Genomic DNA, 72,089 nt, shown 5'->3' on the forward strand with positions numbered 1-72,089 from the left:
TCTTATCTTGCCCCTAACACAGGAGAGGAGTCAGGCAAAGTTACAATGGTGGAAATAGGTTGTTCTTGGGTACCATGTCCTTCCCCAAAATTTAATTGGAGAAAATTTCTGTTCACCTGCATCATGTCAAAAAAGCAGCTTAGTAATGGGAGACCATGGATGAGTCGAGAGAGGTGGGAGTGAGAAGGAACAGGTGTTGTCAACTTACACAAATAAACTGATACTCTGTTTTCATGTTAATGAGAAATAGGAAGGAGAGAGCCAAGGATAGATCCATGGGAGTCACCAGAAGTAATGTTGCAGGAGTGAGAAGAGAAATCATTGCAAATGGTTCTGTAGCTATGATTGGATGGATAGGAATGAAGCCAGATGAGGTTAGTTCCACCCAACTGCACGACTGGGAGAGAGATTGAAGAAGGCTGGTGTGGTCAACTGGGTCAAGACGAATAAGGAGCAATAATTCAGCTTTGGCACAGAAAGATATAGGATGCCATTTGTGACTTTGTTAAGAGCCATCTCAGTACTGGGTAGGAGCAGAAACTTGATGAGAGTGATTCAAAAATGGCGATTTTGGAAAGATGGCATAGATTTGGATTGGCAAACTCATTCAAAGACTTTGGAGAGAAAAAGATACATTTTTTTAATATACTTTTCCAATTCAATCAAATCAAGTCCAATTCAGAGTCTCAACAAGTTGAGACATTCCCGATCCAAGCTGACAAGACAGGGTCTGCAACCCCTGTCTTGGGCCTGATCTACATGAGCCAAGCTGATTGGAGTAGGCGCAGGTCTTCCTCCTCCAAGGCTTGATCTCATTTGCATCTTAGCCAAAAGGCCGAGATGCCGCTTTTAAAAATTGCTTCACATGAAAATGAAGCTTAAATGTAACCTAGTGACCTCAACCAAGTGCAGCATCCGCATACACTTGATCTTAGCCAAAAGGCCGAGATAAGAACAGATACTACACTTGATCTTAGCCAAAAGGCCGAGCAGCGAGAGAAAAAGAGAAATAGTACAAATACAGGATGCAGCAGCACCCTTTGGGGGGAATAGGGAATATTTCTTCCTATAGTTGTAAAGGAATTTTTCAACATTAATGTCCATCTCTTGAATATTCATCATTACATTTGATGAACTTTGAAACCTTTCAACATTGAGAAAATACTTGGAATAATATTGAAAATTAGGATGGCTGACTAACAAATTTCAAACTAATTTAAATATATTGATGAATTTAATTTAAAAAATATATATGCTTTTAATGAAACATTAACAAACACTTTAAATTGGTAAACCAAAATTATTATCATTCCTGATAAAAGCAAAATACTGTGGATGCTGGAATCTGAAACAAAAACAGAAAATGCTGGAAAATCTCAGCAGGTTTGACAGCATCTGTGGAGAGAGAATAGATGTGGAGATGCCGGCGTTGGACTGGGGTAAACACAGTAAGAAGTTTAACAACATCAGGTTAAAGTCCAACAGGTTTATTTGGTAGCAAATGCCACAAGCTTTTGGAACAGACTGCCCCTTCGTCAGGTGGAGTGGAGAAATGCTCACAAACAGGGCATACAGAGACACAAACTCAATTTACAGAATAATGATTGGAATGCAGTCTTTACAGATAATCAAGTCTTAAAGGTACAAAAATTGTGAATGGAGGGAGCATTAAGCACAGGTTAAAGAGATGTGTATTGCAAGTCCAGACAAGCTGTGGGGGTTACAGATAGTGTGACATGAACCCAAGATCCCGGTTGAGGCCGTCCTCATGTGTGCGGAACTTAGAAACATAGAAAACTACAGCACAAAACAGGCCCTTCGGCCCCACAAGTTGTGCCGAACATATCCCTACCTTTTAGGCCTACCTATAACCCTCCATCCTATTAAGTCCCATGTACTCATCCAGGAGTCTCTTAAAAGACCCTATTGAGTTTGCCTCCACCACCACTGATGGCAGCCGATTCCACTCGCCCACCACCCTCTGTGTGAAAAGCTTCCCCCTAACACTTCCCCTGTACCTACCCCCCAGCACCTTAAACCTGTGTCCTCTCGTAGCAGACATTTCCACCCTGGGAAAAAGCCTCTGAGAGTCCACCCGATCTATGCCTCTCAACATCTTGTATACCTCTATTAGGTCTCCTCTCATCCTACGTCTCTCCAAGGAGAAAAGACCGAGCTCCCTCAGCCTATCCTCATAAGGCATGCCACTCAATCCAGGCAACATCCTTGTAAATCTCCTCTGCACCCTTTCAATCTTTTCCACATCCTTCCTGTAATAAACTTGTTAAACTTGGCTATCAGTTTCTGCTCAGGGACTCTGCGCTGTCGTGTGTTGTGAAGGCCGCCTTGGAGAACGCTTACGCGAAGATCAGAGGCCAAATGCCCGTGACCGCTGAAGTCCTCCCCAACAGGAAGAGAACAGTCTTGCCTGGTGATTGTCGAGCGGTGTTCATTCATCCGTTGTCGTAGCGTCTGAGAGAGAATAGAGCCAACGGGTGGGATTTTCCACCGTGCTTGCCCCGCCTGAGGTCAACAGACCTTTGCATGGTCCGTGCCCCCACCCACACAGATCCCCACGGTGGGTGGGATGGGAAAATTCCCCCAACATTTCAAATTAGGTATTCTCTCTCCACAGATGGTTGTCAGACATGCTGAGATGTTCTGTGTTTGCATCAGTCCTGATTAGTACAGCTTCAGGCTTTGGCACATATCTGATGATTACTATTATGGTTAGATGGTTTTGCAGCCAATTTAACTTTTTAAAAAAAATGTTAATAAACTCAATTCTTGGAAGACAGGCTTTACATTTTGGATTTAGCACACAAGTTACTTCCTGTAAATGTCCTGAAGATTGATGATGTAAGTGTGGGTTGCATACAGGTAATATGAACTGGAGGCCGTCCTCCGACTCCACCTTTCCGGACGCGGCTCATTGAGAAATTTCCGCCAAAAGTTCCCCAGCAATTTTACGTTCGATTTTCGAACTGTCAGCATTGTGGCGTCATCTGAGTGACAGATCGACCAACCAATGAAACTCCGGGATCGGCGCGGAGCAGTGTGAGCTGGCCAAGTTGTTGCTTTTGCGTGCGGTTCGACTTGATTGACCGAAAGTTATTCCAACATGGCTGAGAACAAGGAAGAGGTGAAGTATTACCGGCTGGAGGAATTAAAGCGACACAGCACTGGCTCCAGCGCCTGGATCAACATTCACAACAAAATCTACGACGTGTCCACCTTTCTGGAGGAGGTAGTTAATGCCAAATGATCTGATCTCACTTCAATGAATGTTGTGCAATGAATGTTGTTATTCCGCCCTCCCCCGCCAACCGTACATTTTTGTATCAGACCTTCCCACTGTTGCCACAAACAGTGGGTGTAAACTTTCTCAATCCACAGCTTTGCCGCTAACGAGAGAAGTGCACCGGATTGTTGTTTTTTAAACGTTGCAATTTAAATAATTTTCCATTAAAGGCACACAACACAGTGGCAGGGTGGTTAGTACTACTGCGAATTATTATTGTCACGTATTAGTATACAGTGAAAAGTATTGTTTCTTGCGCGCTATGTATACAAAGCATACCATTCATAGAGAAGGAAACGAGAGTGCAGAATGTGGTGTTACAGGTGTTAAAGCTAGAGTGTAGAGTAAGATCAACTTATGGCGAGGCAGGTCCATTCAAAAGTCTGATGGCAGCAGGAAAGAAGCTGTTCTTGAGTCGGTTGGTACGTGACCTCCGACTTCTGTATCTTTTCCCAACAGAAGAAAGTGGAAGAGAGAATGTCCCGGGTGCGTGGAGTCTTTAATCATGTTGGCTGCTTTGCCAAGGCAGTGGGAAGTGTAGATAGAGTCAATGGATCTGCACGTTCTCCCTGTGTCTGCATGGGTTTCCTCTGGGTGCTTTGGTTTCCTCCCACAGTCCAAAGAGTATAAAAGTTAGAGTATAAAGCATATAAAGCATAGAGTATAAAAGTTGGGGTCTGATGCGAAGGTTAGAGGGATTAGTGGGTAAATATGTAGGGATGGTGGGATTGTGGTCGGTGCAGACTCGATGGGCCGAATGGCCCCTTCCTGTACTGTAGGGTTTCTATGATGTTGTGGTTGTATAGAACGTTGGTTCGGCTGCATTTGGAGTACTGCGCCCAGTTCTGGTCGCCACACTACCAGAAGGACGTGGAGGCTTTAGAGAGAGTGCAGAGGAGGTTTACCAGGATGTTGCCTGGTATGGAAGGGCTTAGTTATGAGGAGAGATTGGGTAAACTGGGGTTGTTCTCACTGGAAAGACGGAGGATGAGGGGTGACCTAATAGAGGTGTATAAAATTATGAAAGGCATGTATAGGGTGAACGGTGGGAAGCTTTTTCCCAGGTCGGTGGTGACGTTCACGAGGGGTCATAGATTCAAGGTGAGGGGGGGGGAGGTTTAACACGGATATCAGAAGGACGTATTTTGCACAGAGAGTGGTGGGGGTCTGGAATGCGCTGCCGGGCAAGGTGGTGGAGGCAGACACACTGGGAACATTTAAGACTTATCTAGATAGCCACATGAACGGCGTGGAAATGGAGGGATACAAAAGAATGGTCTAGTTTGGACCAGGGAGCGGCGTGGGCTTGGAGGGCCGAAGGGCCTGTTCCTGTGCTGTATTGTTCTTTGTTCAAAGATGTGCAGCTTAGGTGGATTGGCCATGCCAAATTCCCTCCTCAGTGTACCTGAACAGGCGCTGGAGGGTGGCGACTAGGGGATTGTCACATAACTTCATTGCAGTGTTAATGTAAGCCTACTCGTGACTAATAAATAAACTTTACTTTTAACCAGAAAGTATTTGCCACCGATTGTAGTGTTCCCTGACTTTCAGCAGGTACATTTGATTATGAACCTTAACTGACACTTGTTGAGAGTTTATGATTTCTGGACCTTGCATTGATTTCGAAATTGACTGTTCCAGCATTGCTGAATTCCTTATTCCATAGGTTCCTTCCTTTGTGTTCCCTCGTACAGATTTTCAACCATATAACTTTGTAACATTGAAGTTAAGATTTCAGCTTTAATATATAAGAAAACGTTCCTAGATTTGATGTCCTCGGGTAGAAAATCAGGTGAACCTGTTGGTTTTTGGGGTGTGGGCTTTTTTTCCCTAACATCTTGTGCTGGGGTTTGTTACTTGTATTTGTTACTGGCTAACCACTGCCACCTGCAGGGGTCATGCAGCATGCTGTATGCAATCCCTTGAATATAGTAACCCAAATTGATGCTTTCTGGAAAACCATCTCAGAATATGTTTATTTTTGTGCAAAACAAAAGACCAGTTACTTTTACAATCCTAAAAACTAATGTTCTATTGGAATAGGTAGGATTTTTAAAACATGTTGCACATCACAAATAGCATGTCTTACTGTCCATAACATGAGGTTTTACTCAGTTTGGAATAAAATTTATTTATTAGTCACAAGTAGGGTTACATTCACACTGTAATGAAGTTATGTGAAAATCCCTTAGTCGTAGAAATCATAGAAACCCTACAGTACAGAAAGAGGCCATTCGGCCCATCGAGTCTGCACCGACCACAATCCCACCCAGGCCCTACCCCCATATCCCTACATATTTTACCCGCTAATCCCTCAAATCTACGCATCCCAGGACACTAAGGGGCAATTTTTTAGCATGGCCAATCAACCTAACCCGTACATCTTTGGATTGTGGGAGGAAACCGGAGCACCTGGAGGAAACCCACGCAGACACGAGGAGAATGTGCAAACTCCGCACAGACAGTGACCCAAGCAGGGAATCGAACCCAGGTCCCTGGAGCTGTGAAGCAGCAGTCTAATCACTGTGCCACCGTGCTGCCCCATAATGCACTTTCCATGGAATGTACTGTCCAGTAGAGCTTCTCTGTCTCTAGGATCTTGAAAACAGCCTGAATATAATGTGTCCCACATCTTTGTTGATAACTTCTGTATCCCTGACTGGAAGCCCCTCCGTGCCACCTCATGGCCCAGTTTCCCAATGACAGGCTCTTTCACAAGTGCCAGTGCTTGAGACTTAACAGTTGAAGCAAGCAAGCTACACGTCTGCCATGTCCCAGTATATAACATTGAGACATTTTTATTATGGACAGTAAGACATGCTATTTGTGGTGTGCAACAGTTTAAAAAAATCCTGCCTATTCCAATAGAACATTATTTTTTAGGATTGTAGAAATAACTGGTCTTTTTATTTGCATAGCACACAAAAAATGAATATATTCTGAGATAATTCTCCTGAAAACATCAATTTGGGTTACTATATTCAAGTGATTGCATACAGCATGTTGCATGACCCGTGCGGGTGGCACAGTGATTAGCACTGCTCCCTCATAGTGCCAGGAACCTGGGTTCAATTCCAGCCTTGGATAACTGTCTGTGTGGAGTTTGTACATTCCTCCTGCGTCAGCGTGGGTTTTCTCCCACAGTCTAAAGATGTGCCGGTTAGGTGGATTGGCCATGCTAAATTGTCCTTAGCGTCCCGAGATGAGTAGGTTAGGGTGACCAGCAAGGGAAACACATCGGGTTACGAGGATAGGGCCTGAGTAAGATGCTGTGTTGGAGATTCGGTGCAGACACGAAGGGCCAAATGGCCTCCTTTTACACTGTGGGGATTCTGTGAAAACTTTAAACAACGCTAGCTTCCAAGTTGTTTGTAAATGACTACTACTTGTTGATCTGCAGGACTGTAATTGTTCCTGTTACCGGATAGCAATTTGGGGAAGGGCTGTCTCACTTTTCAGATTTGGAGGGCGTTCTGCATTTAAAATGAATTACCAAAATGTAATTTGCGTGCATGTGAGCAGGATATTAAATTCTGAGCCTTTTCCACAGAAAACAATGTACTGAACAAATGAACAGTAAAAAGCTGCCACCCCACCCTTTACATTGAGATAAGAATAAATTACTGTGGATGCTGGAAATCTGAAATCAAAGCCGAAAATGCTGGATTAACTCGGGCAGTCCGGCAGCATCTGGGAGCAGGAAGCAGAGTTATCGTTTAGGATCTAAATGACCTTTCTACAGAAAGTTCCGTCTTGAGCAGTTAGATCCAAAACATAAACTCTGTTTCTCTCTACAGATACTGCCAGACCTGCCGTGTTTGTCCAACATTTTCTGTCTTTATTTACATGTAGATATTTATCAGTGGTGATTGTCCGAAGCTATCACTATTTGTGAGAAGGGAGTAAGAAAATGAATGTGCTTCACTGTTTTTGGGAACTTTCTCACAAACATTTCTCCTGGAAATTTGCACCTTATCCCATTTCCACATCCAAGTGAATTGGGCCTTTTAATGACAGCATAACCTTTAAAGTGATGTTTGTGCTTGATTTAGTCACAGTGTGATGGGTTGGATTGCATTAAGTGACAGTCAGCTGCTGGAACGTGTTAAAATGATCTCTGTAAAATAATTGGGCTATTTTCTACCTGCATCTTGAGTGTTTTTAATTTTTTTTAAAGTTACAAAGCCAATGCTCAGAGTGGACTGGGTAAACTCAAACCCGTTCCTTGCTTGTTCCAAAAACCAAATTCAAATTCCAATTGAATCCAGTTCTTGATCCCCACAAGAGAGACAAACACGATCCAAGCTGACAAGATAAGGCATTGCCCCCCATCTTGGGCTTGATTGACCCTGGATCTTAGCCAAAAGGCCAAGAAGCAACTGACTCTTGAGTGTTCTCAGAGTGCGCTGTTTGATCAATAAGTAGAAGGCATGAAAATTATTGAGAGACCCCTGCTCAAGCTCCTAATATTGTTGATATTGCCGGGTATTTAACAATCTCAGCTGGCTTTTTCAGCATATAAAGAATAGGCTGGCAAGGAGATCATGGTCCCAGTTATTGAGAAGACGTCAGAAATCAATCTGTGCAGTTAGGAAGACTATGCGCTGTCTCTTGCCTTGTCCGCTGGTATTTTTGATGCACTGACATGCTGCAATCTGCAAGGATTGTTGATTGAACGCATCTGACTTTGGTAGAAGAAATTATTTGAAATGTATTCCTCCTTTATTGAATTTGACCTTCCTAAGAGTGATGATTTAGACAGGTTGTTACTTCATTCAGATTGGCCCATGTGTTTTTTTAGTGGTTTGGGGAATGTTATTTAATCCTCCCACCAAACTTCTGTTTGCTTTCTTGCAGTCATAGATTCTTTTGTAGCATAGTGAGTTGTTCAAGTTTCATTGCTGGCAGTAAAATAATTCAAGCCCGTCCCCAATTTTTTAGGCAAAGTATCAATGCCAACAGATGATGCCTTTGCTCCAAACTAATACATATAATCTTTGTCTCCTTCCTGCTGAATTCCCTTGAAAAGACGGCTCAGAATATTTGTGATGTGAACTCTGAGAGAGTCCTCCCTCATACTCAATAAGGAACAGAGTTATTCCTTTGTTTTCTTGACTGGGATATAGCTGATAGAATGCTTCATCTCTCCTTTCTCTTTGTGCACTTGTGATTTTAAAGTTGTTAAAATATTTTAATGTCACTTATGGGATGTGGAGCTTGCTGGGAAGACCCACCATTTGTTACCCTTGAGAAGGCATTGAGTCATCTTTTTGAATCAGTGCAGTCCATGTGGTTCTATACTTTAGTTACGGTAATATTTCTGGAATCCCTTTGGACTGTCTGTTCAATTGTTCAAAGCTGACTGCATATTGGTAACCATTTTATTTAAGCCAAAGTGAGACTAAATAAAAGCAGTATTTGAGTAGCAGAGTAAAATAAAGTGTAACTGAGATTTATAGCCTGTTATTTTCCTTTGAATGGGAGGTGTGGCCCAATTCCTATTCTTTTTACTCATGTCTCCACTTGCCTGGTGTCCTTCCTGGCACTTCTGCATTGAGTAACCTACAGTGATGTATCCCAAAAACAAAATTTCAGGAGAATAAAAATATCTGGTCATAGACACTGCAATCTTTTTTTTGTTTTGTTCAAGTACTGGCCTTGAGCCTCCCTTATCTGCTCTTCAGCCTTAACACAAGCTTTTTTGTTTCCATGGTTTGAAGATGCATCCCACCAATATGTGGATAATGAGTTTCAACTATAATTAAAATACATGTTCAAAATACTTTTTCCTAATTACCATGATGAAAAAATCTAAGGTCATTATTTTTATTCTTTCAGAAGATTTGAACATTGCTGCAAAGGTCAACGCTTGTTGTCCCTCCCTAATATCCTTATTAATACATCTTAGGCAGCCCATTGGGATCACGGAAGACTTGTTTCCGTTCTGTTCAGTGGATTCAGAGATGACTGAGTCCAATGCATGACCTGTAGACTCGTGCCACATGTTCGGCAGGTTGTGCTTGAAGACTTGGATAGATAGGTAGTTGGGTAAGTAGGGAGGCTTGTGCTCTCCCTCCATGGCTCGACTTTGTCTCTCCACGTCCCTGACAAAATCCCTCAATGTGATTAGTGCCTTCCTGAGTGAGATTTTTCCAATTTCCCTACAAACCAGAGTCTTCGATGGCTTAGAGTATAAGGGCAAGGAGGTAATTAATGTTGGGGTTGTAGAGATGTTGGTTAGGCCGCAGCTGGAGTACTGTGTGCAGTTCTAGTCACCTCACTATAGCAAGGATATGGTAGCATTAGAACGGGTACAGAGGAGGTTCACCAGGATGTTGCCTGGGATGGAGCATTTTCACCTGAAAGGGGTGTTTAGAACCTGAGACGGTGAGTAGGGAGGAGATAAAGGGGCAGGTGTTGCACCTTCAATGATTGCATGGGAAGGTGCCGTGGGCAGGGGGTGAGGTGTTAGGTGTGATGGAGGAGTGGACCAGGGTATCCCGGAGAGAGTGTTCTCTGTGGAATGCTGAAGTGGGGTTTGAGGGGAAGATGTGTTGGGTAGTGGCATCATGCTGGAGTTGGCGGAAATGGCGGAGGATGATCCTTTGAATGTGAAGACTGGTGGGGTGAAAAGTGAGGACCAAGGGGTTCTGGGAGGGAGGGGAGAGGGTGAGAGCAGTGGTGTGGGGGATGGGTTGGATGCAGTTGAGGGCCCTGACTGCCACAATGGGTGGAAAACCACGATTGAGGAAGAAGGAAGACATATCGGCGGCACTATTTAGGAAAGTGGCATCATCAGAACAGACACAGCAGAGGTGAAGGAACTGAGAGAATGGAATGGAGTCCTTACAGGATGTAGGGTGTGAAGAGCTGTAATCAAGGTAGTTATGGGAGTCGGTGGGCTTGTAATGGATACTAGTGGACAGTTTAGAGAAGTGTCAGAGATGGACCATGTGAAGGTGATAGTGGGGTGGAAATTGGAAGCAAAATTGATCAATTTTTTCAGGTCTAGACGAGAGCATGAAGTGGCACTGAAATAGTCGTTGATGTATCACTAAAGGAGTGGTGGGAGGGGGCCGGAGTAGGACTGGAACAGGGAATGCTCAACATAACACATAAAGAGACAGGCATAATTGGGACCCAGAGCCACAACTGGGATCTGAGGGACGGGAGGAGGTGGAGGGTCCTGGATGGGTGTAGGTATTGATGAGTTGTTGGAGCTTGCATCCTTTAACTCCTAAAAGGAAGAGAAAAATTTTCTTGTTGATACGTCAGATGAGACAATGAATGAATGAATTTGGAGGAAGTGAGATGAGTTAAAGGAGAAATTGTTGAGTGAGAAAACCAGTTCAGCCAGGTGGAGGAGAGTGGTGGTGATTGGGGATTGTTCAGAACTCTGTTCAAGGAAGAAGTGAAGAGCTTTGAGGCCATCATGGTGGGGGATGGAAGTGTAGCGGGATTGGACATCCATGGTGAAGAGGAGGTGGTTTGGGCCAAGGAACTGGAAGTCGTTGATATGGCGTAGGGCATCGGAGGATATAGATGGGAAAGGACTGGACAAGAGGAGAGAGAATGGAGTCAAGATAGGAGGAAATTAGTTCATTGGGGCAGGAACAGGCTGACACGATGGGCCTACTGGGGCAGTCCTGTTTATGGATTGTGGGAAGGAGATAGAAGTAGCTGTCCAGGGTTGGGAGACTGAGGTTGGAGGCTGTGGAGGGAAGATCCCTGAAGGAGATGAGGTCGTTGACAGTCCTGGAAACAGTGACTTGACATTCAGTGGTCGGATCGTGGTCCAGGGGGAGATAGGAGAAAGTGTCCGAGAGTTTGGCGCTCAATCTCTGCGAGGTAGAAGTCCATACGCCAGACAATAGCAGCAGACCCTTGTTGGCGGGTTTGATGACAAGGTCAGGGTTGGTCTGAAGAGAGTGAAGTGCAACAAATTCGGAAGGTGACAAGGTAGAGTGGTTGAGAGGAGCGGAGAAATTGAGACGGTGACAGTTCTCAATGAAAAGATCAAGAGCAGGTCAGAGGCCAGAGGGAAGAGTCCAGGTGGAGGGGAAATGCTGGAGGTGGATGAAAGGATCTGCTGAATGGGGGGCGGACTCCTACCCAAAGAAGGGAGCACGAAGGCGGCAGAAGAAGAGTTCAGCATCATGTCAAGCCTGAAGTTTGTTAAGGTGAGGTTATAAGGGTACGAAGCTGAGTCCTTTGCTGAGTACAGCACGCTCAGCCTCTGAGAGGGGAAGGTGAATAAGCGGCAAGGGCTGGGGTTAGGAGGGATGGGATCTGAGGGACAGGAGGAGGTGGAGGGTCCTGGTATTGGTGTTGGTATTGATGAGTTGTTGGAGCTTGAGTCCCTTAACACTTAAAAGGAAGAGAAACATTTTCTTGTTGATACGTCAGATGAGTCAAAGAATGAAGTGAAACCGGGGATCAGGTCAGCATTGAAAAAGAGTGAGATGGTGCTGCTGGAGAGAGATATCGAGGGTGTGCATATGATGTCGCATGGCACTGAGTGTGGATCTCAGGATGCGGCGAGAACAACAGTCCAAGGAGCGTTGTATTTCCTGGAGATACCTGTAATCCGGGGTGGATTCGAAAGATGAGGGATGGAACTTCATTTGGGATCCATACGGGGTGAGTCAGAGATGGAGACAGTCGCTGAGGAAGGAAATATGGCTGTGAAAGCAAGTTTTGGTAAATACCTTATCAAACACCAGGAGGGAAATGGAAAGCAGCGACGGTGCACAGGGTGAGAGAGACAAATGGAAATTCTTTCGGAGAGAAGAGCAGCACTTCAGGGAAGGCATTCTTAGGAGAGAAGTGGCAGTGCATTACAGACTAAGATAAAAGCAAAATACTGTGGATGCTGGAATCTGAAACAAAAACAGAAAATGCTGGAAAATCTCAGCAGGCCTGACAGCAGCAGTGGGGAGAGAATAGAGCCAACATTTAGAGATAGGATATATGCGCATTTAGAAAGGAATAAACTCATTAACGATAGTCAGCATGGTTTTGTGAGAGGGAGGTCATGCCTCACTAACCTGGTGGAGTTTTTTGAAGAAGTGACCAAAATGGTTGATGAGGGAAGGGCCGTGGATGTCGTCTATATGGACTTTAGTAAAGCGTTTGACAAAGTCCCTCATGGTAGGCTGGTGAAAAAGGTTGGATCTCATGGGATAAAGGGGGAGGTGGCTAGATGGGTGGAGAACTGGCTTGGTCACAGAAGTGGAGATGCCGGCGTTGGACTGGGGTAAACACAGTAAGAAGTTTAACAACACCAGGTTAAAGTTCAACAGGTTTATTTGGTAGCAAAGTCCACACAAGCTTTCGAAGCTCTAAGCCGCTTCTTCAGGTGAGTGGGAATTCTGTTCACAAACAGAGCTTATAAAGACACAGACTCAATTTACATGAATAATGGTTGGAATGCGAATACTTACAACTAATCAAGTCTTTAAGAAACAAAACAATGGGAGTGGAGAGAGCATCAAGACAGGCTAAAAAGATGTGTATTGTCTCCAGACAAGACAGCCAGTGAAACTCTGCAGGTCCACGCAACTGTGGGAGTTACAAATAGTGTGACATGAACCCAATATCCCGGTTGAGGCAGTCCTCGTGTGTGCGGAACTTGGCTATCAGTTTCTGCTCTGTGACTCTGCGCTGTCGTGTGTCGCGAAGGCCGCCTTGGAGAACGCTTACCCGAATATCAGAGGCCGAATGCCCGTGACCGCTGAAGTGCTCCCCAACAGGAAGAGAACAGTCTTGCCTGGTGATTGTCAAGCGGTGTTCATGTATACACAGGATCTGCTCGGATGAGGAGGATCGCAACAGACACCTCCAGACGCTGAAAGATGCCCTCATAAGAACAGGATATGGCGCTAGACTCATTGATCAACAGTTCCAACGCGCCACAGCGAAAAACCGCACCGACCTCCTCAGAAGACAAACACGGGACACAGTGGACAGAGTACCCTTCGTTGTCCAGTACTTCCCCGGAGCGGAGAAGCTACGGCATCTCCTCCGGAGCCTTCAACATGTCATTGATGAAGACGAACATCTCGCCAAGGCCATCCCCACACCCCCACTTCTTGCCTTCAAACAACCGCACAACCTCAAACAGACCATTGTCCGCAGCAAACTACCCAGCCTTCAGGAGAACAGTGACCAAGACACCACACAACCCTGCCACAGCAACCTCTGCAAGACGTGCCGGATCATCGACACAGATGCCATCATCTCACGTGAGAACACCATCCACCAGGTACACGGTACATACTCTTGCAACTCGGCCAACGTTGTCTACCTGATACGCTGCAAGAAAGGATGTCCCGAGGCATGGTACATTGGGGAAACTATGCAGATGCTGCGACAACGGATGAATGAACACCGCTCGACAATCACCAGGCAAGACTGTTCTCTTCCTGTTGGGGAACACTTCAGCGGTCACGGGCATTCGGCCTCTGATATTCGGGTAAGCGTTCTCCAAGGCGGCCTTCGCGACACACGACAGCGCAGAGTCGCTGAGCAGAAACTGATAGCCAAGTTCCGCACACACGAGGACGGCCTCAACCGGGAGATTGGGTTCATGTCACACTATTTGTAACTCCCACAGTTGCGTGGACCTGCAGAGTTTCACTGGCTGTCTTGTCTGGAGACAATACACATCTTTTTAGCCTGTCTTGATGCTCTCTCCACTCCCATTGTTTTGTTTCTTAAAGACTTGATTAGTTGTAAGTATTCGCATTCCAACCATTATTCATGTAAATTGAGTCTGTGTCTTTATAAGCTCTGTTTGTGAACAGAATTCCCACTCACCTGAAGAAGCGGCTTAGAGCTTCGAAAGCTTGTGTGGCTTTTGCTACCAAATAAACCTGTTGGACTTTAACCTGGTGTTGTTAAACTTCTGACTTGGTCACAGAAGACAGAGGGTGGTAGTGGAAGGGTCTTTTTCCGGCTGGAGGCCTGTGACTAGTGGTGTTCCGCAGGGCTCTGTATTGGGACCTCTGCTGTTTGTGATTTATATAAACGATCTGGAAGAAGGTGTAACTGGGGTGATCAGTAAGTTTGCGGACGACACAAAATTGGCAGGACTTGCAGATAGTGTGGAGCATTGTCAGAGGCTAAAGAAGGATATAGATAGGTTGGAAATTTGGGCAAAGAAATGGCAGATGGAGTTCAATCCTGATAAATGCGAAGTGATGCATTTTGGTGGAAATAATGTAGGGAGGAGTTATACGATAAATGGCAGAACCATAAAGGGTGTAGATACGCAGAGGGACCTGGGTGTGCAAGTCCACAGATCCTTGAAGGTGACGTCACAGGTGGAGAAGGTGGTGAAGAAGGCATATGGCATGCTTGCCTTTATAGGACGGGCATAGAGTATAAAAGTTGGGGTCTGATGTTGCAGATGTATAGAACATTGGTTCGGCCGCATTTGGAATACTGCGTCCAGTTCTGGTCGCCACACTACCAGAAGGACGTGGAGGCTTTGGAGAGAGTACAGAGGAGGTTTACCAGGATGTTGCCTGGTATGGAGGGGTTTAGTTATGAGGAGAGATTGGGTAAACTGGGGTTGTTCTCCCTGGAAAGACGGAGGATGAGGGGAGACTTAATAGAGGTGTATAAAATTATGAAAGGCATAGATAGGGTGAACGGTGGGAAGCTTTTCCCCAGGTCGGTGGTGACGTTCACAAGGGGTCATAGGTTCAAGGTGAAGGGGGGGAGGTTTAACACAGATATCAGAAGGACATATTTTACACAGAGGGTGGTGGGGGCCTGGAATGCGCTGCCAGGTAAGGTGATGGAGGCGGACACACTGGGAACGTTTAAGACTTATCTAGATAGCTGCATGAACGGAGTGAGAATGGAGGGATACAAAAGAATGGTCTAGTTTGGACCAGGGAGCGGCACGGGCTTGGAGGGCCAAAGGGCCTGTTCCTGTGCTGTATTGTGCTTTGTTCTTTGAGTCTAGATGACCCTTCATAGAACATAGAACATAGAACATTACAGCGCAGAACAGGCCCTTCGGCCCACGATGTTGCACCGACCAGTTAAAAAAAAACTGTGACCCTCCAACCTAAACCAATTTCTTTTTGTCCATGAACCTATCTACGGATCTCTTAAACGCCCCCAAACTAGGCGCATTTACAACTGATGCTGGCAGGGCATTCCAATCCCTCACCACCCTCTGGGTAAAGAACCTACTTCATCAGAGCTAAGAGCAAAGAGAATCAGCTGAGATACTATTGGGGTGGAGGGGGGTGGTGGAACTCAAGGCTGAGCTAGATAGATTTTTGATTGGCAAGGGAGTTAAGGGATATAAGGGCAGACAGGAGAGTGGGAGTAAGGCCACAATCAGATCAACCATAATTTTATTAAATGGCGAGCAGACTCAAGAGGCTGGATGGCCTATTCCTTATCCTATTTGTTCATAAGTTGCGATTTGAATTCAGATCTTCAGATTTATTAGTCCAAGCCTCTGGAATACTAGTTAGAATCATAGAATCCCTACATCGCTGAAGCAGGCCATTTGGCCCATTGAGTCTGTACCGACTCTGTGACGGAGCATCGCACCCAGACCCTATCCACGTAATCCCACACATTTACCCCGCTAATTCCCCTAACCTACACATCTTGGGACACTAGGGACAATTGAGCATGACCAATCAACCTAACCTGCACATCTTTGGAATGTGGGAGGAAACCAGAGCACCCGGAGGAAACCCATGCAGACACGGAGAGAACGTGCAGACTCCACACAGACAGTGACCTGAGGCTGGAATTGAACCTGATTCCCTGGTGCTGTGAGGCAGTGCTAACCACTGTGCTACCATGCCGCTCTCTCTAACATAATCACTGTGCTACTAAACCCCCACTGTCATCCAAAATATAATAAAACAAAGGGGGTGGTAGATATCCCAATGGAAGTTTCCACCAAATATGTATTCCTATTAAATTTGCGTAGGTAGTGGGAATTTAGAATTAAACTTTTCAGGTATGGCAAGCCTTAACTTTCTTCCAAGACCACTGAAGCAACTATTATTTAACATCACTACTTTTGTTAATGCAAATTTTTGACTAAAGGATCTCCTGGACTCGTTTCGATCGCCACAGGGGGTCGGAGAGGAATTTCCCAGATTTTTTTTTCCCCATATTGGCCCTGGGGTTTTCACTCTGGGTTTTCGCCTCTCCCTGGAGATCACATGGTCTGGAATGGGGGGGTGGGGGTGAGTTAATAGGTTGTGATGAACAAAGCATCGTAGCTGTGAGGGACAGCTCGGTGGATAGGATATTAGGATGTAGATAGGCTGGAAAATTGGGCGGGGATCCTGGATTCAGGATTCAATCCTGGACCGGGGAGCGGCGCGGGCTTGGAGGGCCGAAGGGCCTGTTCCTGTGCTGTATTGTTCTTTGTTCTTTGTTTGTAAAGGCCTGTTTGATTTTGTGCAACCCATGTCAAATCTAACTGTTGACTTACATATGCAAATATAACTTTATTGCACATGCTATTTGCTTTAGATTAGGTAAACCGCACAACCAGTATAACAGTCAAATTTTTAGAAGTTTGTCAAACTGTCATGTGATGGATCAGCTGCCCTTGTGGAATCTGAAATCGTTTATGGATCCTAAGAGACAGATATTTTACCTTGTATACTATGAGAGATGCACACCATATACCCTTACCATCAGTTCTTGACTTTAGGATTTTATGAAGGACAAACTTACATGGGCAAAGAATTTTAGGATCAACCATAAATCCGTTTAACAAAACAAGATACTCCTAGTACCCTAATACTAGAGTTCTAAACTATTGTTATGATGCCACACAACATGCAAAACCATGACTTATTAGTAAAAGCCTCCACTGAAAAACCATAGGCAAAACCCCACATTTCTACCCAAACCTTAACCGGTTCAATTCAAACCCCCTCTGGACTTAGTTGTTACTCTTATCTGTAAACCTCCGTCCCAATACCCCTTGGATCTGGCAGATATTTACAATTCCCCACAAGGTTGTTCCTTTCTGACGCAGGCTGTAGGTCTGTGAATCGGGTTGACCCTTCCCGATTCTCCTTGGTGACTGCAGTGCCAGACGCTATGGTCCTGGCCTTTGTGTTACAAACTTTATTAAAAATATCAAAGCAAAATTTCCTGAAGACATCCTGTTTGGATGGTTGGGTACTCTGCACCTTTTTGATCTTGTTAGTGTGATCCTGCCTTGCTTGAGACAAACCCGTTCATCACGACGTTCTTTCCACAACTATAAAAATGTGGACCCCATCCAGGTGCGATGTGTCTGGCTCTCAGGTTGCTATGTTTGTGATAAAGCCCATTTCTCCTTCGCTGTTGTTGATGTTTGCTTGTAAAATGGCTGTTGTCTGGGCCATCAGCAATGATGGCCTCCTAGTTTTTTTAGTTGGATTGACTGATGGCTACTGTCTTTTTTTTAAATAACTATCCCGCAGTCTCTTTATCTAGTATTGACTTGGTTTTAGATCGACCTGCTTTGAAGATTAACCCCTTCAGTACAGCCTACCGCTGTGTGTTGTGGTTTGACCTGTTTATTTGCATGTTTGTGGAAATCGGAGACTGCGATCTCATTGACGAGATTTGCGATTTTGGGGTTTCGTTGGATCTTGAGCCCCTGCCGGTGATCCTGTGGATGGAGAATGCGGGCTCAAGGTCCTGTCCTATTATAGGCTTCCATCTGGAGATTAAGGTGAGATTCTCTGGCCTCCCCCTCAGCCTTTTTCTCGGCGGCGGAAGGCAGCATGCCCTTTGGTCCTGCCGCTGTCAGTGGGAATTTCCATTGAAGCCACCCATGCCACTGGGAAACTTGCAGCAGGGGATGCGCTGCCGCGGGGACCAGAGAATCCAGCCGGCATGAACGGCTGGAGAATTTCAGCCTAAGCAAATTTGAAAAATCTGTACAAGCTCACATTTAACTTGATTTGTTAAATATACTGGATTCAATGGCTTTTATTCACTTCCTGCTTTATCACAGTGTTTTAGTAGGTCGAAGTTCAATCTCTTTACCTAGATTAAAAATTAATGGTGTTTCTTTCCTGAATCCAAGTGCAGTGAACAAGAACTGTGTATACTGGTTTCATCAGTTATAAAGAAAGAGTTGTGTTATCATTCTTATGAAATCATGCTGAGCTCCAGCAAAGTTTAAAGTATGTTTTTAAAAGGACTTGTATATTCTAAAAGCTGGTTATTTTTATTGTTTCTTTTTTAATGCTTTGCTTTCACAATGATCCATATTCAGCCACATCCTATTCCGGATCATGTCCGTGTGGTTACACTCATGGATATGGGGGCTTTGTTTGTTCAAACTGCTGATCAAATCCAGCTTCTGTCAGACTCCAGGTCGACTGGATCCACATTCTGCAGATTTGAAATATACAAAATGGCTTCAGATGAAAATGTCTTTTGTGACAACGAGACCTCGTTCTTGCAGAATACCAATCCTACTATCTTCCCACTGCAACGTTTGAATTCTTTTTAAATGAGTGTAATGCCCTGCCTGACCTTGACCGCACTGTTCAGATTTATGCTTACAATGTGGCTTATTATTGTCAAAGCAAAGAAGAAAAAGGCAAGGGGCCAGAGCAAAGGAAATAACTCACTTTTAAAAGAATTAATAAGTGAATTGAGCTTATTTTCAGATTGGTAGAGTGGAACATGGTTTCTAAGGAAATAACACAACTGTGTTTGAGTATACAATGTAACAGTTTTTAAAATTTATTTTCATTTTGCAGATTAGCCACATGCAAATGAGGGAGACAGAAGCAGCCATAAGCCTAAGAGATGGCACTTAGCTTGGAGAAATGTAGTGTCCTGCATGTTGGTAGCACCAACAAAGAATGCAGATATAATTTGCAGGGAAAAAGACTGAAAAGGGTCAGGAGAGGAAAAGATTTGGTATCAATTGTTCAAAGATTAATGACTGTTCATGAACAATGTAGAGAAACTGTAGCTAAAACTAGCAGGGTATTGGGTTGTATGAATGGATCCTTTGGTACAAATCAGAGGGCAGGATAGTATTTAGATTGTGTTTGGAGCCCTGTGCCTGACTTTGGTTCCTCTAGATATGGTGATCGTGGAAAAGATCCAGAGGAGAGCTGTGAGGATCATTCATAGCTTAAGGAACCTTAACTGCTTAGGCTTAAGCACTTGGCTCTATTTAGTTTAAAGCAGGATAGACCTAGCGTTCTTAAAATAACTCGAGGGTTGGAAAGCATCCCCTTTGGCAGGTTATTCAAGTTCAATGGATTGGGTAGAATCAGAGGATGTGAGTTTAAACTTTGTAAGACTTGGAATATATGGATGTTATGTTTGTTTCCAGAGAGCAGCCAGCCAGCCTCTGCAATACATTGTTGGCTGGGTGAGGGTCCTTGACTGGGCAGAGATCACATCATGTGGTTACCTGGACTGGCTTTGACCACTTGGTGTTTGAAGAGGAATTTTCCAGAGCATCCTGTCAACCTTTGGCCTGGATCTTTCTCCATCCTTGCTTCTCCCAGGATATTAGTTGGCTGATGGAAGGACCATGTTAGTCGTGATGTGTTGGGTCATGACCAGATCCCATGTGCTGTGGCTGCCTCCTGTAATCTCGAAAGTAAGGCCATGTGGAGGAATGGGTCTAAGACTCTTTTAATGCTTCAGATTATTTTAAGATTATTATTGATTTACTGAAGGATTTGATTTGGATCCATTTCTGTTTGTGTTTGCATTGTAGAGTACCAGAAAAGTTAATGTTTGTGACTGATTTTGAAATGCTCAGTAATGGCCTTTGATTTGTACTTCACTGGGTGGGACTTTGGACTTGTTTAATCAGTGTGTATTTGGATTTTAGCTGAGATACTCCAAGTCCGAGGTCTCGTGTTTCAAAGGCATGTTGTTTTTGATAGTTACGACCTATCCTTTACCTAAAGCTTATCTAGATTTTCAGAATAAATCAGCACGTTATTAGCCAAAATGTTTTATATTTGTTTATTACCCTTTGTTTAATTTGTTTACTTGAGCTCTTAATGATGTTTTAATGTTTTGGCAAAAGTGCTAAATCTTTGGACAGAATTGCTCTGAACTGACGGTTTTTGAATTGCCCATGTTTGAGTAGCTTTGGTGACATCAAACTCCATTTCTGTGTGGGTTGTAGGCCAGAATTCTGCGGTCTTGTGTGCCCCGCTACCAGCGACCAAGGAGAACTTGGCGCTCAGCCAAATCTCCATTCACAGCAGCGGTATGGGAGAATCACAGCCCCCGGCGAGGCTGGAGAATTTGGCCATAGTCTTTTCCTTTTAAAGAATGTTTAAAATTGATTTGTGAAAGTAACTTGTTTGTGCAGTTCAGTGTTTTTTTTTAATTATCATTTTTATCTCTCCCCTTTTATTAGTGTAGAAAATGGAAGGGTTTTGAGTGGATATTTAAAGCATTGAGGGAGAGTGAAACAAGATTTGGAAGGATCCTTAGAAGGCAGCAACATGATGCCACCAATGATGGTTGACAGGAATGATGGGGTAACACGTGGGCAACGAGATCCGAGAATCAACTGTGTTGAGGTTGAGATGATACTTGATGCTGAATCCTTGATGGGAACCTGATTGAGGTGCTGAAGGGCTGCTTGATTCAGTGTGGTTCAGGCAGGAGTGTTCTCTTCCTGTCGGGGAGCACTTCAGCAGTCATGGGCGTTCAGCCTCTGATCTTCGGGTAAGCGTTCTCCAAGGCAGCCTTCACGACACACGACAATGCAGAATCGCTGAGCAGAGACTGATTGCCAAGTTCCGCACACATGAGGACAGCCTCAACCAGGATCTTGGGTTCATGTCACACTGTCTGTAACCCCACGACTTGCCTGGGTTTGCAAAATCTCACTAACTGTCCTGGCTGGAGACAATACACATCTCTTTAACCTGTGCTTAACCCTCTCTCCACTCACATTGTCTGTACCTTTTAAGACTTGATTACCTGTAAAGACTCGCATTCCAACTATTATCTTGTAAATTGAGTTTGTGTCTATATATGCCCTGTTTGTGAACACAGCTCCTCACTCCCCTGAAGAAGGAGCGACACTCCGAAAGCTTGTACTACCAAATAACCCTGTTGGACTTTAACCTGGTGTTGTGAGACTTCTTACTGTGCTTACCCCAGTCCAACGCCGGCATCTCCACATCATGATTCAGTGTGAGTAGGAGAGGATGGGAAGGGGAGAAACTGAGATGCTAAAATACACAGATAAGAAAAATAAATGGAACAAATCCAAATACCTCCTGAAAATGTTGTTATAAATGTTTCACATTTTATTTCTGGTACTTTCTTCCTTTTTTTTCTACTTCCCTTTTTTATTGTAAAATGTTGTTTTCCCTCCCAGTCACAGGTGCTTTTGTACCCTATTTTACAATACTACTTAGGGCGGCACGGTAGCACAGTGGTTAGCACTGCTGCTTCACAGCTCCAGGGACCTGGGTTCGATTCCCGGCTTGGGTCACTGTCTGTGTGGAGTTTACACATTCTCCTCGTGTCTGCGTGGGTTTCCTCCGGGTGCTCCGGCTTCCTCCCACAGTCCAAAGATGTGCAGGTTAGGTTGATTGGCCAGGTTAAAAATTGCCCCTGAGATGCGGAGGTTAGAGGGATTAGCAGGTAAAATATGTGGGGGTAGGGCCTGGGTGGGATTGTGGTCGGTGCAGACTCGATGGGCCGAATGGCCTCCTTCTGCACTGTAGGGTTTCTATGATTTCTATGAATTCATCTAATCTACATACCTTTGGAACATGGAAGGAAACCGGTGCACCCGGAGGAAACCCACGCAGACACAGGGAGAACGTGCAAACTCCACACATACAGTCACCCAAGGCCGGAATCGAACCCCAGTCCCTAGCGCTGTTAGGCAGCAGTGCTAACCATTATGCCACCATGTGTGAAGACTATTGTTTGGTGCTGCACTCACTTTCTGGACAATATAATGGACTGTTTGCACGTACAGAAGGCATATTCATACAGGTGTACAATGCCATTGTAAATAAGACACTGGGCTTTTGCATTTACAAAAGGAGACTGAGTGGCTGTTTCGGCACCCTTACCTAAAGGTGGGCTGCCTTGAATGCAGCTGGGGACAGACTTTGTGGGTTCAGGATAACCATGTCTACATGCAACCAATCCGAACCAGCAGTTATTGAAGGGATTACTGGCAGCTGCCACCAAAAAGGCAAGTTTAAAGAAGTACGTATAATTTATCTGAATGTGGAGCCTGGAGGAATGGGATTTCTACTAGCTCCATGGCAGTTACAAAGACCATTATTGGACTTTATATGCTTCGTTTCCCCCCTTCCATCACCGTCCTTTTTCACGTCCCAGCTGGACCTGCCTGAGGGCTGCTGCCTGCAATGCAGCATCCTGAAATCTGCATCCCCTCTGCCTACTGCATGATGCCAAGCAGCGCGTCAGGCAAACTTAGATCAGTTTTGAGGCCCATTTTTGACTGGGTCTACCTCTTCGGTGCAGGATGGGTTTGTGGATTTTGCCTTCCAGGAATATACAAAGACTGATGTGTTAGTGCTGGGGGTATTGGAGATGCGTGACAAAGAAGCAAAAAGCCAACCACCGTAGCAGCACCCCTGCAGAATCGTTTTGCAGCTATATCTCTATCTCTTTCTGATTGCTGAAGTAAGCCACATCAGCGAAGACCACAGCTGAAACAGGGAAGCTTCTCCACCAAACTGCACAACACTGTAAATCTGGAAACCGAACGTTCGCCTGTTCAAGTCAGCGCGACCGCAACACTAAATCATCTACTTCACAAGTCGAGGACTGCACGTTCTCCCCATGTCTGCCTGGGTTTCCTCCGGGTGCTCCAGTTTCCTGCCACAATCCGAAAGATGTGCTGGTTAGGTACATTGGCTATGCTAAATTCTCCCCCATATACCCAAACAGGTGCCAGAGTGTGGCATCTAGGTGATTTTCACAGTAACTTCATTTCAGTGTTAATGTAAGTCTACTTGTGACACTAATAAATAAACTTAATATCAGTAGCAAAACCACCTCACTCTTATTAGTCCCTCGATTATCCTCTATTTCTGCTATGTAACTTGTGTCTTCTACTGTGAAAACACATATACATATTTGTTCAACAAGTCAGCCATTTCCTTATTCCCCATGATTTATCTTGCCTCTAATGGATCAATGTTTACTTTATCTATTCTCTTTTTTTATATAGTAAAAAATTTAAAGGATGAGCAGTTCACAATCACTTTGCCATCTGTAGCTGTGAGATGTGTCCAGTCATCTCGACAGACAGTTCATAAGAATACATGGAGTGCTGCAAATACAGGAAAGAATGGCTTCTGATTTTCTTTTAAGGGGGGGGAAGGAGGTGAATGTTTGGATGCGATGCATGAGTAAATAATAATATTGGATAAAAGTAAATTACTGTGGATGCTGGAATCTGAAACCAAAAGAGAAAACGCTGGAAAATCTCAGCAGGTCTGGCAGCATCTGTAAGGAGAGAAAAGAGCTGATGTTTTGAGTCCAGATGACCCTTTGTCAAAGCTTTGACAAAGGGTCATCTGGATTCTAAACATCAGCTCTTTTCTCTCTTTGCAGATGTTGCCAGACCTGCTGAGATTTTCCAGTGTTTTCTCTTTTGGTAAATAATAATATTGCTCACTCTTCAGTTTAAATTGTCAACCTTGAATCTTTTTTGTTGGGTGTCTTGCAGCATCCAGGTGGCGAAGAAGTGCTGAAGGAGCAAGCAGGAGGCGATGCTTCAGAAGCTTTTGATGATGTCGGCCACTCTACTGATGCACGAGAAATGACCAAAAAATATCTCATAGGAGAACTTCATCCTGTGAGTCATCTCATCACAGTTACATTTATTGTTTGTTGTTCTTGCTTCCCTTCCTGCACAGGGGAGGCTTTCATCTGATTCTATAGTGAGTTTTATCTGGAACAGGTTGCTAGCCTGTTGCCAGAGGTTGTAGCTTGAGGGATGCCACTCCACAACAGGTATGGCTGACCAGGAGTCTTGCAGGTTGATACTCCAACCTGTTTGGATGCACCTTCCTTGGTCATCAAGTCCTGAGGTTGGACTCAAACCTGGAGCATCGGGTTCAGAGGTAGAGATGCTTCATACTATGCCACAAAACCACCTCTGTTATTTGTTGCATTTCTTTAATAAGAAATTGGAGACGTGAGGTTAATGACCCGTCTTAATTAAAGATTAACATTTTAAGTAATACTTTTAAAGTAGAAGAGTATTCAACGTACTTAGGAGACATGAAGAAGAAGAAATCAGATGTCAAGCCAGAGTGAGAAATTAGGAGGCTTGGTCAGAGGTGAACTTTAAAGAATCATAGAATTCCTACAGTACAGAAAGAGGCCATTCAGCCCATCAAGCCTGCACTGACAACAATCCCACTCAGGCCCTTTCCCCTTAACTCCATGTATTTACCCTGCTAATTCCCGGACACTAAGGCACACTTTGTTTTTAGCATAACCAATCCACCTAACCCACACATGCATCTTGGACATAGAAGACCTCTTGGAGGGGCGGCATGGTGCCACAGTGGTTAGCACTGCTGCCTCACAGTGCCAGTGACCCAGGTTCAAATCCTGGCTTGAGTCTCTGCCTGTGTGGAGTTTGCACATTCTCCCTGTGTCTGTGGGTTTCTTCCGGGTGCTGCGTTTCCTCCCATAGTCCAAAGATGTGTGCGGGTTAGGTGGATTGGCCATGCTAAATTGCCCCTTAGTGTCGGGGGATTGGCTAGGGTAAATGTATGGGGTTATGAGGATAGGACTTGAGTGGGATTGTGGTAGGTGCAGACTCGATGGGCTGAATGACCTCCTTCTGCACTGAAGGATTGTATGATTCTATGACCTAAAGAAGCAGAGGGAAGTATAGCTGAAGAGTCTTAAGGGGTGAATCCAAGAAGAAACGATCTAGAACAAAAGACCTGAAGCAGTGCCCTAGACACTGCCTCGTTGGTTGTGCACCCCACAGCTCGGAGGCAATATTAACTTGTTCAAATTGGAGGAAATTACCGCAAAACTGAAAGAATTTAAATACAGATGAGAATTTTAAATTTGAGGAATTGTGCGAATAAAAGTCCATGTAGCTCAGCAAGGATAAGTGTGCTGGGTGAGCAAGACCTGATGATATGACCAATGATGCACAACAGAGATCTGAATGAGCTGATTTATGGAGGGAAGTCAGTTCAGATGAATGTTGGAAACTGGAAATGACCAAGACACGAATGAGGGTTTTTCTTATCTTGCCATCTCATTTTGAATAAGTCCATTATTTTTGCCTCCTTTCATAGCCTGTTAGTTGATTCTATTTGTTGTTGAGTAGAAGAGCATTGTTGTCCTTGCGTCTATTCAAAATTTATTTTCTACTAATCTTTGTTCATGTTCTCTAGTTTTATTTCTTTTATATATTTATGAAGCAATAATCTGGGTTTACCCTATTTGTACCATTTGATATTTTATATACAATCTCCCCCATGGAAGAAGTCCATCTTTAAAATGGGCAGATGTCCAAAACTGAGCCAGAACCCAATACCAATTGGTAATTTGCATTAATGCCAATTCCTGTGTTGCTGGTTCTAGCGTTTTTTTTTTATTGCTCAGTTTATTTCTGCCACACATCCCTGTGCTTATTTGCCCTTGATATTAGAGTGAAATTTAAATAATTGTGCTCCTCCAGATGCCAGGATGAAATTGGCCCTGTGAAGCTGAGCGTCCTTGTGGGTCTGGCACGAAAGAGGTTCTTGTTGAGCTGCACATCAAAGTTGCCTTGTAGCAAAAGTAAAGTTTATTTATTAGTCACAAGTAAGGCTTACATTAACACTGCAATGAAGTTACTGTGAAATTCTCCTAGTCACTACACCCCAGCGCCTTTTCGGGTCAGTGCGCCTAACCAGCACGTCTTTGAGTGTGGGAGGAAACCGGAGCACCCAGAGGAAACCCACGCAGACATGGGGAGATCGTGCAAACTCCACACACTGACCCGAGGCGGGAATCAAACTCGGGTCCCTAGCGCTGAGGCTGCAGTGCTAACCACTGTGCCACCATGCCGTGACTTGGACACCTCAGAATGCTTTGCACCCAGTGGAATACTTTTGATGTGTAGCAATCATTATAATGTTGTCAAGTTGGCAGCCATTTGTGTACAGCAAAGTTCCATAAAGAACAATCCAATAACCTGTTTTGCACTAATGATTTTTGAGGGATAAATATTGGCCATGACACTATGACACACACTGTCTGTGTGGAGATTGCACATTCTCCTCGTGTCTGCGTGGGTTTCCTCTGGGTGCTCTGGTGTGGGTTAGGTTGATTGGCCATGCTAAAATTGCCCCTTAGTGGCCTGAGATGCGTAGGTTAGAGTGGTGAACGGGTAAAATATGTAGGGATATGGGGGTAGGGCCTGGGTGGGATTGTGGTCGGTGCAGACTCGATGGGCCGAATGGTCTCTTTCTGCACTGTAGGGTTTCTATGATTTCTATGAGAAATCTTTTACATCCAGGGAAGCAGGAGCCTCTGCATAATAATTTATTTTGAGAAACAGCACTCCTAACAGTGCTGCATTCTGTGCACTGGAGTGTCAGCCTAACCCACAACCTGCTGACTCTGAAGCAAGAGTTCTACCATTGAGCCATTGCTGACACAGTAGAGGCCATTCCTCAGGGAAGTTAATTGGCTCATACTTTGCCCAGTTTGTCCACAATCGCTCACAGAGCTCTTGGTCACCTTCCACTTGTGTAGCCTGTGGTTGGGACACTGTATAATGACCCATGTCTTGTGAAGCCACTTGGTTTATTCCTGGGGTCCATGATCAAGCCCTGATCCTTGACCCTGTTTACTCAGTACTCATTTTCAGGTGAGAGTTCTGAGGCTTTAAGAGATCTGCCCGCTAAGCAAAAGGGATTCCTGGACTTAAGGCAGCATCCTTGCAACATCTGGAAATCTTCATTAATATATAGTTCTGAGTTTACTAGGGTTCCTGGTTATTGCTACTTTTCTGATTGACAGTGGCAAGATATAGAACATTCCAGCGCAGTACAGGCCCTTCGGCCCTCTGTTGCTCCGACTAGTGAAACCAATCTAAAGCCCCTCTAACCTACACTATTCCAATATCATCCATATGTTTATCCAATAACCATTTGAATGCTCTTAAGGTTGACGAGTCCACTACTGCTGCAGGCAGGGCATTCCACGCCCTTACTACTCTCTGAGTAAAGAACCTACCTCTAACATCTGTCCTATATCTCTCACCCCTCAATTTAAAGCTATGTCCCCTCGTGTTAGCCACCACCATCCGAGGAAAAAGGCTCTCACTATCCACCCTATCTAATCCTCTGATCATCTTGTATGCTTCTATTAAGTCACCTCTTAACCTTCTTCTCTCTAACGAAAACAACCTCAAGTCCCTCAGCCTTTCCTCATACGATTTTCCCGCCATACCAGGCAACATCCTGGTAAATCTCCTCTGCACCCTTTCCAACACTTCCACATCTTTCCTATAATGCGGCAATCAGAACTGTACGCAATACTCCAAGTGCAGCCGCACCAGAGTTTTGTACAGTTGCAGCATGACCTCCTGGCTCCAAAACTCAATCCCTCTACCAATAAAAGCTAACACACCGTACGCCTTCTTAACAACCCTATCAACCTGGGTGCCAACTTTCAGGGATCTGTGCACATGGACACCCAGATCCCTCTGTTCATCCACACTACCAAGTATCTTACCATTAGCCCAGTACTCTGTATTCCCGTTACTCATTCCAAAGTGAATCACCTCACACTTTTCCGCATTAAACTCCATTTGCCACCTCTCGGCCCAGCTCTGCAGCTTATCTATGTCCCTCTGTAACCTGCCACTTCCCTCCGCACTGTCTACAACTCCACCGACTTTAGTGTCATCCGCAAATTTACTAATCCATCCTTCTACACCTTCATCCAGGTCATTTATAAAAATGACAAACAGCAGTGGCCCCAAAACAGATCCTTGCAGTACACCACTAGTAACTGAACTCTAGGATGAATATTTCCCATCAAACACCACCCTCTGTTTTCTTACAGCTCGCCAATTCCTGATCCAAACCACTAAATCACCCTCAATCCCATGTGTCCGTATCTTCTGCAATAGCTTACCGTGGGGAACCTTATCAAACGCTTCACTGAAATCCATATACACCACATCAACTGCTTTACCCTCATCCAGCTCTTTGGTCACCTTCTCAAAGAACTCAATCAGGTTTGTGAGGCACGACCTACCCTTCACAAAACCGTGCTGACTATCCCTAATCAAATTATTCCTTTCTAGGTGATTATAAATCCTATGTGGAAGGTAAGGGAACTGGGCTATACTTCGAGGTCTCCCTTTAATGCCTTTATTTTATACTGTTTAAGCTTTTCTAACCATTCCTTGTAGCCAACTGCACTAATACTTGAGGTTTCTTTTTTGTGAATACTTTTCGAATTGTAAGGGACTGAGGAAAATTTGTGGGGAAGACAGTTACCAGTGTTCTTTATCCCTGGTGGGCTTCAGTGTCCTGTTTGCAGGGTGGGTGCTGTGAACAGGATGCTGTTGGTTGAGTGATGTGGGCTGGGCCAATGGGATTGCACTGGGGGTGGGAGAAAAAAATAAGGCGCCAGGAAGTGGAGAGGAAGAGAGCTGGAGGGAGAGGCAGAGCTGGAGAGGAAGAGAGCTGGAGGGAGAGGCAGAGCTGGAGAGGAAGAGAGCTGGAGGGAGAGGTAGAGTGCAGAGAGAGGTAGAGTGCAGAGAGAGGTAGAGTGCAGAGAGAGGTAGAGTGCAGAGAGAGGTAGAGTGCAGAGAGAGGTAGAGTGCAGAGCTCACTGTTTCATGTCTGTTAATGATGTGTTATTAAATTTATTTTTGATATTCCGACTTACAGTACTGACATTTATGGGTAAACAGGGCATTAGCCAAATCAACATCAACCGCTAAGAATTCGGGATCCTGTTGATTGAATATTTAAATAGTAGCCCCCATATAGTGGTCAGCAGGGGGTTACATAATGAAAACAAAATCTTTTACGTAGTGGGGTGACACGTCCTGAATATAACGGTCTACCTAGATATTATAACTTTGTAAATAAATTATACAACTTCTGCCAGTTTATGAGGGATAATTCTGTGAACAGACATTCCCAATGTCGAACGACACCTACAACAATCACTAATTACCAGCCTGTCGTCTTTGATTTTCAATTCATTAACTCGGGATGATAGGAAGTTATGTGGGCAATTCAGCCCTGAATGGCAGCATTCAATCAGAGAATAGCTTTCTTGTCTTTAGCGTTACAGCATGTGTGTTTCAATCATAAAGGGTCTAAGTCAATTATTATTGCTTTCAGCCAAAAGCATCAAGCTTGCATCGGCCACACAGGCTGCAGTTTAATTAACTGTCTCCTTAAAAGGTGCGCGTGAAATCCTCCTTAAACATTTTCAATTAATCCATTAGCAATTGTCCAATTTCTGCTTTTATTTAACACAAGTGCAAAACATTACCAAAGATTCCGAGTACTCTCGGATGATGTGCAGTCACCAGTAATGCAAATCTTGCTGGTTTTCAGGTCTTAAGCTTCAATTTCTGAGGAGTTACCAATGACAGTGCAAGCACTTGCTCTCCAAGAGAAGAGATGCCACAGTTATGAACCAAAGTTGCTGAAATCAAAATGAGATCCACAGGTTTTAAGGTGCCTAATTGAAAGATCCCCGGGTGGGGTGGGGGAATTCTCTCAAAAAAATTCTAAGTGTCGAGTTTGCGGTAAAACTGGAGTAAATCACATTGGTTTTTTTCAGCGAGAGTTTCAAAGTGAATCTCCCACACTCTTCATTGCAGCGTGCACTAGCATGAATCCTGTTGAAAATCTGTGGGCTATTTATCCCTCAAAAATCTATTTCCACCTGGGAGGCTGGCAGCATAGTGCTGTGTGGGCTATTGTGCATGTGCAGATCTGTCAAAGCGGAGATTGGCGCATGCGCAGTAGTCCACACTGTCGGCCTTCCTTCCCACCCCCACCCCCTGCACCAGATGTGTCCAGGCCCACCTCGATCACTGGCTTCACTCCCTCCCCGAATGCAGAGTGGCAGTGGGGCCCTGTCCCCTTGGCACTGCCCAGTGGGCAGTGTCCAGGTGCCCCCTGGGCATTGGCACTTTGCCCCTTGGGCAGTGCCAGGGGCCCAGGCTGCCAATGTCCCCCCCCCCCCCCCCAGCCTTAACTCCAGCAGGGTCGAGCCACCAGCTCTCCACAAGTGGGGAGCTACACTGAACCCGCTGGAGTGAACCAATCCTGGGGGCGGGGGTGAGGCTAGCAGGCCTGGAGATTTCAGTACAGGGCCTGCTAATCAAATGTAAAGTATGTGTTAATGGGCAGTAGCCTCGATTATGCAGCTCCGTGCCGATTTCCAGCGCAGAGCTGACAGCTCCAGAAATCCAGCTGCCAGAGACTCATGGAGGCCATGGCGCCCAGTGAGGAGTCAGCTCGAGTCTCCCGGCCCGCTGTGCTACAAAAGCAGCTCAGCGGCATGGGAGAATCGCCCCCAAGGTGGTGTCCCACAAACTTGCATTGAATTTCATTCCAACAACATAGGAATCCGACCTCACAGTGTGATCGAAAGCTAGAATAGTAAATGACTGCAAGCTGGGAGTAACTTGCTGTTAAATTGCTTGCCTGCTTCCCAGAGGCATATTCTGTCATCACTTAGCTTGTGTGATTGCAAATTAACTATTGGGATACACAACAGGAATTATTGGATAACATTTCAAACCATAATTTGCTTTGTTAAAGATGACAATTGATTCTAACATTCTTCAAGGGTAATTTAATGGGTCCAGGAACCATTGTATTGAGATAGCAGTGATCATTGTGGAGAGACAACAGATTTCCTGCAATTCTGTTAAAAATGTGTGAAACTGAGTGAAGAAGAATCAAGTTAGTCTGCATGCATTTTATTTATTGATGTAACAGACTGGATATAACTTTAAAAATTTTGCCCAGGCTCAAGTTTAATATTGTTCATCAAAGGAAAAGCAGCAATTTTTTTCTGACCATCTTCAGTAATATGTCATAAAGTTATCAAATTATTATAGCATAGAAAGATGTCACTTGATCCTTTGTGGCTGTGCAGTCTCTTCAAAAGAGCTGACTCCTTAGCCCTGTTTTCTCTCATTTGTCCTCTCGTACTCATTTATTTATGTTCCTTTTAAAAAATATTTAATCACTTCACCCTTTAAAAGGCTTTTATGAATTCTGTTTCTGTTTCAGGCAGGGCATTAATTGTCCTAATAGTTTTCAGCTTTAAAAAATCTTATTCTCTTACCCTCTCCCTTCCTTCTTATGGCCTTGATCTTAAATTAATGTGGTCCAGTTGCTAATTCACTAACGAGTGGAATGGTTTTCCTGACTGCTTTAGATATTTCATTTTGTATATAATTTACTGTCCTCTAAGTATTCCTCTCAAAATATCATCTTATCTTACATTTCTCTGCATTAAATTACATTTCTTTTTACATCCACCTGCCCAATCTACTAATTTGCCTGTCCTCCTAAAAGTAACCCAACTTCCTATTTCAGTGTCACCTGCTGATTTTGATAACGTGGCCCTTTTAAATCCAACTCCCGGCAATTCATAGGAAATACACAAGGGCTTGCTGAGTGATCTTCAGGAACTGGACTGTATTGTTGGGTATGTGAACGTACCAGTTTCTAACAGTGTAAAATTGAGAGGCATGGGACTCAGATGATCAGGTTTAAACCATGGTTCAATAGGTAACTTTTGACGTGAAACCTTTGCGGTAAGGCTGCTGGATTTTCAAAATGCAATTTTTAATATTCACTTGTTTTATTTTTCTTATTCCAGGATGATAGAGCTGCTTTTGAGAGGTCGCAGGTAGGGTGATCTTGTTCCTATTTTTTGTTGGATACAATCAGTAGTCATGAGTATTAAAATGTAATTTGATACCTTGCAAGCAGTTTGACAAATTTTGAGGAATCTCATGCAAAATGAGGTTGTATTCCATGTTTAAGAAATATATTTGTGATTGCGGTCTACCTCACAGGATCCCAATGTAGAAAAAGTAACAGCCACAGAGCAAGTACACAACTAATATAAAAATACATTTGGAATCTTCCTACTTGATGTTTCTGTTTGTTTTAAAGCAAATCTAACTGAACAGTAGATTAAAAACACTTTCCACCGGTATTCTTTTCAAAGAAAATGCCTCCACAGAAACTACAGATCATAGCACATTTCTAGTGGAACACAAGTTTCATCTAATTTGGAATTAGCTTTGAAATGTAGACGGTATCTCCTGGCGGAAGGTAAGCTTCCTGGACTGACCAGTGAGTTGCACACATCTGGGGCTGGAGACTTGTTGCAGCAATCGCAGGCAGCTAGCTCATCAGGTTTCCTCTTCTGCCCATTGGAACTGACTGCAATGGGCAGAAGGGGAAACCCAATGAGCTAGCTGCCTGCGATTGCCATTCCCTTTGTCCTTGCACCATGAAACCTTTTATCATTCAATCTCTGCTGACCTCCACCCTATGGCAAACATTTCCTTTCATTGTTCTCCCCACCACTTTCACTTGTTTCACATTTCTAACTTTCTCCAGTTCTGAAAATTGGTCGCTCACCTGAAACATTAACGCTCCTGCTCTCCAACTACTTCACTCTCTACCAGGTAGATGCTGCCAGTCCTGTTGCATATTTCCAGCATTTCCAATATCCGGAATCTGGAGCAGTTTTGCCTTTGTATGTTGCTATCTAGCTATATTCTTGTATAGCTTGGTGCCTGCACCCACCCCAGATCTACAGACTTTTAAAAAGTCTTGGCCGTGATGTGGGCATCATTGGTTAGCTGCACTCATTGCCCTCTTCTAATTGCCTTGACCGCTGCCTTCTTGAAAGCTGCAGTCCATGTGGTATAGGTACACCCACTCTGCTGTTAGGAGGGGCATGAGGCCAAAAGTCCAGGCAACGTGTTGCACTCTGCAGCGCTGAGCTCCCGCCTTGTTCTCCTGATGTCAGTCTCCTGCTGCACCACGTTAAATGGAATTTACAGCATTGGTGTAAGTTTAATCACAGCTGTGATGCTTCTACAGTGTAAATGGGATTAGTCTCTGGCTGCTTGGAGATTAAGCTCTTTTTGCAGTTAAAGCTTTTGTTGGGGGTGAGAGGAATAACATTAGATTGGTGGAAAAGTACATGAATCACAGCCAATACATATTTTTTAAAATCATTTTGGAATATGGGTATGACCAGCATTTATTTCCCAATATTACTACCCTGTGAAGGTGGTGAGCCACTGAGTAATGTTTGATACTGAGTAGCTTGGCCACTCCAGAGGGCAGTTAAGAGTCAACCACATCGGTGTGGGACTGGAGTCACATGTAAGACAGCTGATTTCCTTTCTGAAAGAAAATCGATTAATTAGTTGGGTTTTTACAATCCAACAGCTTTATGATCACTTTTACAAATGCTAGATTTTATCTCCAGACTTTTTTTTAAACTGAAATTTTATTTACTATCTGCCATGGTGGAATTTGAATTTGTGTTCTCTAAGTTATTATTTCAGGCCTTTAAATTACTGGTCCAGGAACCTAATCACTGTAAAATAGAAGCAAATATATTAAATATAACATACTTAATTATATATTGAAACTGTGGCTACCAGAGCTGGTCAAAGGCTAGGGATCCTGCAGAGAGTAATTCACCACCTGATTCCCCAAAGCCTGTCCACCATCTACAAGACACAAGTCAGGAGTCTGGTGGAATACTCCCCATTTGCCTGGATGAATGCAGTGCCAACAACACTCAAGAAGCTTGATACCATCCAAGCAGCCCACTTGATTGCTACACCTTCAACAAACATTCAATCCTTACAGCACCGATGAACAGTAGCAGCTGTATGTACCATCTACAAGATGCACTGGAAGAACTCACCAATGTTCCTTGGGCAGAACCATCAAACCCATGGCCACTACCACCTGGAGAGTCAAGAATGGCAGATACTTGGGAACACCACCCCTCCAAGTCACTCAACATCCTGAATTGGAAATATATCATCGTTCCTTCACTGTTGCTGGGTCAAAATCCTGGAACTCCCTAAAAGCACTGTGGGTGTACCCACACTTCCAAGACTGCAGCGGTTCAAGAATGTAGCTCACCACCACCTTCTCAAGAGCAACTAGGGATGGGCAATAAATTCTAGTCTACTCAGCAACACCCACACTCCATAAAATGAATTTTAAAAAACTAGAATTTTGTAGTAATTCAGATAAAAGGCCCTGAAATGTAATAGATGCAACTAAATGGGGAAAAGCTAGTGCAACTGGTAACTTCCTGCATGTTAATTTTAACTTTTTTATAGGTCAGATCTTTCTGATTGATACTTTTCATATTCATGATGTAACGTTTTGGTCTTTCTGTTATAGGAGCCACCTGTTGTTATATTGGAGTCTGAATCGAGGTACAAAACTGTCTGTAAACAAATATACTTTTTCATTCTTTCATAAAGCATATTGTAGCATGCTTGTCAGTTTTCACGAGTGCATTCTGGCCTCGTACATATTCAGTAATCAAAATCTAATGAGTCTCTTTATTAAATTAGAGATGCCCTGGTGGTTTAGTATAATCCACCTATATTTTACTCAATTCTAGAAATTTGAATTGATTTATCATTGTCACAGGTATTGGGATGCCGTGAAAAGTATTATTTCTTGCATGCTATACAGACAAAACATATTGTTCATAGAATACATAGGGATAAAGGGAAGGAAAAGGTGCAGAATGTGGTGGTACAGTCACAGCTAGGGTCTAGCGAAAAATCAGTTTAACATATGGTAAGTCGATTCAAAAGTCTGAAGGCAGCAGGGAAGAAGCTGTTCTTGAGTCTTATGGTATGTGTTCTCAGACTTTTGTATCTTCTTCCCGACGGAAGAAGGTGGAAAAGAGTATGTCCAGGGTCCATGGGGTCCTTGATTTTGGTGGCTGCTTTTCCGAGGCAGTGGGAAGTGCTGCAAGGATATGAAGCTCAATTTTGTTAAGCTCAATTTTTCAGTGTTTTTCATCTCTTTTGGTAAATTGCAACAGCTTGATTTACTTCATTCACAGAAGTTTATGTCCTTGCAGCATTCCCATCGCCACCTCTTTTTCCCTCCCCACTCCTGTCCCAACCACTTTTTTAACGGTCCAGACCAGTTCACTCCAGGCAGACCCTGGATTAAGCCTAAGGAAGATTGGAGTTGGAGCAATTTCCTCTGTCGGTTTGTACCAACATTTATGCTCGCATTCAGGATCATTTGCTTATGAGCCATGGGGTGCATTTGTAATAGCTGTTTTTGCTTAGGTATACCCAAAGGAAGTGTTTATAAATTAACAAATAAAAGAGGCCCTTATACTACGATATTTTTGACTCTCTACTTTTCTTGCAGTTGGTGGTCCAGTTGGATAATCCCAGCGATAGCCGGCTTGACCGTGGCCCTCCTCTATCGCCTTTTTGCAGCCGATCACTGAACACTATGAATAGAAGCATTGTTGGCACTATTTCATGTTGATTGCTACCTATTATAAATTAGTTAAAAATGTGAAAATTGTATTACGTTCATTGAAGGAACGTTTGGAGTAGGAATTCTCATACTGTACATCCGTTTATCTGGCGTAAAATGAACACAAAGTAGACCAAATTAGCATTGGGAGAGCCTATGCCTAATCTTCACAGGCACAAGTTTCATTGCTAAACCACAGGAAATGTTATACAGTTACTTGGCCCTTTAATATGTCAAGGAGGGAGCTAAAACCTGTTGAAGAATCCCTTGTTCCCAATGTAGGATTATCCAGCAGCTAACGATAAGTTAGTGGTTAAAAGAAAATTGAAACTAATGTGCCCTTCTGTGGAGTGGAAGCACTTTTCCCCCCTCCCCAAAGTCACAGTCCTGGCGATTGCCCCCTCCTCCATCCCATTGCTCGATCCAACAACTGTCCTGGAACTTAACTTGTAGATTGCTGCTGACGGCTCAAAATTTATTGAGATGTTTTTGGACATGTAACATCGTGAAGGTATAGAGAAGAACTGAGGGACTGGCTCTGAGTCTGAAATTCTTTAATTAGAATGACTTTAGGGGCGGCACAGTGGTTAGCACAGGCCTCACAGCGCCAGGAACCCGGGTTCAATTCCTGCCTCAGGTCACTGCCTGTGTGGAGTTTGCACATTCTCCTCGTGTCTGCGTGGGTTTACTCCGGGTGCTCCGGTTTCCTCCCACAGTCCCAAAGATGTGCGGGTTAGGTTGATTGGCCAGGTTAAAAATTGCCCCTTAGAGTCCTGGGATGCGTAGGTTAGAGGGATTAGCGGGTAAAAATATGTGGGGGTAGGGCCTGGGTGGGATTGTGGTCGGTGCAGACTCGATGGGCCGAATGGCCTCCTTCTGCACTGTAGGGTTTCTGTGGTTTCTATGGTTTTCTTCCAGATGCTCCGGTTTCCTCCCACAGTCCAAAGGTGTGCGAGTTAGGTGGAGTGGCCATGGTAAATTCCCCCTTAGTGTGAGGGGGATTAGCAGAGTAAATATATGAGGATAGGGCCTGGGTGGGATTGTGGTCAGTGCAGGCTCGATGGGCCAAATTGCCGCCTCCTGCACTGTAGGGTTTCTATGATTCTTTAGGATCAAAATTGGTATGCATGTTGCCGGGCATAAAATGGACAGGGAACATATTTATTTTGCTCTTGTGAATTGTATTGCCTCACTTCTCACGGATGAGTATCAGCAAAATCCCAGTAATAAAAAATGGCCCCAGATTCATTTCTAGCATCTTATCTCTTAACATTATCAACGCAAGTCCTTTGAATATAGTTTATACCTCATCACTTGTATATATTTGTCTACTTTGATACAACTGTTGCAATTTTCAGACAGCTGGAAAACATTATAACTTATTCCGTTGCTTCCAAGGAAAGACTACTTCAACACTGTACCTGTTAGCCAATAAGAGGCTGTTTGAAATTTGAGTAACCGTAGACCCTTTTTCCATTATATTTTTAACATTGAATAAATAACATTCTTAAATCTGCCGAGAAATAGAATAATAATCCTTTTGGGAACATGTTATGTGCAGGTTTGCACCCACGTGATAGTACATGGTGTTGACTGCCAGATCATATTCTAGTTTCAAATGCATTAGAAACATAGAAAAACTACAGCACAAAACAGGCCCTTCGGCCCCACAAGTTGTGCCGAACATATCCCTACCTTTTAGGCCTACCTATAACCCTCCATCCTATTAAGTCCCATGTACTCATCCAGGAGTCTCTTAAAAGACCCTATTGAGTTTGCCTCCACCACCACTGATGGCAGCCGATTCCACTCGCCCACCACCCTCTGTGTGAAAAGCTTCCCCCTAACACTTCCCCTGTACCTACCCCCCAGCACCTTAAACCTGTGTCCTCTCGTAGCAGCCATTTCCACCCTGGGAAAAAGCCTCTGAGAGTCCACCCGATCTATGCCTCTCAACATCTTGTATACCTCTATTAGGTCTCCTCTCATCCTACGTCTCTCCAAGGGGAAAAGACCCTCAGCCTATCCTCATAAGGCATGCCACTCAATCCAGGCAACATCCTTGTAAATCTCCTCTGCACCCTTTCAATCTTTTCCACATCCTTCCTGTAATGAGGCAACCAGAACTGAGCACAGTACTCCAATGGGGTCTGACGAGGGTCTTATATAGCTGCATCATTATCCCCGGACTCCTAAACTCAATCCCTCGATTGATAAAGGCCAGCACACTATACGCCTTCTTAACCGCCTTCTTAACCACCTCCTCCACCTGCGGGGCCGATTTTAGAGTTCTATGGACCCGGACCCCAAGGTCCTTCTGATCCTCTACAGTACTAAGAGTCTTTCCCTTTTTATTGTACTCCTTCATCCCATTTGACCTGCCAAAATGGACCACTACGCATTTATCTGGGTTGAAGTCCATCTGACACTTCTCCGTCCAGTCTTGCATCCTATCAATGTCCCTCTGTAACTTCTGACATCCCTCCAGACTATCCACAACCCCACCAACCTTCGTGTCATCGGCAAACTTACCAACCCATCCCTCCACTTCCTCATCCAGGTCATTTATGAAAATGACAAACAGCAAGGGTCCCAGAACAGATCCCTGGGGCACACCACTGGTGACCGACCTCCATTTAGAAAAAGACCCATCTATATCCAGTCTCTGCCTCCTTTGGGCAAACCAGTTCTGGATCCACAGGGCAGCAGCCCCTTGGATCCCATGCCCTCTCACTTTTTCTAGAAGCCTTGCATGGGGGACCTTATCGAACGCCTTGCTAAAATCCAAATAAACCACATCTACCGCTTTCCCTTCATCAATGTGTTTAGTCACATTTTTGAAGAACTCCACCAGGCTCGTAAGGCACGATCTTCCTTTGACAAAGCCATGCTGAGTATTCTTGAGCATACTAAACCTCTCTATAGAAACATTAAAAAACTACAACATTAGCAACGTATCTTTGAGGGAATGCAAAATTAAAATGCCTGGATTCTCTGTGCCTCCACATGCATAGCTGCCTGTGTGATAATGCCAAATGGACAGTTCACTTGAACAATGACATAGAATTACATAACACCCACAGCCCAGAAACTGGTTCATTGGTCTTTCTCAGCAATTGTATGCCACATGAACCTCCTTCCATTCCGATTACCTTTTCACAGCCTCCCTCTAGAATCCCTCAATTCTCCTCAATGTACACGTCAAGGCACTCCTTTGGACATTTCCCTTGGCATTGAGTTCCACACTCGCCACTGTGATAACCTTGTCATTGATGTCTTTCCACAGATGGAAAATGTTATCTCCAAAATGCCAAATATACTTTGGGGGAGAGGTGGGGTTAGTAACCTAGGCTAGATTTCACATGACTGTATGTAACTGAGAGAGAAGATTTCTCAGAATGGCTCAGGAACCAGAATCGTTTCCCGTCCAATTATCAAATATGGTTGTTCCCATCAGCAGGTTTCTTTGCTGAATTGCTAAGGTTTCTGACATATTGGGAGTGCCTTTATATTGTTTGACTGACTATGCATTTTGTATGAAGATGCCAGATATGCAAAGAGAAACCATCCTGAACTAATATAAATCTGTATTGTGTACTATCACATCCATTGAAAAATATATTTTTCAACATGATAATGAAATTGTGTACTTAATTTTTACAAATAAATACACACTGGTAAATAGTACATTCAAAGCCCCTTTTTCTCACCTTTTGTTGACTGAAAATTTGATTAGAACTTTGTGCATTAACATGTTCAGATTGTGCTTTGTTTTTCAATATGCTCCCTTTGCCAAACTGCTGCTGTCTTGCAGGGTTTCTTTGCCATAGGCAGCCTCCAACAGTTGTCTTAAGTAGCCAATATTCATGTGTAAGAGTTGATGGTGAGTGTTGGCAAGATATTTGACTATAAAACATGGAAAATCATCGTGGCTGAGCTCAGTTCTCACTCAGCTTCAGTGGAGACTAGGGGCAGGATTTTCTGGCTGCGCTCGCCAGAAAATCCTGCCCGATGTCAACAGACCTTTGCATGGTCTGCTTCTCTCCCACCTCCCTCCCCCACCCCCCCCCCCCCCCCCCCCCCTCACTACGATTCCCATGACGAGCGGGACAGGAAAATTCCCCCTGAGAGTTGGATCCAGGACCTTCCTTTTCCTATATAGCATAGGTAATCACGGAAGTCCAATGGAGAAATTTACATGCTGGACTTTGAAATAGAAACAATATTTTAGTAATGTAGAAGGGCACATCTACATTTTTTGTGTGGTGGCAGAATGGGAATCAGAATTTATTTTATTGGAATTACAGGTGAGGAATCTGTGCTGCTATCAGTAATTTTCACTTCAGATAGTATTCATTAGATGCAGACCAAAGCAAGACTTTTTGTCAAAGCTTTTTATCTTGCACTCATCAGTACATTCACAAGCATATAATGAAGCAAAACCAACAAATTTATACTGTATGAGAAGAGATTGCTGATTGGTTGTTCATTGAGTCACCCTTGATTAATTACATTGCAATTTCAGCTGGTGAAGAAACTGCTACCTTACTGGAGATCGGGTGCTGCTAGCAAACCTTTATCTTAGAGGAGATCAGGTTCTTGCGGGAGGAGCCATTGTGGGATAGGAGGCATCTGTGTGACCCTTCACATGGTCATACATTTTCATTGGTCAACTACAGCTGCTCTAGAAACGAAAGACATGTCAACAGAGGTGTTTTAATCACTGTGTGCCTTCTTCACACAGTACACTTTGTGGATTTGCAATGAGACTCTTACACCCATAGTTATTGCAATCTTGGATGGTGGAGGAGGGAATTCACAAGAGGAGGGCATTGGTCACACAACATTGTACATCACAAGGCCATCAACTGGCATCAGCCAAGGGGGAGAGAGGTCAGGAGGAAAGCAACCCGGGTCATTATCAATATTAAAGCCAGTATGTTAACTACCTTCAGATGTCAGCGAAGCAATGTAAGCGATGGCTAAAGCTTTTCTGGGAGGTGGTCACTGACCACCGTGCACTCCTTCAACAAGACTTGTTGGGGTCTTGTAGCTTTGGATGAAAGCCTATGCCAAATGACCTCAGAGTAACTGCGGCCCTTACCGTATATGCTAGCAACTCATTCCAGGGCTCGACAGACAACACGTGAGCCATTTTCCAGGTTGCAACCCATGGATGCATATGGGAGGTGACAAACAGACCACTGCCCAATTCAGAAGCGCTAACAAATAAATCAAATTCTCAACAGAGGCTGATAGCCACACATGGCAGGCAGTTGGCTTTGGGAGCATCACGAGGTTCCCATAGGTACAGGGTGTAATCAACTGCACACACATGGCCATTAGATCTCCCTAGCAATAGCCAACTGCATTTGTAAATTGGCAGGGATTTCTTAAGGTTTCCTTTAATAGTCAACTTGTTTCTGATCACTGGAGAAGAATTATAAAGATATGTACTTTTCCCAGGGAGCCATCGTTGCATTCAGGAACTCTTCGGTTCATAGTTATTTGAGGTATGTGCAGGTTTGTCTATGCCCAAATATAAGGTTGGATCTTTGGTGGCTCATGAAACCAGTGCATCATCCCTAAAGCCCTGTGGAGGAGTGTGAGGGTGCTGCACACTGCCCAACAAAGGTAATTACAGATGATCATACCATTGCTTAAATTGCACTTTTGATATCTTGACCAGACCCATGGAGCTTTGCAATATGCGCCATGGAGAATGTCCAGGACTTTCATTGTTTTCTATGCCTTGCATAACATGACAATACAAAAGGAGAGAATTGTTAATTGAGAATATGGGGAAACTGCTAATCTCAGATGAGGAAGACAGGGAGGAAGATGAGGAACAGGACAATAGCTCTCCCAAATACCAGAGCCATGTAGAGACTGTCCAGGACAACCTCATCTTTTCATATGTATCTATATATAAATTACCCCCAACATCATGAGCTTTTGAGTGGCAAGTTATTGATTCTCTCACAAGAAGAAGCATCCTCTACACATTTTCCCTCCCAGCTCAAAGGAGCATAAAATTGCTGTTCCAGAACAGTCCACTTCATGGAGGTCGCCACCCCAAGGCTCAGCAACCGCATTCAGTTGAATACTTTGGAGAGTTCTGCATGCTCTTGCAAGGGCTCTCATGCTGTCCCTGTCACCTGCTCACTTGTGATGTGAAACTCTCTATGTGACAACCTCTATTCCCCACACATCCTATTGGAGGGAATGAACGAACTGAGTCTTCCGAGACCATATAGAACTTGAGCAAAAATGGCTTTATTCAACATGCATGAGGGAGAGCAGTACTTGGAGCTGTAATTCTAGCTTGTTCCTGAGCTACTGTACCTATCAAAGGTTCTTACACATTCTTATACTTTTTCATGTTACAAAGTGCTACATTTTGATTATGTCATCATATTGTTATTTTAAATTTGTTAAAGTTCTGTTTTGATCACAATATGCTGATCCATTGTCCTGTGTGCTTTATCTTTAATCATTTTCTGAACATATCATATCTACCTGTTTGCAATCTCAAAGCTCTGCAGTTTCCTTCTAGAATGGAAATTTCTACTGTGTAAGTAATAAGAACATAAGAACTAGGAGCAGGAGTAGTCCATCTGGCCCCTCAAGCCTGCCCTTCACCATTCAATAGATCATGGCTGATCTTTTTGTGGACTCAGCTCCACTTGCACGCCCGTTCACCATAACCCTTAATTCCTTTACTCTTCAAAAATTTATCTATCCTTGCCTTAAAAACATTCAATGAGGTAGCCTCAACTGCTTCATTGGGCTGGGAATTCCACAGATTCACAACCCTTTGGGTGAAAAAGTTCCTTCTAACTCAGTCGTAAATTGGCTCCCCCTTATTTTGAGGACATGCCCCTTGGTTTTAGTTTCACCTGCCAGTGGAAACAACCTCCCTGCTTCTATCTTATCTATTCCCTTCATGATCTTATATGTTTCTATAAGATCTCCCCTCATTCTTCTGAATTCTCTCCCCATAAGCTAACCCTCTCAACTCCAGAATCAACCTAGTGAATCTCCTCTGCACCCCCTCCAGTGCCAGTATGTCCTTTCTCAAGTAAGGAGACCAAAACTGTACACAGTACTCCAGGTGTGGCCTCACCAGCACCTTATACAGCTGCAACATAACCTCCATGTTTTCAAACTCCATCCCTCTAGCAATGAAGGACACAATTTTATTTGCCTTCTTAATTACCTGCTGTACCTGCAAACCAATGTTTTGAGATCCATGAACAAGGACCCCCAGGTCCCTCTGCACAGCAGTATGTTGCAATTTTTTCGTACCAAAATGGATGACCTCATATTTACCAACATTGTACTCCATCTGCCAGACCCTCGCCCACTCAAAGACTATCTATATCCCTTTGCAGACTTTCAGCATCTCTGCACACTTTGCTCTACCACCCATCTTAGTGTCATCTGCAAATTTTGACACACTACACTTGGTCCCCAACTCCAAATCATCTATGTAAATTGTAAACAATTGCGGCCCCAACACTGATCCCTGAGGCAATTGTCACCATCTCCCGATACTTAATTAGTTTTCCGGAGGCACAATAGAACTTATACGTCTTCTCTACACATTGTGGCGTCACGATAACAAGTATTGATTCTTTATTCTTGCTGTAATCTCTGAAGAGTATCACCTGGGGTGTGACAGTCTAGTGCAGTCTGGGGGGTAGTTATTTGTAATTTGTTATGTGTCTACCTGCAGTGAGTTTTGATACTGCAGCCAGACTGCCTGTTTAACCCTTTCCATTCTTTCCTCTCTCGCTGCAGTCCCGCTCCCTGGGTTGCCCTACTACACACCCTAATGAGCTTTTTTTTTGTTTCTGAGGTGGTGTAAGAGGGAGTATGAGAACTCGGAGGTAACCTCAGAGTGCTTGACCTCTACTGCGGAATCCTTGTCCCCCTGCAACAGATACTGAGTTCACATTTGTTAGACAGGTAGAGGATGAAGGACACAAATTCAAAGTCTCATGGGAAAAGGGTAAAAAGTCACCACTGTGCAGACATTGGTATTTCAGAAGATGGTGATAGCAAAACAACATTAGTAATTATTTTGTCCCTATGTGATTTCTAATATCACCGACTATCTTTGGGACACCCATCACTTCATCACAAGCAGCCATGTATTCTGCCAACCTACCAATCTTCATGGCCTCCTCCTCCACTGCTCTCAGGGTGGCTATCACTGAAGGTGGCGGAGGGGAGATCTGATAGAGGTATACAAAATTATGAGTGGCACAAGTAGGGTAGATTGTAAGAATTGTTTCCCCATGGCAGAGGTGTCTAAGATCAGAGGGCTTAGGTTTAAGATGAGGAGTAAGTGGTTTAGAGGGGATCTGAGGAAATTTTGTTCACCCAGAGGCTGGTGGAAATATAGAATGCGGTCTCTGAGAGGTGATGGAGGCAGGTATTCTCGCAATATTTAAGAAGCGTCTGGACAAGCACTTAAATCGCAAAGGCTAGGGACCAAGTGCTGGTAAATGGGATTAGTATAGACTAGTATTTGATGTCTACACTTCCCGCTGCCTCGGAAAAGCAGTCAACATAATCAAGGACCCAACACACCCTGGACATACTCTCTTCCACCTGCTTTCGTCGGGAAAAAGATACAAAAGTCCTAGACTGACTCAAGAACAGCTTTTTCCCTGCTGCCATTAGACTTTTGAATGGACCTACAATATTTTAAGTTGCTCTTTTTCTGCACCCTATCTGTGACTGTTCAACCATATTCTGCACCTTCTTTCCTTCTCCCCATGTATTCCAAGAACAGTACATCTTGTCTGTATAGCGTGCAAGAAACAATACATTTCACTGTATCCCAATACATGTGACAATAATAAATCAAATCATATCATATCAAATCAAATCAAATGGTCGGCATAGATATGGTAGTCCGAAGGGTCTGTTTCAGTGCTGATGACCATCCCAGGTTCTCTGCCTCTCCTTGGAGTTTTCTGCTCTCCTAGAAGGACTGAAAGCAGAGAGTTATGAATGTTAATATTGGATTATGTGGATTAGGAGGGAATGACAATCTTTGTGGAAGATGATAGTGTGACGTGCTGTGAGTTGTCAATAAGATGAGGGTTAGTGTCAGTGCTGATAGTTCAGATTGGGATGTGACGAAGTACCCAGAAAGAGGACAATGAATGGAGCTGCAAGTTGAGCTGTGCAGGAGAACGCTGGGAGGAGTCAGGTTGTAGGGATGACATCTCAAAGAGCAATGCTGTCCGTTATTCCTGCCCTAGTGAGGTAACTGAGCCTCTTGCAGCATTGTACCAAGGTACGAGGGAGCACAATCTGATTGCTCACTTAATCAGCCATTTTCAGCAACGCCTGCTTGGCTTGAAAGTCTGGCTTCCTTCTCTTATCTGGAGACCCTTATAACCCAGAGCACAATCTCCAGAAAAGAGATTCAAGAACTGAGGACTGTCCTCCAACCTCTTACTTTCCTTTCCTGTAATTATTCAATGGCCAGTGTAGAATTTGGCCACTCTGCTCCCTGTCAGGGTTCCTTTAACTGGAAATCCTTCCATTGACAGGTACAAGTTGCCATCACACCTGCTCTGTGATTGGTTGTGTTATGATTGGGTGAGAAGGATTGAATTGGCTCTCCTCTATCCAGTCTCCTCGGTTAGTCAGTACAAAGGGTTTAGGTTTCTTTTTCACAAGGCTATGCCTGCTCTGAATCCAAATGTATTTAACTATTTAAGTGGTGAGCAATAAGGAGCCAATCAAATAAGGTTTTCTTGAGTTAAAGAAAGAGCAAACTAATTAACCGCTAAACCTGAGAAAAATAATCAAAATGCAACATTTCACACACACATATGTAAAAGAAATAAGGGAAGTTAGAGTTCAATTAATAAAAAGCATGTCCTTTGATTTTCCTTGAGGTATAGATTCTAAATGTTGTGGCCAATTTGGGTTAGCTGGTTTCTTGGATGTGGTTAGATATAGAAGATATTGCAATTATTATGAGATCTTGGTTCACTGGTAGTTTTCTGTTGGTTGACTTCTCGAACCAGGTGATACATACTTTTTCCAAAAGAGAGATGGGGGAGAGAGCGCAATGTTTCAGCCTGTTTCTTCTGCTGAACAAAAGCTTTCTTGAAATTCCTTGCGTCACTTGCAATCTCTCCAGAATGTCTCTAGTCTAGTCAAATTCACTCATTGTGTATTTCCAGAGGGTTTTGAGTGGGATTGAGTGGGTGGCATGGTAGCATAGTGGTTAGCACTGTTGCTTCATAGCTCCAGGGACCTGGGTTCGATTCCCGGCTCGGGTCACTGTCTGTGCGGAGTTTGCACATTCTCCCCGTGTCTGTGTGGGTTTCCTCTGGGTGCTCCGGTTTCCTCCCACAGTCCAAAGATGTGCGGGTTAGGTTGATTGGCCAAGCTAAATTGCCGCTTAGTGTCCCGGGATGTGTAGGTTAGAGGGATTAGCGGGTAAATATGTAGGGATACGGGGATAGGGCCTGGGTGGGATTGTTGTTGGTGCAGACTCGATGGGCCAAATGGCCTCTTTCTGCACTGTAGGGTTTCTATGGCCCATGGCAGCCATTGTTTCAATATCCAGAAATTAGTTTTTTTATGTCTCTGCCTTAGTGATGAGTTTTGATGGATCTTTGAATTATAGGAAATGCCCCTCTCTTATAGTCACATGAGCAGCCTGGGAATGGAGGGATACAAACGATTGGTCTAGTTGGACCAAGGAGCTGCACAGGCTTGGAGGGCCGAAGGGCCTGTTTCCTGTGCTGTACTGTTCTTTGTTCTCTTCATCATCCCCTGAGGATGTCTTATTTACCTTTTCACCTTTACCTTGGAAGTTTTCCTTGCATTTTTAAGCAGTTTGTTGTGTCTCATTTCAAATTGCAAAATTTCCAGTCAGTTGAAAGTCAAAAATTCATATTTTTGAAAATAAAGGGGCGTAAGCTTGATGACAGTTGGGATGTGGGAGGCTGATGCTGTAACTGAGTTGCAGGGCCATGATAAAACCATGTGGCCATTCCACAGATAAATAATTGGCTGGTCACCTCCACCCCCAATATTCCACCCTGCATTGAATGAGTCTGAAAGTTAGAAATTCAGGGTAAATTCTCAACATACTTTCAAAATAGCAATAAACATTTGTTAATGCAGCACTGATTCATGGGTCCTTGAATCTGTTCAGATTCTGAACCGCTGATAGGAGGATTTCATTGCTGAATCTTTCTTTCAGTAGCTTGAAAATGCTCTATTCTACTTTATCACTGTAGATACTCTAATTATTATAAATGAATAGCAACTGTCCCATCTTTGGCTTGTTTTCAAAAACCGATCAGTGCTTGGTATACTGATTATATATCCATCAGATCCCCTAACTTGTTCAACTCACTCCAAATAATTAATCTTTATCTCCTTACATTTCAATTACTGAAAGGATTCTTTCTAATTACTTGGGTTTACCTCCAGTGCTATAGAGGAGAGGCTGACAAATTAAAATGGGGGATTTTCTAAGCTAATGTAGGAAGAATGAGACATAAATTTGGTAGGAACAATTACCGCCTTGACAAATGGATAAATCTCCCTACATTAGCTTTTTATTCTAAGTATAAATAGAGTAGCTGACAAGGATATTGGCTTTCACCTGCTATCTGTGGGCTGAAGATCTTGCTGCATTATTACAGCCTCGGTGATAAGGGTAATTCGACTAGTACAATTATTTTGATGAGGTAAATTCTGCCAATCAAGCAGAAACAGAAGTTGCTCACAGTCATACTGTTGGAGAAAGTGCAACACGTGCCTGTAACAGCCTTGAGCAGGGCATTGGAGAATATATGCAGTTCCACCAATTTATCATTGCATTGTTGCATAGGAGAAACTCCAGCAGCATCAAGAGCAAAATGGCATGTTGAGACTTTTCTTTCTATAGCAGCTAGCCCTTTGAAGGGTCATGTGACCCAATGGGGAACAGGCATGGGTTTTTACAGCCAGATTGATCCTAGAGCTGAGAATGAATATGTCGTTGGAAGCACAGTATAAACCCATTGTAATAAACTCATTGTAATAAACAGTAATAAACCCATTGTTGTTTGTCAGCTAACTGGTAGTCGCCAATCACTGCATTTAATTTAAATGGAGGTAATATCCATGAACAATACTGCTCACTCTGAAGAGTTTTTGCAGTGGCTCAGTGGATATTCTTGCTTCTGAGACACAAAGTTCTATGTTGAAGTCCCACTCCAAGGTTGACACTCCATGGTAGTACCGTGCAATTAGAGGTACTGTCTTTCAGATGAGACATTAAACTAAGGCACAATCTGTCTGTTCTGGTAGATGTAAAAGAACTCATGTCACTACTTTGAAGAAGAGCAAGGAGTTATTCCCCATTCTCCGGGCCAATGTTTATCCTGAATCGAAATCACCAACCAGATATCTGGTTATTAAAACTTTGCTACTTGTGAGCGTACAGCATTAGTTACAGTGTTTTCTACACCAGTGACTACATTTCAATGTACTTGATTGACTGTAAAATGCTTTGAGATACACTGTGATTGTGAAAAGTGCTGTATAAATGTAAGTATTTCATTTCTTTTGTCTCATTCTATTGTAAAATGTACATACAAGAGAAGGCAATGGCCTAGTGGTATTATTGCTAGACTATTAATCCAGAAACTCAGCTAATATTCTGAGGACCTGGGTTCGAATCGTGCCATGGCAGATGGTGGAATTTGAATTCAATTAAAAAATATCTGGAATTAAGAATGACCATGAAACCATTGTCTATTGTCAGCAAAACCCATCGGGTTCACTAATGTCCTTTAGGGAAGGAAATCTGCTGACTTCACCTGGTCTGGCCTACATGTGACTCCAGAGCCACAGCAATGTGGTTGACTCTCACCTGCTCTCCTAGGGGATGGGCAATAAATGCTGGCCAGCCAGCGACGCCCATGTCCCACGAATAAAAAAAATACAAGAACTTTGTGTTTCAAATAATTTCTTTCAAATTTTACTTTTCTGAGCTACATAAGGCACACATCTGTTGGGAATTCCCCCCCATTAGATTGTTTCATGATCATCACTGACATGTCTCCCTTTCCTCCAGCTGTTCCGAAATGTCTCTGCTGAAAATAATAATGAGCACTGATGAGATGAAAATGGCATTTGTGCCAGCTGCCAGTGGGAAAAGCGAGCCGCCAGTAGCCTGCCATTGGGAGAATTGCAATGGGTTGTCAAACTTTACGCTTCACTGTGCCCGCCACCAAATCCACTGCAGGCTGGTTGGCAAAATTCCCCCCATGCTAATATGTAATAGGGATGAGCTAGTTATTATAGATAACATTTTGGAAAAATGGATGTGGATTGGTCTTGGCACGCCAGTGTTTTTGTCTAATAATGGAGTTGAATTTGCTAATGAGACAATCAGAGATATGTGTGAGAATACAAATATAATTATAGATACAGCAGCCAAGAGCCCTTTTAATAAAGGCTTTGTGAAAGGGATTATGCTGTGATTGAGAAATGGTGTGTAAAATGTTGGTTAATCAATTGGCAACTGCTCTAGCGTGGGCAACTCATACAGTGAATTCTGAATGATAATTGGAGTATATAGCCCTTAAAAACTAATCTATGGGTGCAATCCCAAAACCACTTCCTGTTCATTGTGCAAATCTGCCTGCTCTAGAGGGTATGACAATTAGTTCAGTGTTTTCTTTGCTAAGCATTTAAATGCTTTGCATGTGGAGAGAGAGGGGGTGATTCTCCCATCCCACTGCACTATTTTTTAGTGCAACGGGCCGGGAGAATCGTGCGGGGTGATGCACGGGATTCCCTCGAGTGTTTGCACCCCCTAGCGTCTCCCAATGCCGGACGTCCGGGTTGCCGGGGTGGGGCTGTCTGCCTGTGGGGGTGTCTGCACTGCGGGGTGGGGGTGGCGGGGGGGGGTTTGCACAGCGGAGGGAGGGGGCTGGAGATTGGGACAAACCGGGATGGGGTGGGGGTGGTTGAAGCTAGCCTGAGAATGGTCAGGAAGGCTGTGGGGGAGGGTTGGGCGGGGGGGGGGGGGCAGCATTGTGAGAGTCCTGGACTGGCCACCAGTCGAACTGGCCAGCAAACAGGAGGTTAAAGAACAAAGACCAATACAGCACAGTCACAGGCTGACTGTTCGGGGCCACTGCACATGCGCAGAGGCTTGCTGGTTTCAGCCTCCTGGGCGGGGATAGGTCCCGCCCCCTGAAATCTAATAATATTCACGCTGGTGGCCTCTGCATTGCACAGAGTGTGGGAGATTCTCATCTGAGCTCCCACTGAAAAAAAACAACGTGAATTACTCAAGTTTTGCCGCAAAGTCAACACTTAGAATACTTTTGGGAGAATTCTGCCCAGAGTCTTTGTGATCATAATGTTTTATTGAATGCCAATAAACTTAAAGATTTGATATTGAACAAGTCAGAGACGTAAAACAAAGGGAATTAGATAGTTCGAGAGAGTTTCAAGTTTATTCTGTGGCACCAGATAAGGGGCAAACAACTTTGTCAGGTAGATGGATTTGTACTGAAAAGAATGCTTGCAAATTGGACTTACATGGTTGAAGCGGAATTAGTAGATAACAGCTTTGAAGAGAAATTGAGTGATACGGATGTTAGAATAGACACACTGCCTGCAAAGTAACATTAACATTTTGTGGGGTGGGAGGGGGATGGTGGGTGGTCAGATATTTTGACCGTATATTCATTGAAGTGCAGGTCAACTGACATGAAAGCACTTTTGTGCGGCTATACTTTTCAGAGAAATGTTTCGGAAACTGGTTTCAGAGACAGCAGATGTGGAAATGCGATGAAAGTGTACAAATAATATATAGTGTGTTTGTTTATGTTTCAAAATGAAGTGGGCAAAAACATAAAGATGGGTACATAACACATAAAATGGCTGCCTGGCGCATAAACAGTCACCTGGGAAAGAGACATTAAACAGGCACTGACTTTTACTGCAGACAGCTACTTGAAATTTAAAACATGAAGGACAGACAGTTAAAGTTAAACATGCAGGAATCAGATCCTGCAGGAAGCCAGCCAGGGCTTGAGGCACTTTAAGATAAGGACACAAATAGTTTACCGTATATTAACGATAGAGGGTTGGTAGGAGGAGAGGTACTCAATATAATTAATGTTACCAGGGAGGCAGTGCTTGGTGGACTGACGGGACTGAAGGTGGACAAGTCCCTGGGCCCGGATGGAATGCATCCCAGGGTACTGAAAGAAATGTCAGAGGTAATAGCGGATGCGTTAGTGGTTATTTATCAAAATTCGTTGGATTCTGGGGTAGTGCTGGCGGATTGGAAAATGGCTAATGTTACGCCACTGTTTAAAAATGGAAATAGACAAAAGGTGGGTAACTACAGGCCGGTTAGCTTAACGTCTGTAGTTGGGAAAATGCTGGAATCCATCATTAAAGAAGAAATAGCAGGCCATCTGGATAAGAATGGTTCGATTAAGCAGACGCAGCATGGATTTATGAGGGGAAAGTCGTGCTTGACGAACTTGTTGGATTTTTATGAAGATGTGACTACTGCGGTTGATGGAGGAGAACCGGTGGATGTGGTGTTTTTGGATTTCCAAAAGGCGTTTGATAAGGTGCCTCACAAAAGGTTGCTGAAGAAGATTGGGTCACACGGAGTTGGGGGTAGGGTGTTAACGTGGATTAGGGATTGGCTATCTGACAGGAAGCAGAGAGTCGGAATAAATGGGTGCTTTTCTGGTTGGCGGATGGTAACTAGTGGCGTGCCGCAGGGATCGGTACTGGGGCCTCAACTATTTACCATTTATATAGACGATCTGGAGGAGGGGACTGAGTGTAGGGTAACAAAGTTTGCAGACGACACAAAGATAAGTGGAAAAGTGAATCGTGTGGAGGGCGTAGAAGGTCTGCAGAGAGATTTGGGCAGGCTGAGTGAGTGGGCGAGGATCTGGCATATGGTGTATAATGTTGACAAATGCGAGGTTATTCACTTTGGAGGAAATAATAGCAAATTGGATTATTATCTAAATGGAAAAAAATTGCAACATGCTACTGTGCAAAGGGACCTGGGGGTCCTTGTGCATGAGACGCAAAAACCCAGTCTGCAGGTGCAACAGGTGATCAAGAAGGCAAATGGGATGTTGGCCTATATCGCAAGGGGGATAGAATAGAAAAGCAGAGATGTCTTGCTGCATCTGTACAGGGCATTGGAGAGGCCGCAGTTGGAATACTGTGTGCAGTATTGGTCCCCTTATTTGCGGAAGGATATATTGGCCTTGGAGGGAGTGCAGAGAAGGTTCACCAGGTTGATACCAGAGATGAGGGGTGTTGATTATGAGGAGAGACTGTGCAGATTGGGTTTGTACTCGTTGGAATTTAGAAGGCTGAGGGGGGATCTTATAGATACCTATAAGATAATGAAGGGGCTGGATAGGGTAGAGGTGGAGAGATTCTTTCCACTTAGAAAGGAAGCTAGAACTAGAAGGCACAGCCTCAAAATAAAGGGGGGTCAGTTTAGGACAGAGTTAAGGAGGAACTTCTTCTCTCAGAGGGTGGTGAATCTCTGGAATTCTCTGCCCACTGAAGTGGTGGAGGCTACCTCATTGAATATGTTTAAATCACGGATAGATGGATTCCTGATCGGTAAGGGAATTAGGGGTTATGGGGATCAGGCGGGTAAGTGGAACTGATCCACTTCAGATCAGCCATGATCTTATTGAATGGCGGGGCAGGCTCAAGGGGCTAGATGGCCTACTCCTGCTCCTATTTCTTATGTTCTTATGTTCTTATGACAATAGGGTCTGATAAAGAGATTAGCCACAGATGGGAACGGGAATACATAAATGCAGGAAAACCAATTATTGTATGTATAGACCGAAACTAAAGTCATTGATAAATCACTGAAAGAGGAAATGTATCCATTCTATGAAACAATGCAATGTCAAAAGCTAATGTCTGTATATGTCTGGCTGTAACGATGCGTTAACTATCGATCCTACTCATCTGTAACAATGTGTTAAATGGCTAATGTCCGGACTATCCATTGTCTGAAAAGTATAAAAATGAACCACTCCTATTGTATCATTGAGAGAAGGTAACTGCCTAAAGTACTGTGGAGTGCCAGTGCCTTTCTCCACGAAGCTTCGTTAAATAAAACTGTATTGTTGAAACCTACAAGTCTGACTCCGAAGTGGCAATTTTCCCACAACAATTGGTGTAGTCAGCAGGATCCTATTGCTGGTAAGCTGGTAAAGCTCCGATCGATTGGCCACGATCGGAAAGCCGGGGTAGAGATCACTGAATCTGTGGGAGTCAGACAGGGTCAAGAATACTGTTTGAAAGGGGTCAAACTTAAGGGGTATTTGTAGTAATAAGTATTGTTATATCCATAGAACATAGAACAGTACAGCACAGAACAGGCCCTTCGGCCCACGATGTTGTGCCGAGCTTTATCTGAAACCAAGATCAAGCTATCCCACTCCCTATCATCCTGGTGCTCCATGTGCCTATCCAATAACCGCTTAAATGTTCCTAAAAAGTGTCTGACTCCACTATCACTGCAGGCAGTCCATTTCACACCCCAACCACTCTCTGCGTAAAGAACCTACCTCTGATATCCTTCCTATATCTCCCACCATGAACCCTATAGTTATGCCCCCTTGTAATAGCTCCATCCACCCGAGGAAATAGTCTTTGAACGTTCACTCTATCTATCCCCTTCATTTTATAAACCTCTATTAAGTCTCCCCTCAGCCTCCTCCGCTCCAGAGAGAACAGCCCTAGCTCCCTCAACCTTTCCTCATAAGATCTACCCTCCAAACCAGGCATCATCCTGGTAAATCTCCTCTGCACTCTTTCCAGCGCTTCCACATCCTTCTTATAGTGAGGTGACCAGAAAAATATTCCAAATGTGGTCTCACCAAGGTCCTGTACAGTTGCAGCATAACCCCTCAGCTCTTAAACCCCAACCCCCTGTTAATAAAAGCTAACACACTATAGGCCTTCTTCACAGCTCTATCCACTTGAGTGGCAACCTTTAGAGATCTGTGGGTATGGACCCCAAGATCTCTGTTCCTCCACAGTCTTCAGAACCCTACCTTTGACCCTGTAATCCACATTTAAATTAGTCCTACCAAAATGAATCACCTCACATTTATCAGGGTTAAACTCCATTTGCCATTTCTCAGCCCAGCTTTGCATCCTATCTATGTCTCTTTGCAGCCTACAACAGCCCTCCACCTCATCCACTACTCCACCAATCTTGGTGTCATCAGCAAATTTACTGATCCACCCTTCAGCCCCCTCCTCTAAGTCATTAATAAAAATCACAAAGAGCAGAGGACCAAGCACTGATCCCTGTGGCACTCCGCTAGCAACCTGCCTCCAGTCCGAAAATTTTCCATCCACCACCACCCTCTGTCTTCGATCAGACAGCCAGTTACCTATCCAGTCGGCCAACTTTCCCTCTATCCCACACCTCCTTACTTTCATCATAAGCCGACCATGGGGGACCTTATCAAACGCCTTACTAAAATCCATGTATATGACATCAACTGCCCTACCTTCATCAACACACTTAGTTACCTCCTCAAAAAATTCTATCAAATTTGTGAGGCATGACTTGCCCTTCACGAATCCGTGCTGACTATCCTGCATTGTTATACCGTATTGTTATACGGTATAGTGATAAGTACTAACTGCTGATAGTGATAAGTAACTGTTGCTTGTGCTGACCGACAAGAGGACAAGGTAGTGCCTGTCTCAAACACCCAGACTTAGACCAGATGTTAAAAGGGGAAATCCCCCAGGCGATGGTCAGGAATTGAAGTGGGCAAAGAGACGCCAAGGGCACTTAGGATTGTGAAGCATAAGTGGCAGAGGTCGGTTAACATCAAACTCTGTAGTGGCGAACAAAGGCAGAGTTGCCATCTGATTGCATGAAAGTTTGTAAAGTGGGTACTGGACTGTCAATGTTGTAAAAGCGGGGTGGAAAAGGAGCTGATCAACTCTGACCTAAACCGGACTCTGGTGGAGAAGCACACTGCCGAGGTGGTAATAGTGGAAGCCGTGAGTATAAATTGAAACCCTGAGACGGTAGTGAAACATGGTGCTAGAGTAGTAATAGTGGCCGGGGGTAGTGAAGTCCCTACGTTAGAGAGCACACTTTACTAGGAAGTAATCGTGGCCATACGGTGCCTAAAACACGTTGCCAAGGTGGCAATAGTGACTGGGGGTTGTGAAGTCTGCTAAATGGCAGATAATGAAGTAAAGAGAGGATCTGCAGGTTCTCTCATTGAAGTGTACATGCAAACAGGCAAGCATTAATAAAGAGGATGCAAAAGGATGGCTGGGATACCTCTCAGACCTTAGAGCAGCAGAGAAAGTGGATAGATAAAGAAAAGAGAAACAAGACAAAGAAGATAGGACGATTGTTAATACATCAGTTAGCTGTTCTAATTGAGCAAGTAGTCGCCTCTACTAAAAAGTGGAGTGAAGATAAAGAAAAGATTAGAGAATCAGAATCCCGAGTGAGGGAACTGGAGAAACGAAACCAACTGTTAGAAGAGAATCAATGGAGAGGGGAAACTGTTCCTCTACCTCCTTATGAGTCCACACAACAGGGAACAACCGCTCCTCCAGAGGAGTGGGAAGCGCTAGAACACAACTTAGCACCAGTAATCGGAAGGGGAACAGATGCGCAGCCAAAGGCAAATTATAAACCCTTCACCCCAGGTGAGAGACAGCAAATAATGGCTTCCCTGGGTAAATTGCAACCTAGAAGCGTAGACACTAAATTCTGGGAAGAATTAGACACAATCTGGGTAGGACACCAATTACACCTGAGAGACGTACACCAGCTGGTCAGGGCAGCCTGTCCAGCGGGTAAGTGGAGGCAGGTAGCAGGTGGACCCGCCGCTCCTCCAGCACAGGATTATAGTGGGGGACGGTGGACACATGCAGTCGCCCTAACATCAGAGATAGATGCCCAACAGGCACCCTTCACCCAGTTTAAAGCAGAGATTCAGAGGGTATTAGGGAATGCTCCCACTAACTGGAGCAGAATTACCACAACAAAACAGTTAAAAGGGGAAGGAGCTTCTGAATACGGGGAACAGTTGTTCCAGGTATATCAAGAGTGCTCAGGACAAGGGAACCCAGGTCGAGGGGATCGAGCGTTCATCCAGGCTTTTAAGGATGGACTCTCTAGATCTCACCAGGTCATCCTAAAAATTGGAGTGATTATGTCCCAAGATTACAATGAGTTGGTAGAGTGGGCTAGCGGAGTACCGGGAGAAGAGAAATCCCAGGCAAGAACAAGGCTAGAAAGAGTAGCAGCCGACAGTAACGGGAATGGAACAAAGTCTAAACTGACTTGCCACAATTGTGGCCGGCAAGGACACTTTGTGAGGGATTGCGGGGCTCCACGGAAAGGGAACAGATTTGGGAACAGTGGGAAACATTGCAGCCACTGTAATAAATATGGACACACTGAAGCAGTGTGTTGGAATAAGCATGGGAGACCCACGACCCGATCCATAACCACAGCAGAACCGGAGGAACCACAGGACCTCCGGGGTCAGCAAGATTGACGGTCTGCAGCCCCCATTCATAAGGGTAAGAAGGAGGGATGGATTTATGTGTCAGCACTAGTAGGGGGCAGACAATGTGAGATCTGGTGGACACAGGAGCATCCACATCTGTCACCGACCTACCCTTACCCACTACAAATAAAATGGTTTACCTGACCGGGATAGGAGGGAACAAAATACCCGCCTACCTGAGCGAGACACGTTAGTAGAGATGAATAATCTGTATATACCAATGAAATTCTATGTGTGCAAAAATAACGAGGGTACAATAATGGGAAATGATCTGATGAAAGAATATGAGATTCTGATAGACTGTGGAAAGGGAGAATTAATCTGGCCAAGACAGGACGGTCGGGAAACTAGAATAGGGAAACTTACAAGTCACCTCGAAACTATTAAGGTGGCCACAGTCACCACCAGAAATTGGGAATTGGAGACAGGAGGGTTCGGAGCCATCTGTGCTTCCGTCCCCAGAGTATGGGCTAAAAAAAAGTTAGATACCGGTTTGACTAAAACGGACCCAATAAAGGTACCGGGACTGGAGCATAAGCCACACCGACAATACCCAATCAAACCAGTGGCAGAGAAAGCTGTAGTGGAGATAGTATGGTGACCCACTGTAACTACGTATTATATGCCTGGACACACCCCTGCTGCGCCTGACCCGAGACTCCTCCCTTTCCACCTGATCGAGGTATAAAGGTAACGGTTCCTCCCCTCTGCCTCAGTCTGGACCAGGCTGACTACAAGGGTGTGTTCCAGTTCTTTGTGATTAAAAGCCTGTTTTATTTCACACTCGCTATAGTCCCCATGAATTGATGGTGCATCAATTTTAATCACAAAGAAAACAAAAATCATAGGATGGAACAAATTTTGAAGCCCGACAAATTAGACCTGGATCCTCAAGCTGTGGGAGCTCCCAACAGCTTCGATCACTGGCTGAAGTACTTTGAAGCCTTCCTCGAAGCCTCCGCTGTCATCCAGTCCGAAACAGACAAGCTGCACGTGCTCCACGCCCGGGTAAGCGACGTGGTTTATTCCACCATCCGCGACGCAGAGACGTACAGGGATGCGCTAGAGCTCCTAAAGAGCCAGTATAGCAAACAGACGAACGAAGTCTACGCCAGACACCTTCTGGCTACTCGAAGACAACGGCCGGGAGAATCAAGTGCACAATTTCTCCGCGAACTACGGGTACTCGGCAGGGCCTGTAATTGCAAGGCTGTATCCGCCGCGCAGTACACGGAGGACTTAATCCGCAATGCCTATGTTACGGGCATCGCGTCCAACTACATTCGGCAGCGACTGCTGGAGCAGGGTGGGCTGGACCTACCGAAAACAGTGACGCTCGCAGAATCTTTAGAGGTGGCCTCCTGTAACCTCGAGGTTTACTCACCCGACCATGCGGTTGCATCGTGGACACCACGGCCGCTGCCACCCCAGTATCTAGGAGGGCCGCAGACTTACGTCACACCACGCCTCACCAAATACTCAACTGCTGCGGCTTTTGCAGGTCCGAAATGTTATTTTTGCGGCCTGGGGAAGCACCCCCGACAACGCTGCCCGGCGAGGGAGGTGTTCTGCTCTGGGCGCGGGAAGAAGGGCCACTATGCCAAGGTCTGCAGGGCAAAGTCGTCCTTGAAGCCCAACAGTGCCGCGTGTGACCTGCGGGAGCCGCCATTTTGGACGCCATCGGCCGCGTGTGAGACAAGGGAGCCGCCATTTTGGACTCCATCGGCCGCTTGTGAGACAAGGGGGCGCCATTTTGGTCGCCGACAACTGCGGTCAACCACCCACTAGGATCAACGGCGGCGTCCATCCAGCTGGATCAATCCCATCCGCATCAACTCGCCAGGTCTATGATGGACATTAAGGCAAACGGCCACGTAGGAAATTGTTTGTTCGACTGCGGGAGTACGGAGAGCTTTATCCACCCTGGTACGGTGAGCCACTACGCCCTTTCCGTGCGGCCAGTTAAACAAACAATTTCCTTGGCCTCAAAGTCCCGCTCGGTGGATGTCCTCAGGTACTGTGTGGTGACCCTGACGGTTCGGGGCACTGAGTACGAAAATTTCAAGCTCCTGGTGCTGCCACACCTCTGCGCTCCTGTACTCCTGGGGCTCGATTTCCTGACCCATCTCAGGAGTGTCACGTTGCAGTACAATGGGCCTCTTCCCCCGATCTCCGTCTGCAACCCACAGTTCCTAGGCTGCCCACCGCGCACCACCTGCAGCCTCCCGACCCTTCAAGTCACCTCTCCCTCACTATTCAAACACCTCACCCCCGAGTGTAAGCCCATTGCCACCAAGAGCAGACGGTACAGTGCGGGGGACAGGACCTTCATCAGGTCCGAGGTCCAGCGGCTCGTGAAGGAGGGGATCATTGAGGCTAGTACTAGCCCCTGGAGAGCACAAGTGGTGGTGGTCAAAACTGGGGAGAAACACCGTATGGTCATCGATTACATTCAGCCCATTAATCGGTACACGCAGCTGGACGCGTATCCCCTTCTGCGCATATCTGACATGGTCAATCAGATTGCGCAATACCGGGTGTTCTCCACTATTGACCTTAAAACGGCTTACCATCAGCTCCCCATCCGCCCAGAGGACCGCCAATATACTGCTTTCGAGGCGGATGGCCGCCTCTATCACTTCTTTAGGGTCCCCTTCGGCATCACCAACGGGGTCTCGGTTTTCCAGCGTGAGATGGACCAAATGGTGGACCAGAACGGGCTGCGGGCCACCTTCCCATACCTGGATAACGTCACCATCTGCGGCCATGATCAGCAGGACCACGACGCAAATCTCAATAAATTCCTCCACACGGCCGCTCTCCTTAACCTGACCTACAATAAGGAGAAGTGCGTCTTCCACACTCACCGCCTCGCCATCCTGGGGTATGTAGTGGAAAACGGGGTCATCGGCCCCGATCCTGACCACATGCGTCCCCTCCTGGAACTTCCCCTTCCCACCAGTTCTCAAAGCACTGAGGGGATGCCTGGGCTTCTTCTCATACCACGCCCAGTGGGTCCCTAATTATGTGGATAAGGCCCGTCCGCTCATTAAATCCCCCTCTTTTCCCCTGTCGGGAGAGGCCCGCTTGGCCTTTGACCGCATCAAAGCGGACATCGCAAAGGCCACGATGCACGCTGTGGATGAGTCAATCCCCTTCCAGGTGGAGAGCGATGCGTCTGACTTCGCCCTGGCCGCCACCCTTAACCAGGCGGGCAGACCCGTGGCCTTCTTTTCACGAACCCTCCAAAGCTTGGAAATTCGACACTCCTCTGTCGAGAAGGAGGCTCAGGCCATCGTCGAAGCGGTGTGACACTGGCGCCACTACTTAGCTGGCAAACGGTTCACTTTGCACACTGACCAACGTTCTGTGGCTTTTATGTTCAACAACGCGCAGAGGGGCAAGATTAAGAATGATAAGATACTGAGGTGGAGGATTGAGCTCTCCACCTACAATTATAATATCTTATACTGGCCCGGGAGGCTCAATGAGCCTCCAGACGCTCTGTCTCGCGGAACATGTGCCAGCACACAAGTGAACCAGCTACAGACTCTCCACGATGACCTGTCACCCAGGCTCTACCATTTTATTAAGGCCCGTAACCTGCCTATTCTGTTGAGGACATCCGGCCTATAACCAGACACTGCCAGGTCTGCGCAGAGTGTAAGCCGCACTTCTATCGGCCGAACAGGGCACACCTCATCAAAGCCACCCGCCCCTTTGAATGCCTCTGTATTGATTTCAAAAGGCCCCTCCCCTCTTCTGACTGCAACATCTATTTCCTCAACGTTATAGATGAGTACTCCCAATTCCCTTTCGCCATTCCCTGCCCGGATATGACTTCAGCCACGGTTGTCAGGGCCCTGCACAGCCTCTTCACCCTGTTCGGTTTCCCTAGCTACATCCATAGCGACCGGGGATCCTCCTTCATGAGTGATGAGCTGCGTCAGTACCTGCTCTCTAAAGGCATAGCCTCGAGTAGGACTACCAGCTACAACCCCAAGGGAAACGGACAGGTAGAGAGGGAGAATGCGACAGTCTGGAAGGCCGTTTTACTAGCGCTACAGTCTAAAGGTCTTCCAGTCACCCGCTGGCAAGAGGTCCTCCCTGATGCACTGCACTCAATTAGGTCACTCCTGTGTACAGCTACCAATGCCACCCCTCATGAGCGGATGTTTGCTTTCCCTAGGAAGTCCTCCTCGGGAATCTCACTACCGTCGTGGCTGACGTATCCAGGCCCGGTTCTGCTCCGGAGGCATGTGCGGCCCCATAAGTTGGACCCCCTGGTTGAAAGGGTCCAGCTCCTCCATGCCAACCCCCAATATGCCTATGTGGCATACTCCGATGGGCGGGAGGACACGGTCTCTATCCGGGACCTGGTGCCTGCGGGTGCCTCGGAGCCCACTATGACCCTCCACCCCACATCCCTAGACCCCTCTGTTGTTCAGGTAGCACCAGGTCCGCTTACTTCTCTGTCCCCCGTGTGCAGCTCGCCTGAGCCCTCGGAATCACCATGCAGGACCCGATTGGAAGGGACGATGGCGGACTCGAGCGGATTCACCCTGCCACCTGAAACAACACCACAACCGGTACTGCGGCAGTTGCAGCGGCGGATCAAACCGCCCGACAGGCTGAACCTGTGAGGTGTCGACGTCTTACTTCAGCTTCGTGACTCTTGTATATATTCTGTGACTTTTGTATGTATTCCGTGACTTTTGTATATTTTGTTCCACCCATCTCACCCCCGCCGGACTCTTTTTTTTTAAACAGGGGGTGAATGTGGTGACCCACTGTAACTACGTATTATATGCCTGTACATAGCCCTGCTGCGCCTGACCCGAGACTCCTCTCTTTCCACCTGATCGAGGTATAAAGTTAACGGTTCCTCCCCTCTGCCTCAGTCTGGACCAGGCTAGTTACAAGGGTGTGTTCCAGTTCTTTGTGATTAAAAGCCTGTTTTATTTCACACTCGCTATAGTCCTCCTGAATTGATGGCGCATCAGATAGTTAAAGGGTTAGTGGAAAGGGGGATTCTGAGAGAAACCACAAGCACCACTAGCTCCCCAACATGGCCAGTGAGCAAGCCTGACGGAAGCTATAGGCTCACGATAGATTACACCGGACTCAATAAAGTCACGTCCAAGTTGCACCCCATTGTAGCAAGCCCTTCGACAATCCTGAATGGACTGTCACAGGAGCACAAAATATTCACAGGATTGGACATATCCAACGGATTCTGGTCCTTACCATTGGATCCTGAATCCCAAGACAAATTCGCCTTTACAGTGGGAGACAAGCAGTACACTTGGACTCGTTTACCACAGAGATTCCACAACAGCCCCGCTATATTCCATCGAGCAATGAGTGACATCCTGAACAGGGTAGAACTGCCAGAGGGCAGTACGATCCTACAGTATGTAGACAATATCCTGATAGCTTCGGAGTCCAATTCAGGATATCAAGAAGCCTTATATTTAGTACTGAATGGATTAAAAGCCGCAGGGTTAAAGGTGAGCCCCAAAAAGGCACAAATCGGGAAAACACAGGTCCTATACCTAGGACACCTTATATTCCCAAGGACTTAAAGAAATGCCAATGGACCGAAAAAAGGCGGTACAACAAATGCCGCGACCCGTCACTGTAAGAGGGGTCAGAAAGGTGCTCGGACTATTCAACTATAGCCGGAGTTTCATCCCAGGGTTCGCAAAAGGGTGCTCCGGTTTCCTCCCACAGTCCAAAGATGTGCGGGGTAGGTTGATTGGCCATGCTAAAATTGCCCCTTAGTGTCCTGAGGTGCGTCGGTTAAAGGGATTAGCGGGTAAATATGTAGGGATATGGGGGTAGGGCCTGGGTGGGATTGTGGTCGGTGCAGACTCGATGGGCCGAATGGCCTCTTCCTGCACTGTAGGGTTTCTATGATTTCTATGAAATTAGCAGAACCCATACAAAGACTAGTCAAAGGGGGAAAACCAGCTTTAGATCACGTAGAATGGGGACCCGAGCAGGAAGAGGCTTACACTAAATTAAACACAGAACTGATATCAGCCCCTGGACTAGGATTACCCGATTCTAATAAGGACTTCCATATCCATTGTAGCAATGAGGGAGGGTTCTATTCCGCAGTGGTAACACAGGACCATGGCGACAGAAAGAGACCCATAGGGTATTATTCCACCGCAGAAGGGCCGGTAGTCACCGGACTGCCAAGGTGCATAACCGCCTTGGATTGCGCCGCCTGGGCTGTAAAGGTTAGCGAGCCAATAATCATGGCAGGGAATATAATCCTTCACACCAAACACACCTTGCTGGAAATGTTGAACACGGGAAACTAAGGTCAGTCTCAAACATGAGAAGGGCTAAGTGGGAAGCAAGTCCATGATAATAATAAGGGACACAGGGAATAACCCAGCAGAAGGGATTTTAGACAAAGGAGAGCCACACAATTGTGGGGATATAGATAGGGACGAAGGAGAGGATAGGATAAAGGATATGCCCTTAATAACAGCTGAGGAGACCCTTTTTGTAGATGGGTCACGCAAATATGTGGAAGGATCACCCCGGACAGGGTGGGCAGTAGTAAATGACAAATTAGAGACAGTAAGGTCAGGAAGGATTGACGGAGGTCTATCCACGCAAGTGGCAGAACTAGTGGCACTCACACAGGCACGAGAGTTATCTGAAGGTAAAACGGTGAACATCTATACAGATAGTAGCTATGCATTTGGAGTCATACATGACTACATGACAGCATGGGGAAGAAGAGGGTTCATAACCACGGGAGGGACCCCTATTAAGCACCAGCAAAGAATTGAGGCATTATTGAGAGCTAGCGAGAAACCTCGAGAAGCCGCAGTAATCAAAATTAAAGCACACCAGAAAGAACCAGGAGGAGATAATCCGGACTGGTTAAATTTCAAAGAGAACCAAGCCGCAGATAGAGCAGCACAGTTAGCCTTAGGATAGGAAACAATAAGTTTTGCCATGGGATTGTGGTAGTGGCCCTGTGAAATCTATTTGCAGATGTTCCCAGGGTCCCTTTGGTCTCGGCTGGTGTCCCATTTTAATTTTTATTGGTCTACCAGGGTTGTATTGCGCGCATACCAAAATGGAATGGCGAGCTGCCAATATCAGCAACAGAACAGACAGGAGATGAAATAGATATTCGGGGCTTACATGAGGATATCTCAAAAGAGGAAAAGGAGAAATGGGAAGCACAGGGAGCAGTCAAAGGGACTGATAACATTTGGAGACGGGAAGATAAGGTAATAGCACCAGAGTGCATACAAAACACCCTATTGGAACTACACCATGGACTCTGACATGCGAGTAGAGAGGCCATGACAACCAGTATAGGAAAGGAATGGTGGTGGAAAGGAATGGGAAGAGACATAGCCCGACACTGTCACCGATGCGTGACGTGCGCGCAACACAACCCTGGTAGACCAATAAAAATTAAAATGGGACACCAGCCGAGACCAAAGGGACCCTGGGAACATCTGCAAATAGATTTCACAGGGCCACTACCACAATCCCATGGCAAAACTTATTGTCTGGTTATTATAGATCAGTTCACCAGGTGGGTAGAAGCGTTCCCTACCACAAATTGTACTGCTACCACGGTGGCGAGGATATTGGCAGAAGAGGTAATCCCTAGATGGGGAGTACCCCTACAAATCGATTCGGACCAAGGGACGCACTTCACTGGAAAGGTGGTAAAAACAGTATGCCAATTAATGGGGATAAAACAAAAATTCCACATCCCTTACCACCCACAGAGTTCTGGAATGGTGGAACGTATGAATAGAACACTTAAAAATGCACTAGCTAAAGCCATACAAACATCGGGAAAAATGTGGACAGAAGTATTGCCCACTATACGAATGAGATTAAGAGCTACCACAAACCGGACAACCGGATTAACCCCTTATGAGCTAATGACAGGACGGGTGATGCAATTACCAGAAAGCAGGTGGGACCGATGTAGGTCCACTAAAAGATAAAATCAGGAGACATGTTTTGGAACTAAGCACCCAACCTAAAGGGATGCGCAAATTGGTAAAAGACAATCAGGAAATAAAAGACGCAGAGAGAGAGCTTGAGATGCTCCCTGACGTCCCAACAGCAGGAAGTCGCGTCCTAGTGAAAACATTACCTGACAAACCAGGGTTTGCACCAAAATGGAATGGGCCATATAAAGTTATAATTAGTGGAGACACCTGTGCCTGTGTAGACATAAGAGGGAAAGGTATATGGAAACATTGGACACAGCTAAAATTACACAAGGGAATAAATGAATGACAGAATCAATAAACTACAGAACTGCTTTCCTCAACACAGGCAAAGACTGCAAGCAAGAACAACTCATAGAAATCATAGAAACCCTACAGTGCAGAAGGAGGCCATTCGGCCCATCGAGTCTGCACCGACCACAATCCCACCCAGGCCCTACCCCCACATATTTTACCCGCTAATCCCTCTAACCTACACATCCCAGGACTCTAAGGGGCAATTTTTTAACCTGGCCAATCAACCTAACCCGCACATCTTTGGACTGTGGGAGGAAACCGGAGCACCAGGAGGAAACCCACGCAGACACGAGGAGAATGTGCAAACTCCACACAGACAGTGACCCGAGCCGGGAATCGAACCCGGGACCCTGGAGCTGTGAAGCAGCAGTGCTAACCACTGTGCTACCGTGCCGCCCCTGGCGCGTGCGGGTTAATAAGGTAATATAACTTTTGAAGATTATATGAATTATAGTGTTAGGTTTGATATTTGATCGTTGCGAGTATGTATGTAATCGCGTATGTAACTGTACTACTTTGCGTTGTCGCGACTGTAAATTTAACTGGATTGGAGGATAACTTGTTTTACAAAGCTCACCTACATTTACATGGGAATTGAACTGTATGTTACCCGTTAGCACAATCGGTAGAAGCCCTGTTTGTAGCCACCCCTGGGTGGACCCCTCATGACTTAGAAACATAGAAACATAGAACAATTACAGCACAAACAGGCCCTTCGGCCCACAAGTTGTGCCAAACACATCCCTACCTTCTAGACCTACCTATAACCCTCCATCCTATTACGCTCCATGTACTCATCCAGGAGTCTCTTAAAAGACCCTATTGAGTTCGCCTCCACCACCACTGACGGCAGCCGATTCCACTCGCTCACCACCCTCTGTGTGAAAAACTTACCCCTAACATCTCCCCTGTACCTACCCCCGAACACCCTAAACCTGTGTCCTCTCATAGCAGACATTTCCACCCTGGGAAAAAGCCTCTGAGAGTCCACCCGATCTATGCCTCTCAACATCTTATACACCTCTATCAGGTCTCCTCTCATCCTTCATCTCTCCAAGGAGAAAAGACCGAGCTCCCTCAGCCTATCCTCATAAGGCATGCCACTCAATCCAGGCAACATCCTTGTAAATCTCCTCTGCACCCTTTCAATCTTTTCCACATCCTTCCTATAGTGAGGCGACCAGAACTGAGCACAGTACTCCAAGTGGGGTCTGACGAGGGTCTTATATAGCTGCATCATTATCCCCGGACTCCTAAACTCAATCCCTCGATTGATAAAGGCCAGCACACCATACGCCTTCTTAACCACCTCCTCCACCTGCGGGGCCAATTTCAGAGCCCTATGGACCCGGACCCCAAGGTCCTTCTGATCCTCCACAGTACTAAGAGTCTTTCCCTTTATATTGTACTCCTTCATCCCATTTGACCTACCAAAATGGACCACGACGCATTTATCTGGGTTGAAGTCCATCTGCCACTTGTCCGCCCAGTCTTGCATCCTATCTATGTCCCTCTGTAACTTCTGACATCCCTCCAGACTATCCACAACCCCACCAACCTTCGTGTCGTCGGCAAACTTACCAACCCATCCCTCCGCTTCCTCATCCAGGTCATTTATGAAAATGACAAACAGCAAGGGTCCCAGAACAGATCCCTGGGGTACACCACTGGTGACCGACCTCCATTTAGAAAAAGACCCATCTATACCCACTCTCTGCCTCCTTTGGGCAAGCCAGTTCTGGATCCACTTATATACAGTAGATACATCAGGTGCACCCTGTAAGGGACAAATTGGCAAATATAAAAGAGGTATACAGGGGAGATGTGTGGGACTTGTAAACCCCACAGATCCTGTGTGCAGGGGGTTCCAACAGGTGGGAGGAAAAGCTTGTTCAGGTACTGCAAGCTATCCGCTTTGTTTTACGGGGCAGGGATGGGGATGTGCCTATGCCTTGGTCCCTAAGAATGATTCCTGCGTACAGACGCAGTGTGTCCGTCAACATTGTCGGGTTAATAAGGAACAGTTTACTGGCACTTGTGATTAACAGAAATGTCTGAATATAACCGCAGGAAGACAGCTCATTTGTGGACAATGCAATGGAACTCATGTAAGCTCAGCCAAATGGACATACCCATTTGATACTTACCAGGTGGTGGGATCAAACGGGGAATCAAGTAAACCGAACAATTGGCAATATGAACAAATTCATAATCAAGACACTAAATGCTACCGGGCTAAGAAGGGATATGTGTTCCTCTTCAATGGTACTTACACGACAGAAACACCAAACCTCCCAAACCGTTTTGCAGTAGGAACAATAGGACCACTGACTGTTCCATGCCCTCAGAAGGGGCATATTCGGAGGAAAATAGTAACTCGGGTTATCAGCAAAGAACTCTGCGCTGAGTGGGAAGCCCCGGGCACAATGGGATCCTCACTGGGATATGAGTTCCTTGGAGCCCTATCTCTGGGAGGGGCAGCAGGAGTGATTAGTGCAAAGAATAGGAATCATATTGTTTGTGGACTAACAGTCCTGGGAAACAGCACTTCAAAAGCACTGGAGGCTGTTAACCAAGAAATGGCTGAACTGAGATTATATGCACAACAGACACGTAACGCAGTGGACTATCAGTTCGCACAACAAGGGGGAGTGTGTACAATTATAGGCAATAAATGCACAACCCCTGTCACAGACGAGTCTTATAACATTACACAAGTCATCAACAACATCATAGAACAACTATGGGACCCAAGAAAGGAAGTAACTGGCTGGAATTGCTAGTAGGGGGGTCCTGGGGATCTTACTTATTACATGGGTTGGTCATACTCATTTCAATTGTAATTGTCTGTTGTCTAATTGTTGGATGCTTAAAAGTCTGTTGCAAGGTCATGGTGACAAGAATTGTGCCAGGAGCCAGTGTATCCATCGAGGAAGAAACCATGATGAAGATCCCTGAAGACATCAGAAGAAACGAAGAAGGAAAGAAGAAGATTGACCTATATATATATATAAATGTATAATTGTTGGTCTAGGGATTATTAAAGTCATAATCCTGACCAAAAGTGGGGCGTGAAGTGGGGAAAAACATAAAGATGGGTACATAACACATAAAATGGCTGCCTGGCACATAAACAATCACCTGGGAAAGAGACATTAAATAGGCACTGACTTTTAGTGCAGACAGCTACTTGAAATTTAAACATGAAGGACAGACAGTTATTTAAAGTTAAACATGCAGGAATCAGATCCTGCAGGAAGCCAGCCATGGCTTGAGGCCCTTTAAGATAAGGACAATAGGGTCTGATAAAAAGATTAGCCACAGATGGGAATGGGAATACATAAATGCAGGAAAACCAATTACTGTATGTATAGACCGAAACTAAAGTCATTGATAAATCACTGAAAGAGGAAATGTATCCATTCTATGAAACAATGCGATGTCAAAAGCTAATGTCTGTATATGTCTGGCTGTAACGATGTGTTAACTATCGATCCTACTCAACTGTAACGATGTGTTAAATGGCAAATGTCCGGACTATCCGTTGTCTGAAAAGTATAAAAACGAACCACTCCTATTGTATCATTGAGGGAAGGGAGCTGCCTAAAGTACTGCGGAGTGCCAGTGCCTTTTCTCCACGAAGCTTCGTCAAATAAAACTGTATTGGTGAAACCTCCAAGTCTGACTCCGAAGTGGCAATTTTCCCACAACAAAAAGGATGTTTTAAAGTTCAGCTTTTTTCTGCAGGAATATAGCTCTGATGCTGGAAGAGCAGAATAATTACTAATTTCATCCTTGCAAGTGGTTATGTTATGTGCAGTTAATGGGCCTTTGTTTACTTAAGTTCCCCTGAGGTTTCAGACTAGATTGACTGACAGGGTCAGGTGATATTGTGGTTTATTTGCAATCCTGGATTTACGTGCAGAGGGGAAACAGGCTTTGAAATGAAAGGAGTTGGAGTTTGGCTGTTCTGGTTGATTTTAGGAGAATTTTGCAGGCTTCTGAAAGCTCTATATTTCTCTGAAAACCCCAAAGCTGCCTACACACAGTATAGCAAGTATATTGGTGATTCCTAACTTATTTACAGTGGGTGTTAAATCTATGAAGAACGTTGCTCATTTGGAACTGAAATAGTGATCAGTTAGAAATTAACGTTGTTTCTTTTCATGTTGTTAAGACCCAGGCCAGAAACTTCAAGGCATTTCATGAAGTTAGTCTGGACTCTAAGTTTTACATTTTGATTTTGGCATTGGTGAGCATAAGGTGTTTCACTCCAGGTTTGATTCAAGTGACCCATCATATTATTTTACTGAACCAAATGTGTGCACAAAAGAATTGTTCAGAGTCCAATGGGAGAGCTGTCTCACAATATAATGCTTTGTACAGTGTACAGAAGCCATTAATTTACTTTTGATATTTTGGTTGTATTGTACAAATTCATTTTTTTGTTTTTATTTAAAGATAGAAGGAAACATGTTATTTGTATATTAATTGGATGTTAATTGTTTTCAGAATATAGTGGTATTAACTGGGGACTCAACTGTGCTCACATGGAATATTTTATCAAACAAAGTTTATTTAAGAACACAATTAGAATATAACAAAAAGAATTACTTTTACAATTTACAATACTTCAACACAACACAGTATGGGGGCAATTCTCCCAAAAGTGCTGAATTGGTGGAAAACTGTGCTAGATCACGACTGTTTTTTCAGTGCAGCTTCAGACCTTAATCTCCCGCACTCTGTGCACTGCAGAGATCACAATTGTGAATCTCATTAAAAACCCAGGGGGGCGGGGCCTATTCACGCCGGAGTCTGACAGCTCCGGAACTCTGTGCATGCGCAGTGGGCCTGATCTGTCAATCTCCGCATTTGCTGGCCAGCTCAATCGCTGGCCAACCCGGGACCCCCACAGTGCTGCCCCTCCAGCCCCTCCCCGCCCGCCCCCCCCCCCCCCCCCCCCCACGGCTCGTCCCTCGCCCCGGATCGCCCCAATGTCCAGACCACACCCCACAGCAGTGGCGATTACCCCACCGCCCTCACCCCGGCAGAACACCCCCTGCTGGCCCCCCCGGCAGACCACATCTCCCAGCCTGCCCAATTACTGTCCTCCCTCCAGCCCAGACAGATCCCCATGCAGAGTGGCAGTGGGACCCCCACCCCCACGCCCACCAATTGCCTCTAGGCCCCACACACAATAGGCCACACCCCCTTGGCACTGCCTGATGCCCGGTGGGCAGTGCCATCGTGGGCATGGGCACTTTGCCCCTTGAGCAGTGCCAGGGGCCACAAGCTGGCACTGCCAGGGTGCTCATGCCCAGGGGGCACCAGCCCCTTGCCGCCCAACACCCTGGGAAGCCCCGATTGCCCCTTTTTCATTCCGGCAGGATCTCCCGCTATTTCCCCGAATGTGGGGATATCCTCTAAACCCCACCCAAATGAAGTACTCCTGGCAGGGTGGGAGATGCTATCGGGCCCGGCATGGAACTTGCCGGACTCGATAATCACATACAAAATATATTTAAGAAGATTCAAATGACTTACCTCTCTTCCCGTTTCCAGCTCGGTCTCGACTGCAGCTGTTCTCCGGCTCTGGGAGACGCGCATGCGTTCTCAACACATGTGCGAATCCCACAAAATGGCCAACAAGCAATTCTCTGGACCGGACCTGCCAGAAAAGTTGCAGGTCGCGATGGGAGAATCGGGCCCTATATTTCTTAACAACTAGCTATCTCAGTTGTTCCAATTTAATGCAGTATCCCGTAGACATACAGCCTCCTTTGGAATTAGTTAGCACAAAACAGAGGGTGTCACAGGCTGATAGGCTGGAGGAAGTAGATGTTCGGAGGGAAGATGTACTAGCACTTTTGAATAAACTGAAAGTTGATAAGTCCCCTGGGCCTGATGAAATATATCCTAGGAGTCTTTGGGAGGCAAGGGATGAGATAGCAGAGCCTTTGGCATTGATCTTTGCGTCCTTAATGTCCACGGGGGTGGTGCCAGAGGACTGGAGAGTGGCGAATGTGGTTCCTCTGTTTAAGAAAGGGAATAGAAATGACCCTGGTAATTATAGGCCGGTTAGTCTTACTTCGGTGGTTGGTAAGTTGATGGAAAAGGTCCTCAGGGATAGGATTTACGACCATTTAGAAAGATGCAGCTTAATCCGGGATAGTCAGCATGGATTTGTGAAGGGCAAGTCTTGCCTCACAAATTTGATAGAATTTTTTGAGGAGGTAACTAAGTATGTAAGACCATAAGACCATAAGACATAGGAGCGGAAGTAAGGCCATTCGGCCCATCGAGTCCACTCCACCATTCAATCATGGTTGATTTCAACTCCATTTACCCGCTCTCTCCCCATAGCCCTTAATTCCTCGAGAAATCAAGAATTTATCAATTTCTGTCTTGAAGACGCTCAACGTCTCGGCCTCCACAGCCCTCTGTGGCAATGAATTCCACAGACCCACCACTCTCTGGCTGAAGAAATTTCTCCTCATCTCTGTTCTAAAGTGACTCCCTTTTATTCTAAGGCTGTGCCCCCGCGTCCTAGTCTCCCCTGTTAATGGAAACAACTTCCCTACGTCCATCCTATCTAAGCCGTTCATTATCTTGTAAGTTTCTATCAGATCTCCCCTCAACCTCCTAAACTCCAATGAATATAATCCCACGATCCTCAGACGTTCATCGTATGTCAGGCCTACCATTCCTGGGATCATCGGTGTGAATCTCCGCTGGACCCGCTCCAGTGCCAGTATGTCCTTCCTGAGGTGTGGGGCCCAAAATTGCTCACAGTACTCCAAATGGGGCCTAACCAGTGCTTTGTAGATGAAGGTAGTGCAGTTGATGTCATATACATGGATTTTAGTAAGGCGTTTGATAAAGTCCCCCATCGTTGGCTTATGAAGAAAGTAAGGATGTGTGGGATAGAGGGAAGTTTGGCCGATTGGATAGGTAACTGGCTATCTAACAGAAGACAGAGGGTGGTGGTGGATGGAAAATTTTTGGACTGGAAACCGGTTACCAGCGGAGTACCACAGGGATCAGTGCTTGGTCCTCTGCTATTTGTCATTTTTATAAATGACTTGGAGGAGGGGGCTGAAGGGTGGATCAGTAAATTTGCTGATGACACCAAGATTGGTGGAGTAGTGGATGAGGTGGAGGGCTGTTGTAGGCTGCAAAGAGATATAGATAGGATGCAGAGCTGGGCTGAAAAATGGCAAATGGAGTTTAACCCTGACAAATGCGAGGTGATTCATTTTGGTAGGACAAATTTAAATGT

The 72,089-nt window shown here is 45.1% G+C and overlaps 1 protein-coding gene and 1 pseudogene across 3 annotated transcripts; one reads left to right on the forward strand and one right to left on the reverse strand.

Moving 5' to 3' along the window:
- Positions 1-851: 851 nt before the first annotated feature.
- On the reverse strand, positions 852-997 carry LOC144496237 (U2 spliceosomal RNA; annotated as a pseudogene).
- Positions 998-3,097: 2,100 nt separating this feature from the next.
- Positions 3,098-39,564, forward strand: cyb5a (cytochrome b5 type A (microsomal)). Of its 3 annotated transcripts, XR_013498354.1 has the most exons (6): positions 17,768-18,023; positions 24,021-24,149; positions 32,192-32,221; positions 34,765-34,799; positions 35,764-36,571; positions 36,796-39,564. XR_013498354.1 is itself a non-coding variant. In XM_078216704.1 (5 exons), exons 1-5 carry the CDS (start codon positions 3,122-3,124, stop codon positions 35,843-35,845), a joined length of 402 nt encoding a protein of 133 aa, XP_078072830.1. In that variant the 5' UTR covers positions 3,098-3,121; the 3' UTR covers positions 35,846-39,564. The 3 variants fall into 3 exon arrangements, 2 of the variants coding, with proteins under 2 accessions (XP_078072830.1, XP_078072829.1); XM_078216704.1 differs by lacking the exon at positions 17,768-18,023 and adding an exon at positions 3,098-3,247 and having other exon boundaries at positions 35,764-39,564; XM_078216703.1 differs by having other exon boundaries at positions 35,764-39,564.
- The last annotated feature ends 32,525 nt before the right edge of the window (positions 39,565-72,089 follow it).

The sequence above is a fragment of the Mustelus asterias genome, chromosome 7 (genome assembly GCF_964213995.1).
Source record: "Mustelus asterias chromosome 7, sMusAst1.hap1.1, whole genome shotgun sequence".
Taxonomy (NCBI): domain Eukaryota; kingdom Metazoa; phylum Chordata; class Chondrichthyes; order Carcharhiniformes; family Triakidae; genus Mustelus; species Mustelus asterias.

Coding starts and splice junctions, on each gene's coding strand:
- cyb5a (XM_078216703.1), top strand. CDS start 17,874: ATGTTTGTGGAAATCGGAGACTGCGATCTCATTGACGAGATTTGCGAT. Junction 18,024..24,020: donor GCTTCCATCTGGAGATTAAG/GTGAGATTCTCT, acceptor GGTGTCTTGCAG/CATCCAGGTGGCGAAGAAGT. Junction 24,150..32,191: donor TCATAGGAGAACTTCATCCT/GTGAGTCATCTC, acceptor TTCTTATTCCAG/GATGATAGAGCTGCTTTTGA.